A 71221-nucleotide genomic window follows, 5' to 3' on the forward strand; every position below is an offset into this window, starting at 1 on the left:
CTATCATGATGAACATGGAGTAATGTATAGAATTGTTAAATCCCTATATTGTACCCCTGAAACTAATACAACCCTATATGTTCACTATACTAGAATTAAAGTTAAAAATTTAATAAAAAAGATGCTTGATATGATTTCAATCATCTTAAATTTAGAGTTGTTTGTGTCCTAATATATGATCTATTCTTGAAAATGTTTTATGTGCACTTGAGAAGAAGGTGTGTTCTGTTGCTTCTGGATGGGATATTCTGAATATATCTGTCAAATCCTTCTGGTCCAATATGTCATTTAAGGCTGATGTTTTCTTACTGATTTTTCTATCTGGATGATCTATCCATTGATGTAAGTGGAATATTTTAATTAATCAATTTGAGAGAGAGACAGAGAGAGCATGAACAGAGAGGAGAGGGAGAAGCAGGCTTCCCAATGAGCCTGATGTGGGGCTTGATCCCAGGACCCTGAGATACAGGTGCCCCTGTAAGTAGAGTACTAAAGTCTCCTATGATTATGGCACTGCTCTCTATTTCTCTATTTCTCTTTATGTCTGTTAATATTAGCTTTATATATTTCGATGCTCCTATGTTGGGTGTGTACATAATTACGATTGTTATATTCTGCTGCTGTGTTGACCCTTTATCATTATGTGACACCCAACTGTGTTTCTTAGTACGGTCTTTGCTTTAAAGTCTATTTTGTCTGATATAATTATAGCTGCTCTAGCTTTTAGTTTTCATTTGCATAGAATAATTTTTTCTATATCTTTACTTACAATCTGTTTATGTTCTTACATGTATATTAAGTCTTTATGGGTAGCCTAAAGGTGAGTCTTGGTTTGTTTGTTTGTTTTTTTTTTTTTAAAGATTTTATTTATTTATTTGTCAGAGAGAGAGAGAGAGGGTGAGCACTGGCAGACGGAGGCAGAGGGAGAAGCAGGCTCCCTGTCGAGCAAGGAGCCGGATGTGGGACTCGATCCTAGAATGCTGGGATCATGACCTGAGCCGAAGGCAACTGCTTAACCGACTGAGCCACCCAGGTGTCCCTAAACATTTGGTGTTTTTGATTGGAAAATTTAGTCCTTTTACATTTAAAATAATTATTAATAGGTATGTACTGCTCTTAAAGAATGTAGACTATGGGCACCATTTGGTGCTCTCCTGCCTTGTTACAGCTCACTGGTATCTCCCGGAAAAGAGATTATACACTTACCTTGAATTCCAATTTTTGTGCTGCTACCCAAGGGACACCTGAAGATTGCCTTGCTCTGGTGGCCAGTGGGATTTATGCTTGTAGTCCCACAAGATTGTATATATTTGCATACTTTAAAAGCTCCCATTAAGCATCTGGCTTCCAATCAGCCTAAATTTAACTGCTGAGATCCTCCCCTTTGGGATACTGACATTTATTGGTAGGTACATCCTCAAATACTGGGAGCTATTAAAAATAGGTTGCTTGGACAAGTACGAAGGTTAAAAAACAAAGAGCTGAGGCAAGGTTGAATGGCAAGATTCATATCCCACACAAGGCCATTCCTTCAAGACTGGGAGAGGTAGTTACTTCATCTGTTGTACAGAAAACAACACAGAAGAGTCAAGCAAAACGAAGAACCATATTTGGAATATGTTCCAAGTGAAATAATATAAAACCTCAGAAAAAAAAAACCTTAACGAAATGGAGATACGTAATTTACCCAAAGAGCTCTAAGTAATTGTCCTAAGGATGCTCACTCAACTGGGGAGAAAAATGGATGAACACAGTGAGAACTTCAACAAAGAGAAGGAAAATAAGAAAGTACCAAATAGAAGTCGCATAGCTGAAGGCCACTGTAATGAAAATTATTGAAATAATTCAGTAATTGAAATATACACTAGAGAGGTTCAACAGCAAACTAGATGAAGCAGAAGAAAGGATCAGTCAACTCAAAGACTGGGTGGGACACACCCAGTAAGAGCAGCAAAGGCTAAAGGAGTTCATCCACCAAACCAGCCTTACAAGAAATGTTAAAGGGACCTCTTTAGGCTTAAAGGAAAGGGTCCTGATCAGTAACAAGAGAACATGTGAAAGAATAAATCTCACAGGAAAAGTAGATACATAGTGACGGTAATTAGTCACAAAGCTAGTGTGAAGGTTAAAAAGCAAAAGGAGTAAGATAACTATAATTGCAGGAATTAGTTAAGGAAACAGAAGATACAAAGCTGTAAAGTGTTGCATCAAAAGCCTAAAATGTGGTGGTGGGGAGAGTGAAAATACTGAGGTTTAGAATGTTAACAACTTCGAATAGATGGTTAAACATGCAAGTTGTTATATGTAAGCCTCGTGGTAACCACAAAACAAAAACCTATAATACATACACAAAAGAATAAGAAAAAGAAATACAAGCATACTACTAAAGAAAGGCATCATACCACAAGAGAGTGAGAGAGAAAAGGAGCAGAGATGAAAACAGCTACAAAAAAATTAATGGGATGGCAATAAGTACATATATACCCATATTTTGGTTATGGTATTTCCTTTCAAGAGCTTTTCTTATTCTTTGAATGTTTCTTTTAAGAGCATCCTGTTCTTATTTTATACATGCAGCATCTTTTATCTTCAAGCTATGAATTATAAAGATTTTTTTTGGACAAGTCCTTCTGTTTTGTTTTTTCCCATGGACATTCTTCTGAAGTTTTTATTTCTCTTTGTTTAATTTAGTCTTTTTTTCTTTGTGGAATGTTTTTCTATAATTTTCAGTGATCCTTGGCTGTTTGTTCCTATCTAAGAATAACAGACTGAAATGATGATTACAACTCTGTGCATGAGCAGGGCTCGGCGACTGGTGGTTTTTCCTACCCATGATTTGGCCCAGGATCTGGTCATTTTTGGTGGAAATTCCAACCATTGGTAACTACAGATCCCTTTTCTCGGTTACATCAAAACCTCCAAATTCTGGTTGTGTGTGTATGAAGATAGAAGTATAAATCTGGCTGAATCATTCTGGAAACTAACAGGATTGGAGCTCTTAAAATGGACAAAATAGAATCCCAACGTGTTTGCTTTATTTTCATCCAGTCTTTCTGGTTTATTACTTCCAGAGTGTAAACTTGCAGATTTCTATCAGGATTAGAGGGGGAAAAATCATCTGGACTTGGAGGAAAGTCTAAGGGGTTTCTTATGTGTTGTTTGGGTGGGAGGTGGTGAAATATTCTTTAAGATGCTGAATTTAAAAAAAAATGGATGCAAAATGAATTCCCATTAGTAGGGACAAGTTTAAGTAAACTGTGGTGCAGCTATATCATGACATATTATGAAGTCGATAAAATCATGATTTATACAAACATTACATAGGAAAATGGTCATTACATATGGCCAGAAAAAGTGCAGGCTATAAGATATGTGTAATGGGATTGTGTGTTTTAATGGAAAAAAAAAAAAGAATTTCCTCAATTATTTCTGTCTCCATAACCATTTCAGTAGTAAGACAAAGGATGTGTTGATAATATACTCTAGGGGACAGAGCTCTTTAGAAATAAAGACTAAAAATTTGTCTTTTTGAAAAGAATTTTTCCATCTCATACAGCTGTAAGGAAATAGTTTTCCCAATCATTTTGGCTATTTCTTTTCTGCTTCTAATATTTTAATCTGTATGGCTCACAGATGTTTTTGCATGATTATTTGGCCAAATTAGGATGTGGGATGCAAGCCCTATGACATCAAGTTATCCAATACCCTGCAGCAAATATCTCTGGCAGGAACTCAGGAAATTGAAGGACCCTGGGGCCAGGAGACATATAAAATGAAGAGTAAAAGCGAGCAAGTTGCAAACATCTTTGGGGAAAAAAAATGATCATTTTTGTTTTATTCCTGACCTTAAAAGGAATGCTTGTAGTTTATTTCATCATTAGGTACCAAATGGCTTTTGGTTTACCATTGCTGTATTTTTCTTTTTTTTTAAGATTTGATTTTATTTATTTGACAGATAGGGATCACAGGCAGAGAGAGGAGGAAGCAGGCTCCCTGCTGAGCAGAGAGCCCGATGTGGGGCTCGATCCCAGGACCCTGGGATCATGACCTGAGCAGAAGGCAGAGACCTCAACCCACTGAGCCACCTAGGCACCCCATTGCTGTATGTTTTTATCATATTAAAGACATGGCCTTGTAATCGTGGTTTTCAAATAATTTTTATTTAAAAAATGCCTGATGAATTTTACAGAATGCCTTCTCGATTTTTTTAAATCATCAGACTTGTCTCATTTGATCCATTGATATGCCACATTAGATTATTTAATATTAAATTATCCTAACATAGCTTGACGATTATGACTTGGTCGTGGTGAGTTATGTCCTCTGTATCATTGAATTTGATTTGGTAGTATTTGATTTGGAATTTTTTTTTCCATCTGCATTCATCACAGTGATCTACAGGGGCATGAATGCGATTGTGTATGCATGCACGCAAATCATCACTGTCTGCTGTAGAACAGGATGATTTTACCTATAAGCAGAGCATCAAATGCATGAACAAAAACAGAGAAGTGTACACTTAGAGATTTCAACACATTTTTCTCTCCATCATTGATAAGACAGAAGATCTGCCAAGATGTAGAAAATTTGAACAACACTATCAACCAATTCGATCTGACATAAATGGAATGGTCCAACTAACAAGAGCAGAATACAGTCTTTTTATGTACACATGTGACCTTTATAAAGATAGACTGTACTCTTGTGTTTAGATCTTAATATATGCATCAGATTTATCCCCAAGTGTTTCATAATTTTGAGGATGTAAAAAGTATCATTTTAAATTTCAGTTTCCAATTGTTGCCGGTGTATAGAAAGACAATTAATATTTGTATATTGCATTCATAAACTGCATCTTGCTAAATATACTTCCTGATCTTAGTGGGGTTTTTTAAACGATAATTTTCATAGGATTTTCTATACAGATAATCATGTTATCTATGAATAAAGAAAGTTTAATTCTTCCTTTCCAATATGGATGCATTTTGTTCATTTTTTTCTTGCCTTATTGCACTGTCTAGACTCCCCAATATATCGGTGAATAGAAACGGCGAGAGAAAATATCTTGTTCCTTATTTAGGGGGAAAGCATTCAAGTCTGTCATTACTAAGTGTGCTATTAGCTAAAAGCATTTGGAAAGTGCTCTTTTTGAGGCTGAGGCAGTTCTTTTTCTGGTTTGCTGAGAGTTTTTACCAGGTTCAGATGTATTTTGTCAAATTCTACGTCTGGATCTATTAGAACAATCATATAGCTTTTCTTTTTTAATCTATTAATATTATAAATTACATTGATTTATTTTCACATGTTAAACCAGCCCTGCATCTTTATGGTAAACCCCATGTGGTCCTGATTATATATTGTTAAGTTTGATCGGCTAACATTTTGTTCATAATTTTTTACGTCCATGTTCATGAGGGATTTTTTTTTTTTAAAGATTTATTTATTTATTTATTTATTTGACAGACAGAGATCGCAAGTAGGCAGAGAGGCAGGCAGAGAGTGGGGGGAAGCAGGCTCCCTGCTGAGCAGAGAGACCGACGCGAGGCTCGATCTCAGGACCCTGAGATCATGACCTGAGCCTAAGGCAGAGGCTTAACCCACTGAGCCACCCAGGTGCCCCTCATGAGGGATATTAATCTGTTTTCTTGTGATGTCTTTGTCTGGTTATGGTATCAGAGTCTCTTGGAATGAGTTAGGAAAGACTCTCTCCTTTTCAATGTTCTGGAAGATATTGGGCAGAAATGGTATTCTTTTTTTCTTAATGTTTGGTAGAAATTACTGGGAAAGCCATTTGGAGGACCTTGAATGCCAGGTTCAAGGGCTTTGTCTTTGCTCTGAAACCTTCACAAGTTCCCATGGTAAAAAAAATGATGTCTGCAAAGTGTATTTGGGAAAGCTGAAACTGGCAGTTGTGGGCAGGAGCTATGTTGGCAATGAGGGCCTAGCTATAAGTACCAGAAACAATATTAAATTCTTCCAAAATTCCTGCAGATGAAGCTTTGCTCAGTCTTTAACAGAGTGGAGGGAATTCCCCACTAGAAAGCAAAGTGACCCCACTTGTTGGAAATCGGCTAGAAGATGCTATTTTTGATAAGGAGGCTCTGAGGGGGCTGTGACTATCATCACTTAGAAAAGACCCTGAGTGGCTGGGGTTTCCAGTTCAGTTAAATAAATCCGCCTCGCTGGACACTTGCTTTGTGAACTGTGGAGACCACACTTAGATGGCAGTGTTTTTAAGTGAGTGAATTTTTTTTTTTTTTTTAAAGGGAAGTAATTCTTTCCAGATTTTCTTTACAGGTTTAAAGAGTCAGAAAAGAAACACATCTTAAGGACTTGCTGATAACTTAACTCGGTCAGGTTGCCGCCCCCTCCCCCCCCCCCACCCCGCCCCCCACCCCGCCCCCCACTCCTGACTCCCCACTGGGCATGTATCATTTTGAACGGGCACAGCCTCCTGTTCCAGGCCAGATAGTGTCCGCAGCCCCTTCTGCCCTACTGATTAGTTAAGAACAATATTGCAACTTGATCATCTGACTGCAGCTGGGCGAGTTGCATTTTAGCTCGGGGGCGAGGCGACGCGAGCCCAGCGTCAGCCAAAGAGCTTAGCAACAAAGCTGCAGAACTAGCAACAGGAATTCAAGACTGAAACCATTGTATTCTGTAAGTTCTTTTATCCCCGCTCATGAGTGGGCATGTTCCCCAAGATTGAAGTCATAGGAAAACATCTCCCACATTTTCTTTTGCATTGCAACTCAAGCAACGCACGCCTATTAGTAAGAAGCGCAGCTTTCTAATAAGCGACTGTGCTGTTGGGAAGGACGCACCGGTGACATCAATGGAAAATTCAATGGCTTAGGGAATGACTTTCCCTTGGCATCCGTGTGAATGACTTAGTATTGTCAATATGGGTGGTGTTACTTTAAACAGAGAACATCCTGTCCAGTGATTTTCATTGTAAACCAGAAGTCCATGATGTCACATTTCCATAAAATTTCTTTCTGGGAAGTGAACCTGCAAAATGTACACAAGGTAAAAGTCTTTTTTTTTTTTTTTTTCCAAACAGCCCTGGGGAGGGGGGGTGGGTTGAGAAAAAAAAAACAAAACACCTCACATTTGAATAGTACACATCTGCTATCCCATCTGGTCCCTATAACATCCATGGGAAAGTGACTAAGTCAAATTTTACCACTGACTTATTTTATAGTTGAAGAAATGGAGGCTTGGAGATGAAGAGAATTTACCAGGAATATAAAGGAAGTAAATGGCAAAGCAGAGATTGGAATTCAAATCTCTCAAGTCTGGCTTCCAGGCTTTTACCTTCATGGCACATTGCCTCTCCAGAGTGAAAATACGGATATGGTGATGAAGAGCTTACCAGTTTGCAGGACTCAAAATACACACATCTGGTATGTAACACTGGACAAGCCAGTATTACACCCCTGGAGGTGAACATTTCACAAATAAACTCCCAAATGTTTCATCCCCATAGAGAAAGAACTGTTGTGTTTTTCTATTAAGTGAGATATTAATTCTGCCCATGAATACACTATTTTGTTGGCATTTCAGAGAATGTATGTATAGAATCTTAGGGAAAAGGAGACAGTCCTAGAAAATGTGAATATATTTAAATGTATAAATTAGAAATTCCTAATTTGGGGGTGTGGAAATTTTTAAAATCAGTAGATAGGCACTAGGATATCCAGGGTTCCCTGAAATTAAATATAAAAGTTTATGAGTATGCATTTTTTTTTCTGGGAGTATTCTTTGGTTCTGCTAGTCTTTTATTTTATTTATTTATTTATTTTTAAAGATTTTATATATTTATTTGACAGAAATCACAAGCAGGCAGAGGCAGGTAGAGAGAGGAGGAAGCAGGCTCCCCGCTGAGCAGAGAGCCTGATGCAGGGCTTGATCCCAGGACCCTGGGATCATGACCTGAGCCGAAGGCAGAGGCTTTAACCCACTGAGCCACCCAGGTGCCCCTCTGCTAGACTTTTAAAGAGAGGCCTGTTTCATGAAGAACTTTTCGTGACTTACTCTGATGGACACAGAAACAGTTCCTTCTTTCCCTCACCAACACAGTCTGCAAAGATCTTTCCATCTTTTCTGCGAGCTTATTGTCCATCTGCTACATTGATCTGGTGCCCACTTAGCATGGCTTTGCCTTGCTACTTAACTGTATGTGTAAGTGAGCAGTGCTGCATCTCGGTCCCCCGGGTCCCCGGTTGGAGTAGACGTTTAATAAATCACAGATTCAGGAATGTGGACTTTCAGCCATCTGATCACTAAGTCACATGTTATCATTGACTCATTTTGCAGATGAAGGAACGAAAGCAGGGAGATGGAGAGAATTTACAAGATTCTAAGGCGAGTAAGTGGCAAAATGAAGATTGGAGCTTAAACCTTTCAAATTCCTGTTCTAGAGCACATGGGCGCTCCAGAGGGATCAAGACTTCTTAAAGCCATGCTTTGTAAGGTACTCCGTTTCCACATCCATTCCGAATACAAAAATGAAGTTAACAGGTGTGCTTTTCAAGTTACAGGATAACTTTTAAGTGGTCTCAGCAGTACATAGGAATCTAGATGAGGGCTACCTCATTGAGTGCAAGTCCCTTAGCTGGCCGCGTGTTTATTTCAAAGACGGTATCTTTGGCTCCAAGGACGTCCTGTAAGAGTTTCTTGTGAGGACAGCCTTGGAGGGTCTCAAAATGGTATTAACTGGCCTGTTTAAATTACTCTGTTCCCTGGCGGAACACTTGGTGATTTTTTGCTTTTTGAAAATATCAAGTCTACTCTCAAAGATGTAAGGTTTGCTATGACGGTCTGAATCTTAAAGAGCTGTGTTCCCTGAAAGTGAATTCACAAAAGGACCTCCAGCTGGTGTGGGGTGTGGGACGTCATTAAAACTGACAAATGAGTTCTTAAGGGAACTTCTTTCAAGAGACAATGTGCGATTGAAGGTATAAGGTCTGGTATGCCTGATAACAAAATACTGCTTGCGTTCATGGTCTCAACGTAGTTTAACAAATCATTTTCAAGCCCTTAAAAAGTGCTTCACTTTGTGTGTGTGCATGAGGGGTGGGGCACAAAGTTTACTGAGACTCAATTCTTGGATTAAAGAAGTTGTATTTCATTCAGTCAGGAAGCTCCACACAGAAAAAATAGATGATCTCAATATAATGATGTGCATGTTCCAGAATTCTGGATAGGCAAGAGACACATGACTCAAATTAGGGCATCAGGGAAACCTTCCTGGAGGAGGTGATACCTGAAGATATTTTGGAAGAAGAATAAAAGCCAAGCAAGAAAGATGAGGAGACCCTGAGAGCAGAGAGAAGAGTATAGCAAAGGGACAGCTTTGTGTAGGAAGCAGCCCTGGGTGGGAGGCTGGTGGTGGGGTGATGTTTGAGGCGGAATTACCAACAGTTGAGCATTAGTAGAGCATGGAGCCTGGGCTCAGGGAGGCAGAATATAGGAGAACTGAGTAGCAGGTACCTGGTCATGGTGGTCTTGAGCCTGAGTCCAAGGACCTTGGCTTTTGTGCTGTAGGCAGAATGAAGTCATCTAAGATGGCAAGTGACGCTGTCCTGTTTGTACTCTGGGAAGATGATTCCAAAGTTTGAAATGCTCCAAGCCCTACAGGCCCCTGCTGTAGTAAATTCTCTACACTGACTAACTAGCAGAATGGTGGGTACATAACATCTAAAAGGCCACCTGACCTCACCTAAGAAATTTTCGTGGCATCGTATGGAGTCGCTCTGCCGTCGAAGCACGGGGTAGTATGGGCTGGAACCGGCCTTCTCCATCCTGTGGACGGTCCTGTGCCAGCCGCAGCGTTCCGAGAGCTCACACTCCGTGGATCTGAGCTCTTGCAGCTACGGAGCTAGTCCGGTTGAGTTTCCGGATTGTTCTGTAAGTCCCTTCCCTGTTGTGCCATGTCAAGTCCAGACCGAGGACTGGGCTTCTTTCCGGGACTTCGATCAAAAGCCAGTCATACCAGCTCTCGGGGTGCCATACACTTGACCAAAGGGCCGGAGAGGAAAGAACCCTGAGTGCGCGGAGAATGGGACCGGTCCACCGTCTCAGAGGACACATTCCTGCCGTCCCCCAGCTGGAGACCCAGTGTCCACTGTGGCCACCTTGCTCCTTCCCAACACTTCCCCACCCCCAACCCTCGCCCTCTCTCCTGGGGGTGCGGTGCTATTCAGCCGTCTGTAGCCCAGTCCCCAACCTCAGTCCGGCGCTCTCTTGGCAAATCCAAAGGTTTTCCGTCTCTTGTGGCGGCATAGAAATTTCCCTTCCAGGGCCACGGGCAGCCCTCCCGCCGGGACAAAGGGAGCTACAGCAGCTTTGGGTATTAAGTCATCTTCTTCCAGCCCACTTTCCTTGGATTTCTGAGCGAACGTGGGATTCTGCACTAGCTGGTGTGCCACTTCTGGCAAACCGGCACGATTAATTGGGCCCCTTGAAATCTTATCTGCCTCCTAATGGAGACAGTTCACGGAGGGCCGGAACACAGTGCCCGCTGCAGGGGAGGGAGAAGCGAGGGGGAATGCACGTAGCCTCTTTCCTCAGCCTTCTCTCAGGAGGCTCCCAGATCCCCAGACACAGAAGCTTGCTTTTCTCTCCTGAGCGGAAACAGGTACTGGGGCTGATGTCTGAGAAGAGGCTGCTTTTTCTGTTTAAAGCTGTTTGTTCGTATTTGGCTTCTATGCTGTGACATGCATGGGTGCCCTTCAGAACCCTTACCTCACTTCTTAATTCATTAAAAAAAAAAAAAAAGCCCTTTCCTCAATTTTTTGAGTTCCAGGAGGCTCTTACTTTCCAAAAACAGTGTTCTCTTTTGTCTTTTTTTTTTTTTTTTCTATACTAAAGGCTCACAAGCTGTTGCTGAATTTCGAGGCTTCCTAAGAGAGTGAATGTTACTCTGTGGGTGACTTGGGTGTTGTCTGGTGAATGGGGGTCTTCTCGCTGGGCAGCTTCAGGCAGACATTTTCTGCTTCCCCAACTGGGGCCTGTGACCAGCTTAATCAGGCAATTACCTGACTCTGTGACCTCGGGGTCTCTTTGAGCCCAGGACCCTAAAGTTTCTTAGGGAAAATGGGTTGGATAATTCTCCAATGTCTTTAAGGAGAAGGCAGGTAATATGAGAAATAGACAGTGGTTGGATAGAGGAAAAAAGGCTTGGTCCTGTCTAAAGCCATTATATGTGTATACACACGTGTGTGTGCGTGTGTGTGTGTGTGTGTGTGTGTGTGTGGTGTTGCCTGTAGAAAATATGCGTCTAGAGGACATGACTTCAGAGCTGGCACAGAGGTCTGTACCGGAATGACTCTGCCCAGATGTGTACCTGGACAGGCTCCACCTTGACCGTAGGAAAGAGCTCCCTTTGGGTGGGCGGAAGGCTTGCGCTTGTGTGGACTGGGGATTACTGTCCAGGTTCTTCTTTTCTTCTAGATTCAGATGTCCTTCGTCAGGGAGGAGAAGCATGGCTTTCTTCCTGGCTTCCACGGAGCCTTGTTGAGTTTTCCCACCAGTGCTGGGCTGGGGCCTGTCAACCCTGCCCAGTCTGCGGGCAGCCAAACGGATACCCCATAGATGGCGAGCGCAGCTGAGGTAGGAACCAGCTAGGTTCTCCTGAATGAAGAGACCCATTGGGCACTCCTGGAGAATGCTTGGGCACGCACCTGCCTGCCTGACAGGCCGGAAGTGGAGGAGAGCTGTCTTGCCTCCCCACCCCCAGCCCAGCCCAAGTCATGGTCATCCACCCCATGCCATAGTAGCTGATTTATTTCCCCGTCTTCAGCCTTGCATCCCCGCAGTCTGCTGTCAGCAAGGCAGTCAGCATGACTCTTTTAAGATGGGAAGTCATTCTGTTGCTCCCGAACCCTCTAAAGATGTCCCGTCACATAAAATCCTAAATCCCAACCACCGCCCTTGACATCTACGTCACTAGGTCTTTACTCCTCTCTCCTCCTCTGCCACGGCCGCTCCCGGCTATGCGGCTGCCTTGCTTTGTGATGGAGGAACGAAGCATGTTCTGCCTCCAGACTTCTACCCCTGCCGTGTCCTCAGCGGGCTTATTCCCACACTTTCTGGTCCGGGTTCTCTGCCCAAGTCACTTCCTTCGAGGGCTTCCTTGATCACGGCACCTAAAACAGCCCCTTCTACAATCTCTATCCCCCAGTCTTGTTCTGGTTTTCTTTGTAGCTCTTGTCACTGCCTGACATATTAAATGTCTGTTCTGTGCCCGAAGCTCAGCTAGAATGTGCACGGGTGTCTGAGAAGGAATGCCAATTTTTAACTGGTTACAGAAAGTCATCTGCCAGCATTTAGAATCTGTACTCAGAAAATCACAGGGCTATTCCTTTGGGGTCAGACCAAAAGGCAAATTTGCTTTTGGCTTCAAAAAACTAATCCTCAGCAAACTTCACATGTAAATAGGCGAATTTAAGAAAACCGGAAGGACTCCAAGTTTAAAAATACGGACTGTCCTCAACCAACAGGTAGGCAAAAATGCCTTTGAAGGAGAAACGACTACATTAGTTAAATGTTCAGATTCAAAATTGAGCATTCTGCATTTCCTAGATTATAGGTACATCACATTTGCCGAGCATGTCGAATCCAAAAAGCATGCTAACCTGACCTTCTGGAGTGTACGAAGTTCAGCATCTTCCTCGTCCACTGATTAAATAGACTTCTCTGTATAATTGGTGAACTTGAATTTGAACCTATGCCCTTGGATCAGCAGAGGGTCTGCACACACAAGGCTCCCTGCAAAGTTTACAGGTGCGGGAGGATTCCTCTTTGTTTCTTGGAGTAAAAACAGATCGCCACATGCTAGCATTTCGTGGGGACACGGGAGACGGAACACTGAGAGGTGGGATTTAATGGGAGCGTGCAGACTAAAACCACATCTCCAAGAAGGCATAAATAAAACATTTTAACTTTTTAAAAATGAATCTTGACTTCTTGGCACTAGAGAGGAAGATAGGAGTTATTTGAGTGAAGGACTTTATAGATGTTGCTTCTCTCTCTCATGAGAACCCCATGCAGGTGGATATTCCGATTTCCATAGGAGGACTGGCTTGGGTGGTAAGCAGCTTACCTGTGATCACAGCCAATGAAGAAGTGGGGGACACATCCAAGTTCACTGCCCTCCTATTACTGCACGGCCAGTATTCACCCACCATTTCACTCATTAAGCAAATCATTGCCTACTCATTAAGCAAAGACTCACCCTGGAGCTTTCCAAGATGTTTCTTTTCCTTTTTTTGACAATTTCTCTTTCACTCAACTTCCTTTCCTCCCACTACTTTTGTAGATTCCCTGCAACAATCTCAAGGGTTAGCACGCAACGTGGTTCCAACAAGTGGTGGCGACGGCTCGGACAAGTTTCAGAGGGGATATCTCTAAGGCTCACAAACATTTAGGCTTCTCCTACGTGAATTTTTTTTTAACTTTATTTTATTTTTTCAGTGTTCCAATATTTGTTGTTTATGCACCACACGCAGTGCTCCATGCAATATGTGCCCTCCTTAATACCCACCACCAGACTCATCCAACCCCCCACCCCCCTCCCCTCCAAAACCCTCAGTTTGTTTCTCAGGATCCGCAGTCTCTCATGTCTTCCCCTCCGATTTCCCCCAACACACTTCTCTCCTTCTCCCAGTCTCCTACGTGAATTTCAACACAAAGCCCTTAAGAACTGATGAGGGGAAAGTATCCAAATGATTTCACTGGCTTGTCAAGGTCTGTCTTGTCCTGCCTTTGGAGCATCCTCCCTTTGGCCAGGAATCGTGTTTTAGACTCTGTCACCCACAGGGAGCAGGGAGGAGGCTCTGGCCGCACATTGCCTGCTAATAGTAGCTCTGATTTTCCTTCCCTCCATGGGAGGAGTGGAAGGGAAGAGTATGGGAGGGTGATGTTTTGGCCACCTCTAGCGAGACACTAACGGTACTTCTAAGTATGGCGGGAAAGGGACATCTCCCATCCTTTCGTCTTGACGAGTCCAGATCTAGGGGACCTGAGCTGTTTTCTAGAAAGGGGTGACTGAGCCGTCCTCAGTGATTCAATTGCAAAGAGGAAAAAAAATTTGAGGAAGAGCTTTTTGAAAAGTTGTGTAGGAAAAGGAAAGGCTTATGGCAGTCATCTCAAAAATAAACTTTTATTTAAGTTACATGTACAGTTCATTAATGAAAGAAAAACGCTTATCTACAGGTCAGCAGGACTAGACACATTCCAACGTATGTTTCTAGAATTCTGAAGATCCCGAGCACGGTAATGTGGTTGTACGCTCTGGGATCCTGAGGCATTACATGCTCTGAAGTCACATTTTGGTATCGAGTGACAGTTTAAAAGGGGCCAGATAGTTTTTCAAAGCCAGTCATTTTGCGCGAAGAATCTTTTCCCCCCGCACGTGTGTATAAGTTGAGAGATAAGCAGGTCTCAGGGGTCGATTCCAGAATAGCTAAGATCCGTCTGTCACTTGACCCAAGTCACAGCTCTCCCCGTCTTCTTGGGCACGTCTTTCCTTACGAGAGCTTTACGATGGATGACTGGTCGTGATACAGCTTGCTTCCCCAATATCTTTATACACAGGAGGGATGTTACATGTCCATAAACTCCATCAGGGGATCTTCTCTTACTTTGCAATCCAGTAGTCTGCTTCTACTTCACAAGGAGAACAATTCTGGAACTTCTGGCATCTCGAGGCATGGGCACATAACCAACAACGTTCTTCTGCGCCGACGTGATGTAGCGCTGGTGTTAGTCTTTCAGTGAGCCGCCATATTGGATGCCAGCCATTGAGGGCATCTGAGACACAGGGAGACTGCTGGGGGACGCTTCTATCAGTAGTAACGGGGACTCCACAAACATGTAGTGTGATGTCCAGCTTAACCTTTACACAGCGCTGCCTCCTTTTCTGAGAGGTAACGGCAGTAAGCACGTAGGGTTTGGAATCCCCATGCCATCTGTGGTCTCATTTTTCACGTCTATAAAATGAAGACACTTACCTATTTGGGTTGTTGTAAAGATCAAATAAAATACGTGCCAGCATTTATTTAGCACACTATCAAACGATTAAGAAATTAAGGGAGATTTGAGGTGCTTTAGCTGCCACCCAAAGACTGTGTAAGCCACCAAATATTTGTTTCCATGTTCCAGGCAGTAAAGTTAAAGGTTGGGACAGAAACACACCGGCTACATGTCTAGGGTTTGAATCATGTAACCCTTGAAGCTTTTTTTTTTTTTTTAACCATATAAAAGTGATGTCACTCCCTGAATATCACACTTAGATCCTATCAGACAGGTGTAGCAGAAAACCCTTGGGACAAGGTCTGATGCATGCTATGCTCAATAATGAGTCAAGTTACCGTAACTCTCACCGGTAAAGTCACATGCCAGTTTCTAGGTCATGCCACAATGAATACAGAGAGGCATGGCCTGGAGAGTGGTCTCCAGCAGTACCACCTGCCTTGGACCCACTAGATGCCAGACACCGTGCTGAGCACTTGTCTGCATTCTCCTTAACCCTCGCTGCGGCACAGCAACACAGTCCCCATCAGGTCCATTTACTGAGGGGATCAGGAGCTTGCCCAAACTACCACATCAAGCCTGACACCAGAGTCCGTGCGTGGGAACTTCCTTGCTGATAATCTCACTTGCCCCTTAAGCACAATGAAAAAGAAAACTGTCCACAAGCCCAGGGTACCCTGCAGAGCCTGTACCCCACCTTCAGCCTGTTTGATCTGGCTTCTACAACCCTGGGTGGAAGGTTTACAGGGAGACTGTCAGTCAATAGTCTACTTATCCTTGTTTCCTGAATGAACCAGACTTGGAAATGCTCAGCGGATTTGGGAGAGACAATAGAGAGTTGAGACACTTCTGTCATCTGTTCCTTAGTAACTTAACTGTGGACCCCCACTGATAACTCTCATTCAGCTTTTGATCTATGAAAGCAGACAACGGTGGTGTATGCACAAAAAAGTCCCCTATATTTGGAAACAAGGTATATTTGAAGACTTTTCTACTTCTGTGTACTCCTGAACCTCCACAGTTTAGGTCCATGGTGAACATAGAATTCCAAATTTTTCCCTAAGAGTCAAGCTGGATCCTTGATGATGAAGACTGGCAGGTTGTATTCTAATTTTTTGGACTTAAGTTATCAGAGCAAAAGTGCAGATGCCTCTTGTAAGTTTCCCTGCTGCTGAATCAAGGATTCCAGCTTCTTTTTGTGGTCTTCACTAGGTAAGAATTCTAGGAAATTCCTCGAGTCATGCTCCATGACATACAATGCTCCCCCAGAATCTTTCACTTGGGGGGTAAGGAGAGTCAAAAGGTATACTTCAGTTCTCCCATTTCTCAGTATTAAACTAAAGAGTTCGTTCTTGAATTGTCCTATAGTTTTGCTATTCAAAGCCTGTCTTGTCATTTTTTTTTCTTTTTTTTGAGAAGAGCTATCTGACTTCCAAAGATACAGGGAACAGTAGTGCGTGCCAAAGTTGAAGTCTCTGTCTCTTTCTTTTTCGCCTTGTGTTCATCAAGACTAGAACACCATAGGCTTGAGGATGATGCCATGGGTCTAATTTAGCTGTAAGAATGTCCTCAGGGAGCTGGGGTTCTTTTTTGCCAAATAGATAGCTCGTAAAGCTATCTTTACACTTAAGAGTTTGGACTCAGGGACTCGGCTGGATTTCTTTACCAGGTGTCACAAATTCGTTTACTCATCTTTTATCAAACTTTGTAGCAATTCCTAAAGTCCCTGGAGGACCCACATTCAGTGACTTTGTATAACACATTTAACTCCAAACACCCTCTTTTAGTCTTAGACAAGCTTCCTATTCTACCTCTTAACCAAATCTCATCTTCTCTAGTAAACTCTACAGATATAGCAAATTTACACCTGTATGTTTCATGTAGGATTAATATAGTTATTATTTGGATACTGAAGCCCAAGGCTCTAGTTCGTCATGAACTATTAGTACATGCTGAATTAACTAGCCATATTACGTTTCTGATTTCAGTAGAAAAATCTAGTTACTTGATTTTTCAACTCTTCAGGTAGAGTTTCTGTTCTTAGCTACTTGGTATAGGGCAAGGCCAAAGAAGGAAACACTTGAGACTCTTTGAAGGTTGGAGAGTGGGACCTAGAACTGAAAAGAACATAGCAGGGACTGGAATCTAAGAGAAGACGGTAGAGAATGATGCTTGATTTTATTCTTAAAAGCTATGGCTTTGGGCTTTGACATTAATACTATACAGTCCTTGTAATGGGGGGAATGCACTGCTGTCTTCAAGCTTCCTAGGTGGGAATTTTGTGTTGCTCCGATTAAAAAAAGAAATAGGTGGGTTTTGTTTCAGAGCAGGGTCAAAGTACTAGTCAACCAAATGGCCTTCAGAGTTGAGATTCAATGAACATGAACCTACTTACCACACGGGCACTTCTGATACCCTGTGTCAGCAGGCCACAGCCTGCTGAGTGTAATGACTTTTTGAAAAGGAAGCAAAAGGGGAACAACACAGAGTCCTTCCTTCACAGCTATATGCCAGACTTGCACATGCCCCCCCCCCAAAAAAAAACCCAAACCATGCCTATTATTTCACTTTCATCCATTTGACCAAAATCACAACAGGGTATCTGTGAAACAATATGGCAGAAGCAACTTCCTCTAAGATCATTGGTCTCCACCTGAACCACAAGCAAGGTGTCAACTGCCTTACTTACAATCCATGCCCAAGCCGAATGGGAGTCACCCACCCAACCATTTAGCTACTCAGAAGATCTCTTCATCCCTTTGCTCCTGCATGGGTCAGTGAGTCCCAAGAGGAGTCACATCTACAGCAGACTCCCTCCCCTCTCCTGCTGAAATTAAAGCATCTTCCCAGGGCTCCAAATCTCATGTCTTCCCTTGTTTGCTCACATCCCGAGATTTTAGGGAAAGGCAGTAATGGCCCATCTGATGGAAAACTTATTTAAAGCCCTGTGCCCCTATTTCTTCTGCCCAGATGTCTTATCTGTTCTTCCTACTAAGAGTTTCAGACATTGTCCACAGAAGGATCGCATGCCAGCCAGACGGAAAAATGGGAAACTACTACAGATTTTCCATGAAATTTCCATTTCCATGACATTTCCACTGTCCTGGAGCTACATATAATGACAGAACATGGAAAACAGAGACTTAAGTATGAAGCAGCAGAATTGCTAGAAATCTTAGCCTAGGTTTCTAGATCAGGAAACAAATGAGTCAGAAAAGGAACTTGCCTCTAAATTCCTCCTAGAGGAATTCTAGGGTCAGGCTAAGCTAGCTTCTTTAACCAAAAATAAATATTTCAGGAGCGAATACCAAATGGTACTTTGTTCTTTTAGTACTTGGTTCTAAGAGAAACTAGCCAATTTATAGGCCTAGTTATGCAACATCTAGGTCTGTATTATCTAGCTCATATACTTAGAATGCTTGCTACTACTCAGGCCATCGACAGAAGTTTATCCTGGAGGAATAGGCAGAAACCATGGTTAAGCTGCTTGGTTTAATTGTTTTAGCACTTGAAAAAGAAATGTACAGTAGTTTGAACACTCAGTCTTTACTAACCTCCACGGAGGTCAAAGATTTCATTCATACGTACAAAATTAGTTTACAAATTTTTTGGCAATTTCATCTTAGTAACCCGTTTTATCCTATTGCCATTGTCCCAACCATTGAAAAAGTTTACAATAATTTACATAGAAATATTTTCAAAGTGCTTAAGAATAGTGATTGTTCTCTGGGATATTTACAGATGGCCTATACAATGTCTGTACAGATGGTGTACACTTATAGCACAAGGGTCATTGCTGGACTATGGCTTTCTAGGGAAAGTGCATATTTGGCCAGATGTGGCAATACTGTCTAGAAACTCAAGGTTAGATACTTGGTAACCATATCCAAAGCTGAAGTAGAATGTGGACAGAAATATTTACAAAAGTAATATAAAAATGGTCAAGTATACAAGCTTGATCCACGTAAAGACATCTTGATGTTCTTCCAGAATGGAGGAAGAAAGACTTCAGGTGCTGGCTCGGTTACCATTTCGAAGTGGAGGGTTATTGGTTTTAGACCTCAGAGGTCAAGACTCGTCTCTGAAGTCAAGCTAGGTCATCGTCTGTGCTTACAACTGATATCTGTGGAAGAGAAAAAGTACTTATGAGCTTGGTGACCATTCATTGGTAATAGCAATGCCAGTCTCTCAAATGGACCTTGGTTTTAACTTGGTCATCCAAAGACCAAAGGGACATGGAAGGCACATGAGATCTAAACCAGTACTGAGTTGTGTCACTGATGCATTTTCACTTGAATTCAATGGTATCTACTTGGGGGAGAGAGAAAGTCGTGGAGCTCATGCTGCCATGACACTGAACGATCTTAAATCCTGGAGAAAAATGGGGAAAAGACACATGCGGGCCATAAATGGACCGCTGTTCTTTGTTTCACCAGACAGCTTGAGAGGGAGCGCCGAGCACTTGTTTTTTTCAGACTGTTCCCTAAGTGAAGGCCAAATACTCCAGTTGGGTTTCAACTGAAGAACAAGGGACTAACTCTCCTGCTGAAAGGAAGCGAGCTACAGTAGGCAGGATAGGCCACTTTCAAGCATTTGGTAATGATGGCTAACGGAATCTTGCTCAATATGCTGACTTTAAGCCAACTCCCTTGTATAGTATATGTAAACTTTAAGTGTCCAGGAGATAGCTGACTTGACAGTTTAAGTAGGAACCACTTGGTTCATCCTATTATTTACATATGGTTTCTATAACCAAAAATATCTCCAACAGTATAGTGATGAGCTCAGGTTGACTTACTTGTCATTCTGGGACAGATACCTATCAACTGACTAACATGCGTCCCAACAGGCTAGACCGTCTAATCTCCAGGGGTAGTAGATTTATTTGGTGGCTCTGTGATCCTAATGGCTCTTCCTAGCCCAAGAAGCCGTAGCTTGAATTGGCAGTCTCCTTTCCAGAAAGTCCTACCGCAAGCCAGAGTGTATCAAGACCCGAAGCTGACTTACTGCTGGGTACGTGTGTCCAACAGAAGCACTGTGTCTCCCAATGTCTATTGACAGGTCCTCTTCAGTAGTCTTCAAGTACACAGGATTGTCAAAGTTCATGCTTTTCATGTTCTTGTGCTGCCAATTTCGCCACATCAAGTAGCCACCTACTGCTGCCATGGCCAAGAGCACTGAGAAAAAGTGAGAAGGTGACTGAGCAGGGTCTAGTCTCAAAACATACAAAAAGAGGTCATGGTCAGGAATCCAGGAGACTTGACATCAATAAATATTTCATGTTGTAGGAAGCCAGCATAACTAGGTATTAAACTATAAATGGGCCAGGAGCTTAAAACAAGTTCAGACCTGTAGTCAAGTATCGTTCTGTGGCCTGGTGCTAAGCTCAACAATGTCCCTTTGGGCAAGTGTAGTGTCCTGGGCCCCGGTACAGGCCAACTGACTGAAAATTTCAGAAGTTTCTGGAGAGCTTTTCAAATGGCCCCCCCAGGTGTGTTAGTGAAGCTTGGACTCCAGTCTTCCAGGACAAAGTGGCCGTTACAGCACAGGGCCTTAGAATCCCCACGCCCAGTAACTGCTCTAGAGGTTCTTTCCCTTGAGTCTGAGGATTCTTTCCTATTTTTAATTTACCCTCTGCAAGTCCTACAACTCCTCAAGAAAGCATTTAAGCATTTGCATATCTTCTCTGTATGAAGCATTCTACATCTTTCTAAGGGGAAGAGAACAGTGCTCTTTACCTAAAGCAATGTACTGAGTCAGACCAAACACCCTGATCTAGAGTATAGTCAGCACCTTTCATGTAATACGTGAGTATTTATCACTGCCCCCTCACGGTGCCAAAGATGCCACCAAAGAGAAAGGTTTGGATTCAACTCCGTGCCAGGCTGGGGAGGGAGCAAACGTAATCAGGGTCACGGACCCTGTGACCGTGAGAGAGGTGTCTCTAGATGGATTCGAGATGCCCATCTGCTGGGCATCTACCAAGTCTATCCAGATATGTGGGGAGGTACTTACAAAGAGGAAGGATGGCCCAGGCAGCAGAAGTGCCTCTCGGGGGGACAGTGGCCTCGGATACTGCTGTGGTCACATTGATCCCTATAGGAGAATGAAAGGAGCCCATGTAGACGGATATGAATTCAGAGTTAGAAACAGACCCATCCGATGGAGCACCTCATGCCCCTGGCACCCATGACTGCGGGTCAGTGCCTACTGTGTTGCCCACCAGGCACAACCAGTCGGGAAGGATTGGAGAGTCACATGCTCGAACAGCTGTTTCTAGTAAAAACCTTCGTTAAGTCGGGTCAGACGAAGAATGTCAGACTTTCGGACTTTGGAGTTGAGGTGTAGGTTACCAGCCAGGGGCAGAGCTAGTGGTTACAGGGCTGCATGAATTACCGAAGCAATACATATAGAAAGTGTGGCTGTTAGTTGAGATTCACAGTGTGCAGTACTGGGCCCAGTACCTCCAGGAACTAGTCCACTAGTTGGTGAAATTTCTGTTGTGTGGATACTTTTTGTCTCACTGTAAGTCACAGGGGTTGCAGAACCTGAATTATAGAGACCGAGAACCTGGTTAAGGCCAAGGTTCCAGGGCGGCTAGCTGTTTCATCCAGAGAAACACTCGACAGGTTATGTCAACCCCACGGGAAACAGATCACTGCTGAGCTAAGTTGCGTGGTCAGAGCCAAAAGGAAGTCTTCGTGCAAAATCAGAGACACACGAAATTTGGGACCGAACAGTGAGCATGTGGAATCGGACAATTCAAAAAGGTGCACGGCCACGCTTACCCCGCCTGGCACCATCCTGGAGGTTACCAGAAATGCTCTCGACAACAGAGTATCAGACACACTAGTCTTACTGTCAGATGGTCTTGCAATGACTTTCTCAGTAAACTGAGCTCATCCCTGCAGGGACGCTGCATTCAGCTAATAGAAACCTCACAGAGGAGCTCCTTGCTCACAACGGGGGAGTTTAATTGGCCACTCAGTCAAAAGCTAAGAATGGAAGATGAAAATCAGGGTGGGTTTAAGTGTGAGTTTAGGACGGTGTCGCCCACAGGGGCCATAAGGTTTCCTGTACACGTGGCCTCTCTCGCTCTGGAGGAGAGACATTAACACGTCAATGATCTGCAAGTCGGCCAGCTCAGTGCTGGTGCGGGACTAACCGGGACACGTCAGGCCGGTCCCGTTCACGCCGTGGTCACCTACCGACTCCCCAGTGCTGCACTGAGTGAGAAGTAGGTGGGAAGGAATGATGCCAACAGCCCGGCAGGCAGTGGCAGCAGATATGCTCTCAAGTCTATTCCGAGCATCGGTGAAAGCAGAATTCTTAACATCTGGGCTAGTTTTTCGGCTAGTGCCTCACGCTTCTGCCCGTCATTAGGCCCTGCTTGTGGCTGAAAAGTAAAAAGCCTTACTGTGGCACTCCCGGCCGTTCTCCTCCAGACTGTACCCATTGGGACAGGAACAGGTGTACTTCGGAGAGTGATCGTTAATCTGTGGGGCCGGCAGGCATAGATATTCACAGCCTCCATTGGGCATGTCTTCTTCACACCAGTTTTTACCTGTTCGGAGATAAAAGTCCTTTAAAAGAGGGATTCTGGTGCCTACTGTACATGAAGCCCTCTTCTAGATGCTGGAGCACGAGTCCTTGTCCCCAGGGAGATGACGCTTGTCTCCTCTGTCCAACCTTCAAGTTCAATACAGTGAAGAAGTTAAGGACAGGCAGCATGCCCTCAGGATACCACAGATCCAGAGGAATTTCTGGAAAGTGGCATCAGGACTATGCCTGGAACAGGGGTGTGGTGAGGAGGCAGGAGGCACCCATTAGGGACCCAAAGCTTAGAGTGAAGACTCGGGAAGGAGAAGAGCATGTCCTCCTCGGTCTTCGCTTGGCCTTGCAGAACCCGGCCAGAGGGAGGCTGACGGGTTTCCTTTAGAAAGAACCAGTCAAGTAGTTCGAGCAGGAGCTGGTGTGACCAGATAGATGGGTTTGGGGATCTACCCAGGAGACGTGTCATCAGCGGGAGGTAGGGAAAGCTTGTGGCATAAAAGCTCCTTTGGAGGCTAGTGCAAGAGTCTGCGTACAAGGGAATCAAGTCCAGGAGGTATGGAAAAGCCTGGAATAAAAGACCGCCTGCTGCGGGTGGGAAGGGAAGAGCTGAAGTTCTGAAAGCTCTTTCACTGGGAAGTCAAAAAGGCAAACAAAACAAAACGAAACACCATGTTTGATGTGTTTGAGGTAGGGGACTGGAGGGGAGAGTCCCATTGTCGGGCAGGATGACATGTTAAAGAGCTCCTGGCAGGCACGAGGCCATGCTACCGTCCCTACAGCGGCCTTACAGACGGAGGGCTGTGCTTGTCCCCATTACCTGACGGCTGCACGAGTTCGTGATACACAATGATGTCTTGGGCATCGTTGAGGTTGTTGACCAGAGTGGCCAGCTCTGACCCAGTGAATTTATTGGCACCGTAGACGGCTTCATTTTCTCCATCTATCCAGTAGACACGATCCTGAAACAGAACCCCCAAATTAGCGGGATTAACACAAGTCCATATCTAAGGTCATCCTTACTGTCTGGCAATGTAATGGCGCAAACTTATTGCACATTGGTCTGGAAGGTTAGATGTCACACCATTGGAGATGCAAGTTCAGCCTTCAAGTGAGCATCGACTTTATCCCATGTCTGAAGTGAAAGCAGTTTCTCGGGTCATGCTCTTCTGCCCATCCCTCCTTGCCCCACACCTGTCCTGTCCTTTCTCCCCTGAGGCACTCTACTAACCCAGAGGTAGACGCTTAGAGCTGACGCACACATCTCACCTCAAATATGGTCAGCGCGAGAGGATGAGCTAGGAACTCCAGAGACTTGAGGACAATCCTGCGATCTTGGCCATTCAAGTCCACACTAGACAACATGTGCAACTTGGAGTCAAGCCAGTAGAGACGACTCTTTATAAGGTCTGGGGAGGAAAAGAATGGTCAGCGCATGAGATGCCATCACCACCCTGGCTTCCGCTGAAAATATCCACGGAATCCAATATTCCATTCTCATGGCTCCTTCTCCAGCACAGGTTCCTAAAGTGGTGGTGGTGGGGGGGGTCCCACAAACCTTGTGAGGCAGCATGCGGGGTCTGGACCCACACTCGTTCCGGGGGATTAAAGGAGCACCAGAGATTCTCCAAGGAGCTGACTTAAGGATTGGTGCTCATGTTAGAGAAGTGTTAAGAGAGGTGTGTGTGCTCTTCTTCCCGATGGATGAGAGTTCTTAAGGCCCGAGACGCGTTGAATTTATGTCCCGTATTAGGCCCAACTGGACAGAAAAGCTAGTAATGATAGAGTGTCTAATTTGTGAAAGCCCTAGCATTCGATTTGCACTGCTCGGTTCCTCTCATCCCAAATTCCTGCTCTCGAGGAACCATGGGAGCTGTCATCTGCTGTAGTCCAGGATCAACTACGGAGGGAAGCAAAAGCTGTGGTAGCTTTTGGTGGTGGCCAAGGAAGGAAGGACAGACTTACCGAGTGTAATTCCATTAGGCCACTGGATGTCCACTGTCACCAGGGGCCGCCTGTCAAATCCATTCATTCCTGCTTTTTCTATTTTAGCTGGTTCTCCCCAGTCTGACCAGTACACAAAGCTAGGAAGAATTAAATGAGAAAGAAGCCTCAGTGGTGTAGAAGGAATAAACTTGTAGTTTGAGATACACATTTCAACAACGACAGGGAAGCTCTGGAGACCGACAGTAACAGGTAACGGTCTACATTATGTTCCGGATAAACAAAAGGGAACACTAAGAATCTACAAGCTCATTAGGAACCCTATTAATCTATGTAAGTGTGAGGATTATATTTCAACCCCAAGTCACGGGTTGTATATTTCCTTTATAAAAGGCCAATTCTTTCAGGGGACTGAAAGTTGACTATATGTGAAGCCTTATCGAGGGGCTTGGCTGACTGTTCTCGCGAGCCTCCGTCAACTTCCTAAGCTGCTTTTCTAATAGCCTTTAGCACCCACATAGGGGAGCCTCTTGGTGAAATGTTGCTAGAGAGATCCATTTACTTCAACTGGACTTTCAGACAACTTGGACATTCAGATGAAAGCCTTGAGGTAATAGAGCTACCAAAATCCTCACAACGCGTGCTAGTCCTTAGGTCTGGCAAAGCATTTGGACAAACATTAAAAATCACTTGCAGAGAAGCTGGTGGCCATAAGGGTTCAGACACCGCTTCTGTGTGTATGTCAAGTCAGACGTGTTTCCTTCATGTCAGTCAGCGCTCATCCTGCCAGGGACGACCCGGAAGAGAGTGGACTTACTCGACCGTGACAGCACTGACATCTTGAACTGGATAATTCTTTGTTGTGGGGAGCTGTAAGTCTGGGGGTTTCAGTACTCTTTCAGCCAGGAGGAACAGCAACCGAAAGGCTAGAAAAAACAGACTACACACCCAGACAGTGGGTCCAGAGCGAGGGAGGCAGGCTCCCGCAAGTCCGAGTTAAACAGGAACTTCCTCTTGGTTCCATCCAGGGTAGCTACTGAAATAGTCTTAGAAGCCACATCAGTCCAGTAGATGGTTTTGTACACCCAATCAACAGCGATGGCTGCAGGATTATAGACATTGTCGATCATTTTAACATGTCTACCAACCTTGTCATCAATTGAGGCACTGAAACAGAATAGGTCACAAGACATTTAAGAGTTTGACACCATCAGAGCCTAGAGAATGGACTTGCTGTTTACAAAACGGTCAACAACTTTGTGCAGAAGAAACTCGAGTCACACCATAGCTCACCCCTCACATCATTTAACGATGCTTCTTACTGATACTAAATAACAGTGTCCATTATTGAGCCGCTGGGAGGTACTCGATAAGCAGGACTGACACACTGCTAAGTGAGATGTCCTTTCTTATACTCCTACAGCTACGGACACCTTGTACTCCATATAACCATTGTTAGTCTCTAATGAGGAACTGATAGTAACTTAATAGTTGAAGAATCAATCAGTGTCCAGATTTAAGAGTCCCAGCTAATTAGATGCTAGCGTGGAGCTAGAAATTCCTCCAAGCCTTCACAAAGACCAAGGGCTTAGGCTGAGACGCAGAGCAGAGAACTGAAGTTACCTGAAGATGGCCTTCTGACTTAGATCAGCCCAGAACAGTTTCTGAGCCGCAATGTCCGCATCAAGCGCTACAGTGTTTCTTAGCTGTTCCACTAGTTGGATATATTCCTTCCTCTCCAAGCCAATCTTCCGGATATCTCTTCGATTCGTGAAGATCAGACTTGGCTCTTTGCCTGCAAGACAGGAGTCAGGTTCGTTTAGTGTCACTGTAAGAAGGCAAGGTCCTTCTAAGTCAGGAGGGAGCACTTAAAAAGGAAAGGCACAGCCCAACACCTGAGGAGAAGGCTAGCTGCGGTCTGTGCCCCGGGGCACTGTTAGAACCTCCCATTGTTCAAGAAGGCAGTCCTGGGGTCACAGCACTCAAAAGTAGGGTGGCTGATCAGCCGGGAACAGTCTCTGAGCAGCTGTTGACTAAGTTACTTCCTGGGATTACATTCAAGTTTTGGAAGCAGGAAGTAAGTGAACCTGGTAGGCATTCACGGTATCATATGCAAAAGAGATTGACCAAGGCAGGTGTCTGGGGAAATGCTTTTTTTTGTGATACTGCCCTGGGAGGTAAGTAGCACTGATCTCAAGAACAGACAGTCCCAGACTTGGGATGATTCGATTTAGGATTTTTCAACTTTATGTTGGTACAAAAGCAGTTTGCGTTCGTAGGAAGCACACTTCGAATTCAGAGTTGGGATCTTTGCTCAGGCCAGGGATACGTGCTACCATCCTCTCTTGTGATCTTCTCTCACGATGCTGGGCGGTAGCAGCGAGCCGAAGCTCCTTGCAGCCCCATGATCACGGGGACGTGAGTCCCGATGCGCTGACACCCATCTGTACCCATACAGCCATTCTGCTTCTCCCTTTTAGTACAGTACTCGGTAAATTACATGAGACATTCCATACTTCAGGGGCTTTGTGTTACATGACGTTGCCCAGCTATAAGCTGATGTAAGAGTTCTGAGGGTATTGAAGGCAGGCTTGGCTAAACTGTGGTATTTGGTAGGTTGGGTATATTAAATGCATTTTTGACTTGGGATATTTTCAACTTACAATGGGTTTATTGGGTTGTGACCCCATCCTAAGTCAGGGGGAGCTGTACTACTTTAATTCTGTAATTGAGCTGACTCTTGGGGTCAGTGGCTGTGCGCTTCGTAAGTGCTTACTCCTAAAGGGACCAGAGCAACACCAGTCCAAGTCCATTTACCTACTGCCTTGCACACGCCAGTGGCAAGATCCATCTGATAGCCCCGACTACATTCACACTTGTAACCGCCTTTTAAGTTGATACAAATTTGGCTGCAGATTCCCGGGTTTTGGCATTCATCAATATCTAGGAGGGAAATTAGGATTAGTCTTTTGTGCCTAGATGACCTACAGCAAGATACTGTCCTTTCCACGCTTCTCTCCCCCACCCCCCCAGGGCTGAGGCTCCCTCCCGGACTCACCTCCGCAGGTTTTCTTATCGATCAGTTCAAACCCAGCTGCGCAGTCACATTCGTAGCCTATCACGAGGTCTTTGCAGATGTGAGAACAGCCGCCATTATTAACCAAGCATTCGTTTACATCTGGAAGAAAAAGGGCCCAGAGTTACCCCCTATCTTATTTCAAATCGATTTTTGCCCCTGTTAACGTTTAAACTCTGGGCTTTTTGCGATAACTTATCTAGATAGTCTGGTCAAACCCATGACTTTCCTAAGGTCTAATAATTTGCTTTTAAGATACGCATCTCGGAGTGTTTGGGGGGAAGAGTAAGCCCAGTCTGCTTGGCAGGTTACCAGCCGGCTGAGTCGTAGGAGTCAAGTGTCCTACAGCTGATCAGTTGTCTTTAAGGAGGTGAAGCTATGAACAAGCTTATGACTGCTTCAACTTTGAAGGGATCAAAATGCCACTCTGAAGCCCAACCACAGAACTCGGTTCCTTAGAAGGGGCGTGACGGGCCCTGCGCGAGGTCCCCACGGCGTTAGCTGGGGGAGATGTCGTGAGCCTTCCCCAGTCTGTGCTCAGGCAAGCCCTCCACTTACGACATTCTTTCAGGGGCTCGTCGCTCCAGTCCCTGCAGTCCTGCTCCTGGTTACATACTTTACCGATATCTATGCACTCCCCACTTCGGCACTTGAACTTGCCAGGGCCCAAGCACTGATTGACTACAGGGAGAAACACAAAAGCGAAGAGTCCATTGGTGGGGCTGCCCCAGCAGTCCTCTGACTGCCCCCCAGGAGGAGCCCCTCACCGTTTTTGCAGTTGACCTCGTCGGAGCCGTCCACGCAGTCCCGGATGCCGTTGCACTGCCTGGTGCCGTGGATGCAGCTCCCGTCCTCGCACTCGAACTGGTCGGGGCGGCAGGTGCGGGAAGCTGCGGTGGGGGCGGGGGGAGGGAGAGGGAGGGTCAGCCTCGCGGTCCAGGCGGACCCCCCCCCCCCCCCGCAGCGGGCGCAGAGCAGACGGCTGAGAAGGCTACTTACGACAGTTGACCTCGTCACTGCCGTCTTTGCAGTCGGGGTCCCCGTCGCAGCGCCACTTCTTGTGGATGCACTCGCCGGAGCCGCACTGGGTCTCGCTGGCCGGGCACTTGGCGTGCATCACCGGCTGGCGGCCGCACTGCTCCAGCGACTCGTCGGACTGGTCGGAGCAGTCGGCGTCGTCGTCGCACACCCAGCTCAGGGGGATGCAGGACGAGGTGCCGCACTGGAACTCGTGCGCGCCGCACGTGGGGGGCGCGCACGCCAGCTCGTCGCTGCCGTCGCTGCAGTCGTCCTGGCCGTTGCAGACGAAATTCCTGGAGATGCAGCGGCCGCTGGAGCAGGTGAACTCGTCGGGGCTGCACGTAATGTTGCCTGCAGCGGGGACAGGGCAGACCCCGCTGAGAGCGCGCGGGACGGGTCCTGGCTTCCCGACTCGGGCCCCACGGCGCAGCGTGCGGGGTCTCATCACGCCCCCTAGCCGGCTCTCCAGCTTCCCTTAAAAGCTAAGGCGGCTTTCTACTCGCATCCGAGTTCCTGGGGGACTCGCATGCGGTCTCAGTATGGACCAGATGCAGGGACCCTCGAGTAAGAAGGGAAAGGACGGACCAGGACAACGGCTGAAGGCTTAGAAGTTAATTTGAAGTGAGAACCACCACAGATTCCTAAAGGGACAGCGATGAAGAACTTAAACCTGACCGGGGCGTTCCATTTGGAATGGCAAAGACTGAGCTACCTCTAAATGGACAGACAGCTCGACCGTCCAGGTTATCAGCTGAGAACACGACATATAGGGTATGCAGGCGAACATGAACTCGTCAGAAGCATTATGACACGATGAACCCAAACCAGCCGTTATGTTATGCTACCATACGTGGTTCCTTGCTGTTGGTCCCTCAAACCAGGATCGGGAATAACAGATCTTAAATATTTTCAAGTGTTAGAAAGTCACTGCTTGGGCTGGAATCCATCTCAGTCCTCACCACCCGATACGCTAATGATGATAAACCAGGCAGACTAGCCAGTTTGTACTTGGACTCAAATTCTTGCCGAATGAATCAAGGTCACAATTTGCTGGTAATTCGGGTAGAGACCACGACTCTCTTGGGAAGCAAAGTCTAGATTTAGGAGGGAGACACTTGGCAGCTCTGGGGCTTACCAATACATGAAGCTCAATTCTAAGATTGAACCGAAACTCATTGGACTAGGTGCAGTGGTATTGACGTCGGAAGTCGACTTCTCCACAGGAGACTGGTGTTTGCAGTACAAGCATGCTCAGCTCACTAGTACTCTGCTGCAGCGGGAGGCCTGTGCTTGTCAGCCCTGGGAGCTGTCGCTCTGGGAGCCCTATAAAAGGGCGGTAGCTTGAAAGAGTGCTCACAGCAATGTTTGTTCAACCCAGATAATTCCCAGGGCCTTGCCTGGGACACACGGCACTTTATTACACATTTCCCAGGAACAGAAACATGAAAGCCTATGAAACAGAGCTCGTATTTACAGGCAGGAACTATGAGAAGAGACCAGAAAGGACCATCGGCTGGGCAGGGTTTTCTTTGGGTCTCTGCTGGCAAGATGAGAGCTAACGCTTCTGGGCCAGGTTAACCTTCGGAAAGGCTCAAAGAGAATCTAGCTCGGAGGCAAGCCTAAGTTCCTCGTAGGCTACACAGGTCGTGTATTCCAAGAAGCAGACCCACTTGAGACCTCGGCGTGAGCTTGCTGGCCCTAGTCCCCTTCCGGTTGCGCTGAGCCCACGTGAGGACGGCCCGGGACCCCCTGTCCTAACAGACACAGAGGCCACACCGCTGTGGCTTCACTGACCTATTCTGGGTGGCAGTGCCCTGAGCGACTTACCGTCTCCCGTCTATCTGCCTAGGAGGAACACCAGAGCAAGCAGTGGCCAGTCACCGGGGGACTCCTGCCAGAGTTTTAGGGCAGTAACGAAGGCCAAACAGCTGAGCGCACAGCGAAGTCACTGAAAAGCGAGTCACCGGAACCGCATCTTCGCACTCGAGGGAGCGTCTCCCCCTGCCCACCCTTCTCTTTGAGCAAAAGGGTCTCGGGGATAAGCCACTCGACACCAGTCTTCTTACCACAGTTCTCTTCATCTTCGCCACTGTCACAATCATTTTCACCATCACACCGCCAGGACACGGGGATACACTGAGTGGACCGGGCGCCACAGCTGATTTCGTTTATGCGGCATGTTCTCATATCTGTTGATGATATACAGTCTCAAAAGAGCCTCCCCCACGCCTCCGTGCCACACAGCTGGTCCCGCGCTCACACCTGTCCCTCGGTGGCCCGGCGAAGGGGTGAGATGCGACCTACTAGTGGAAGCCACGCCAGCCGGTGTCGCCCGGCGGGACCCCGGAGAGCCTCGACCGTGTTACTCCTTCAAGGTTCCGTGGCGTGCTCAGCTCTGGCTTCTGTTTTATTTGGCACAGTTAGGCTTATTGGTGGGCCTGCTCCTTGACCTTTTTTTGTTTGTTTGTGATCTGTCAGATACCACATAAGGTCACCCAATGGCCACTTCCCAAAAGGCTAGATGACCTAACACCTGGGAAGCCTCCTGACTAGATTCCTTTAAAGGTTCCTCGTGACCTACGTGAGCTTTGCCAAAATGGGGGCCCCCTCCTGATTCCTGACCTCACTGAGTCACCCTCCGCTAAAACTCAGGGCCGTGTCTCTGGGCAACCGTGCTTTCCCGGGGGTGATTTGACCTGCCGTGACCAATGTTCTTATCGCTCCCCTGATTCCTTGCCTTGAAAACTGAAATTGATGCATTTATCTTCCTTTCTGCTTCACTGAGTTTTGTCATCCTTATTCCAGACCTAAACCTGGTTCCCATGAGATTGGCACTTTTCGTGTTTCAACAGCTCTCGACTGCTTCAAAATGAATTCCAAGACTTTCTTCACCATGACATTCAAAGGATCCTAATTTACCTGTCCCAAATCCTCATCCTCTGTGATGTCACAGACCTCTGCCTGGCTATCCGCCTAAGGACACAGATATACAGTGGCATACCTATGACATTTTTCTTACTTAAGAATAAGCGATAAGCTTTACCCTACTTTAATAACCTTAGGTAAGAGGTTTGTTTAAAAAAATCATGATGTCACCCTATTTCTAGCCACCTTACCCCTTCAGTAATGGACTATATATGTGTGTGTGTGTGTGTGTGTGTGTGTGTGTGTGTGTGTGTGTATTACATAAGCTGTACATCTAAAAGCTTATCCTGGGCCCAAAGTGGGGAACCTCCTACCTCAACTTAGCTTCCAGGACCAGAGTACCATCTGCTTGGAGTCATGATTACCAAATATTTGAAATCTATGCACCTAGTCAAGGAGTTCTTAATCAAATCGGCTGGCTTTGGTCTTAAACATTCAATAGCGAAGCTACCCAAGAGAATGTCAGTCTTGTTAGACTAGGGACAATATTCTTTAATAGACACTCATCAACTTGTTAATGACTTGACTGACCTTGGAGTCCACTGGCCCACACATCAAGGCAGGCCAAGGGAAATTACAACCAAGTTTTGGATGAAATAAGACTTAGAGCTACAAAACATGAAACAGCCTGGGAGAGTTACAGTCCAAAGCAAATCACTCACGGCACTGTTCTGGGTTTTCATCAGAGCCGTCTTCGCAGTCGGGATCCCCGTCACACTGCCACCGGCTGGGGACGCACTGGCCATTGTTGCACACAAAGTCAGACTCGGCACACGTCTTCTTCACTACGAAAGTTGATCGGTGGGGTTAAAGTCGTAGGCACCCGAGGGCTGATATTCCCACCGGGGGTGAAACTGCCTATTGACACATTTTACTCCAACAACAGAATGGAGCCAGCTAGCGCTAAACTGCCAATATCCAGGCGAACATTAGAAAAATCTGTTTCTTTTTGTTGTTGTTATTGTTATTTTTCTCCAGAGGAACAAGACGGTCATTGAGAGAGTTGGGAGATATGGAAGTCATGGTAAGACCGGGGTTGCTCCTTACCTTACAACCCAGGGAGAACGTTTAAACCCGGGTATTAAACGAGGTCACATTTAGAATCCAAGAGACGGACTGACATCAGCTAAAATTCACAGATGTTGTGGGGGCTGCCAGTGTCCCCACGTGAGGGCTAGAGTGACAAATCACCTGAGAAAGGTATCAACTCTGCTACTAATTCCAACGAGGGCAGGCCTTTTCTCCTGTGATTCTGGTGACCATGCAACTTGTTGTCCAAACTGGGACAGTCAGCGGAGTGGGGACACTGAAAGTATGCCGGGAAGACAGGCATAAATCTGGACTCTCTTAAGCCAACTGGGCGCCTTGGTCACTTGCCCACCAAGTAGTCAGAGACGGCAGGGAGGGTCTCCGTAAGCGGCCACATAGGGTGTTCTAGGCTTCTCCTTCCCAAGCTGCATTCGTCCTTGCTAATGTGCCTAAATTTCCAGTTTTTGCTCTTCTTCCCTAATGAATATTCTGTAATGGCAAACCAGCTAAAAGCTGACAGTTCGCTAAGAACTAGAAAGGGATTGCTTCAAGTCTGGGGTCTGAGCTAGGGACAACTTGCAAAGTGTAGAACCCCCCCCCCCCCCCCGCCACACGGCGCAACAGGGAAATAGAGTGATTATAGCCCATTCCGACAACTCAAAAGACGTGGTGACAAATCCTGATGATCCAGAAGGGATAATTCTTTCCCGTGAATTGTGTAGCCACAGAAACAAGAAAGGCCACCATAGCTCTTAGATTCGCACGTGTTTCTAAAAATCACGGAAACGCTCAAATCCCAGTATTAATGGTGAAAGCGACATCCAGGCTCGCGCGCTCCTGAGCATGTCGGAAGGTGCGGGAGCATCTGCGGAGCTAGTTTGCGGCAGTTCAGCCTGCGGTGGTCCTCGGAAGAGGACAGGGGGAGTCATTGTAAAGAGACCACGTGGTTTGAGGATGTATAAAATGTTACAGGAGTAGGCAAGACGGCTCTCCTTCCAAGTGCTGATGCTAATGATAAACAGGGACAGAAACTTGCCAGAGTTCCTCTCTCTCCGTTCTGAACACAGACTGGGAGGTTAAAGAAAGGCTGTTTGAATTGGGCCTTAAGAGATGGATAGAAATGTAGGTGTGCCACAGGGGAAGAGGTCTACCAGTTACCCGCTCAGAGGGTCTACGTTACTCATCAATCTGGTGAGCCTCGTGCTTGTAAGAGACTGAGTTGGGGAGGGGGGTGCTGATGGAAACACATGACTTGTGGATTCCAAGCTACAGTTGACTAAAAATGCTGGTTGACATGCCTGAAAGAAATAGCTCTGCTGAAACTATAGTCCAGTTCGATATCGAGATAGTGGACAAGAAAAATACTAAGCGGCTTTTATGAGTTTTAAGCAACTGTGCACCTTTTTCCCTTCCAGGGAGGAACATCTCAAAATAAACTTGCAGAGCTTCCCTGAGCAGTGTTCCCACGCTCCTTCTCTACCTGCATACCCAGGAGGCAAAGACCAGTGCTGGCCAAGAATATATTTAATTTTTCCCATTTCATGGGATGTCGAGTACATATATTTACCACCCTACCTGTTCCAAACCCTCCTGCCATGTGTCTAGAAGTTATTTATGTGGAGACTATTTTAGGAAGAGCCAGTGGTGATCCCTAAGATGACCCAGGTTAGCTGCTACTAAGGTAGTCAGATGGCCAAAGAAGGCTTCTGAAACACGAGGAGAATAATTGCTTTCTAAGAACAATGGGTTTTCCCATTGTGAGCACCCATGATGTTGCTCAGCATAAGACAAGTGCCATGATGCCTATGTGCTGCCATTTTTGTAATGACGCATGGAGAAGCAGGTAAGGGCATAACGAGATGGCGCTTGAAGCTACCTACATTTGCCTTCTATTTTTCTTCTGTATTTCTAGTCTATAGAGTGGATGTCTTTATATAACATCCTTTAGATAGCAGATGACCATGTTGTCACCGACATCCATACAATCTTGTTTCAGGATTTTTACACCATAGAACAAAAGGATGAAAAAATAACCTTCATCATGTATTCAAGGTGACCTAAAGGCCATGTTGACCTAAAGGCCATGTTGACATGTAGTTCTCAGCTGTTGTGGCTCAACGTAAGGCATTTCTCACCATGATCTTTTGATCATTGTGGGTATGTGCATACCTGTGGGCATGACGGTCTATCCCCGTTCTCTTGGGGAAAGATTGTCTTCCGCCCTGCCTAAAGCTTTAGAATTAGCATCTATTGTAGGCAGAGACTTTTTAAAAATCCTTATCTGATCTGTGATCTGCCCTGGCCTGGAGTTTCTATGTCAGGAGTTTATGAACCTGCTGAAACCTAAGGGGATTTCTTACTATTCATGACTTAAAAAGTCTCTGCCTACAATAGATGCTTTCTTTTGGGGGGAATCAGAGCTATTTGAGAATTATAAAAAGAAAGTCTGTTCTAAGCAAGCTTCTGTCTCTACTTCTAGTCTTCCCATCCCCTCTCCTAGCTCTTAGATCTACGATAAACCTGACCTACGATAAACCACTCAATCGTCACTCGATCGTGAACATTCCACGCTCAGGCTGGTAGTCCCGTGTCAAACACAGAACCAGACTGCTCTAGACCAGGAAGTACAGACTCTTGGGACCCTGGTTCAAAGCAGTTCTTACGAGCGGCCTCTTATTTTCAGAATCGCGACACATTTGAGAAGCTAAGATAAGAGCATCACGTTCAGTGACGGGCACGCACCCTGGTGAGGTGGCCCAGGACGCTGCCGGGCTCCTTACTCACCACAGTTCTTTTCGTCACTGCCGTCAGCGCAGTCTTCGTCCCCGTCGCATTTCCACAGCAACGTAATACAGCGGCCGTTTGTGCACTGGAATTGGGAGGGTTCACATTTGGCTTTTCTTCCTAAAATCAAGAGGGAGCACTTGGCTAAGCTGGGATGCAAGCGTGGGAAGTGAGAGATGCAAGTTACCCAAAACCCGTGGATACGCTCCCTCTCGGAGGGACTGCTGCAGACTCAGCAGGGTAGAACATTCTAGTCTCCAGGGCTGGGCGGGCACAGGGGCAGTGATGGACAGTAATTGAGTTCTTAGCTGGGCAAACGCCATCTGGAGAAGACTAGATTTCCCAGCCTCTCTTGCAGTGAGGCACACCCTGGGATGGGGCTAAGGTCTGGCTAGTAGAATATGAATAGGAATGGTAGGACAGAACTTCTGGGAAATATTGTCTAAGGGATGGGGGCCCATTTTCCTGTATTCCTTTCTGACTCCTGAAAACTGGGCATGGTGGCTGGAGTAGTGATTCTGGGCCAATGGAGCCAGACCAAGAGAGAAGGAACCTCAATGGCCCAGAGGCCGTGGGGAGTTGGGTGGGACTCACCTGCCCGTGGACTCATTTCCCTCATTTGTTGAACTCATGTGTGTAGCTGTAATACAGCCAAATCCTAATCCTTTAATAGCATTTCTTGGCCACATTCTATACGGTTCATGGATGAGGTTCCCATTACAGGTAAACTGAGGGAGATTTACAAGGGGCCACAAGGAAGGGGGCAGAACTGAGGTAGAATGTTTGGCTCTTTGTCTTCGAATCTGAGGTCTAATTAGAAAAAGATACGCTCACAAAACGCCTTGGGGATAAAAATCAAGAAGGGACAGTTGAGAGGTAAAGGGAGATCCTTCTTAGCGATGGAAGAGAAAAAAAATAAGGGAGAGCCACAGACTGGATTCTGTTCCTCTAACTCACTGCGTTCCTAAGCTCGATGTATGGATGTTTAATTCACAGGGTGGCATGAACAAATCCTTGTAAGCAGAGCACTTAGTTTCCTTTTTTGTCCTTGCTTGGCACGGGACAGCTACCGTTCGGGTGTTTCCAATCATGAGCACGTGCGCCCGTGTGGAGGGGGTAATTTCTTTGAGCGACAAGGCAAGGGTCTAGCTGTTTAACAGACATAGACTGCAAATATTCGGGTGCCCCAGAGGGAGGCCTTCCAAGCAGAACGCCTTCCGACGTCCTGCCGCCTTCCAGCATCAGCAGCTGGTTTAAGAACAGACACGCCGGTGACAGGCACGGGCTGGAACTCTTGTGCTGGGCACACAACACTCCCGTTGGCCTCCCGACTGTCAGCTACTCCCGGCTTCTCTGGGGGCAGCCTGTGCTTTGTGGCTAACTCCCAGGGAGATGAGAATGCGGTCCAAGTCAGGGTTGCCCTACGGGGGTGGTGTCGTTCTCGGGAACTCAGTGTTTTCATAAACCGTGTGTGCCACTCTGCTCCCAGGAGTCCAGTAAAGCTGGGACCCAGATAGAAAGCAGTAGATTTCGGTGGCTTTTCTTACCTCTGTCTCATACCATTTGTTCATTCCACAAGTATCTTACTGGGCTTAAGATATCAGGGATTGAGGAGGGTAGAGGTTGGCAGGAACTGTCAGGGGCTGGTTTTAATCCTGTTCAACTGAATAGGAGAAGCGGCTGCCTCCCCCCACCCATCACTCTAATCCCAAGAGCTTCTCGGTGTTCTCAGTGCTGGGGCAATCTGCAGCAGGGGCCCCGGCTTCCGTTCTCTTTCCCCCGACCTTTGAGGGCTGTGCTAAGAACCTACTTAGAGCACTTCATTTAAAAAGTAGTAAGCGTGCAATTTGTCGTCAGACAATGTCGATGGAAATCTAGTTGGAGAGAACAGTCAGGCTGCCGTTAGGAGGCTCTGAAGTTTATTTTTTTTTATTGTGTTACGGTAGTCACCATACAGCACATCATCAGTTTTTGATGCAGTGCTCCATGATTCATTGTCTGTGTGTAACACCCAGTGCTCCTTGCAATCCGTGCCCTCCTTAATACCCATCACAGGGCTCACCCATCCCCCCTACCTCCCTTCCCTCTGAAACCCTCAGTTTGTTTCCTGGAGTCCATAGTCTCTCATGGTTCATCTCCGCCTCTGATTTCTCCCAATTCACTTTTCCTTTCCTTCTCCTAATGTCCCCTATGCTATTTTCTTATGTTCCACATATAAGTGAAACCATATAATTCACTTTCTCTGCTTCACTTATTTCACTCAGCATAATCTCCTCTAATCCTATCCATGTTGACTCAAAAGTTGGATATTCATCCTTTCTGATGGAGGCCTAATACTCCATTGTGTATATGGACCACATCTGCTTTATCCATTCATCTGCTGAAGGGCATCGCTGCTCTCTTCCGCAGTTTGGCGACTGTGGACATTGCTGCCATGAACATTGGGGTGCACGTGGCCCTTCTTTTCACTACATCTGAATCTTTGGCTCTGAATTATTTTTAAAGGTTTTCAGTAACAAAGTTTGCTCAGTGAAAAAGAGACAAAAATTCAGACACTGATATCAACGCGCTCAAAAAGGTAGGCGCATAATCAGGCTTGGACAGGGGCGTAAAATTAGGTGTCAAATGATGGTTTTCCCCTTCAGGGCTGGGCACTGAGGATCTTAAAATTGACTTCGAAGCTACAGACTTCCTAGACACTCAAGCCGGCCTGCGATCAAATACAGGCACCCAGGTAAAATAAGGCTGGCGTTCAGCTCACCAGCACCTCCAAGAGTGTCTCTGAGCCTAGTTGTAGCAAACTAATTGTGCGCAATAATAAATGATATTAAAATCCCAGAAGCACTGCTTCCAAGTCAATACTGAACAGATTCAGGACAGAGAGACAAGCACGCTCTTGGTGTTTATTCCAATACCGTAAGACAAAAAGGAGTTTCATTTCTACCTTTGCGTATCTGAGATACTGCCACTTCGGCCCGATTTTCCTAAGGCTTCTGCCCAGTTACCCTAAAGCTGTGTTTTCGCCAGGACACACGCAGGGCTCTGCATTACCAGGGAGAACGGTGCGGGGGAGAGGGAAGAAGGATACTGCATGTTGCTTCTCCTTGACTCGATGAGCGGGGTGGGGGTCACGGGGGCTAAGTCTGGCCGGCTGCCTTTCTAAAGGACCCTCTCTTTAAAGAGAGATGAGTAAAGACTGTAGGCCTGATGGCTGTGCCTCAGTTTCTTGTTATCTAAGTACTCTGTTATGGCAGAGTGCTCCCGGGCAGAGAGCGCTCCTGGTTCCGTTGAACTCCCGGCCCTGCGAAGTGGCCAGAGCCCCCCCACCCCCACCCCGTCCCGGTACTGGGACCTCAGCCAGACCGTAGTAGGGCTGTGCGTCTTCTGTCCAAGGTTCAAGAAGATTCTCCCTCGCACCTCGGGGGCTCAGCTGGGAATGCCGTTTTACAGAGCCTCCAGGAGGACCGACAGCACCAAACAAGTTAAGAAGCTTTGGGTTTCCAGAGCGTTGGGGGATTACAGGGCTGTGGACCCAAAGTCTATTTTCATCCATGACAGTTACGTCCCAGGTTCAGCGTTCTCCTTTCATAAAGGGAACAGCCTGAGCTTGACATCGTCTCCACCCGAGGTGCTTTTGTGGATTTTTTTTCCCCCAAGACTTATTTATTTTAGAGAGAGAGTAGGAGGGGAGGAGAAGGGGGAAAGGGCAGGGGAGAGAGAGTTCTAAGCAGACTCTGCACCGAGCTTGAAGCCCGACGTGGGGCTCGATCTCACGACCCTGAGATGACAACCTGAGCCTAAACCAAGAGTGGGATGCTCAGCTGACTGGGTCACCCAGACACCTGCCCCCTCCCCCGGTGCTTTTAATTCTTGGACTAAGCTAAAACCACCACTGCCTCAAAAAATGACCCTAAGAGTAGAAGCTCTAGGCAGCCGGTATCCCCAGACCTATCTGCTCAGAAAGGTGAACAGTGAGGGGAAAATGTGGTTTTGAGCAGGTTCCTCAAAGCCACAGGGTTTCATAGGAATGGCTTAGCACCAAAAGTGTGGTTAAAGTTGGGGGAGAAAGGCCGTGACCGTGGGGAACCCCGTGTGTTTTGCCTGTTTCAACCAGGAAGGCTTTCTGTTTCAATACTAGGGTTTTGTGTAAGCATTTGGAAAGGGTTCTTTCTATCGCTTTAAGAAATCGAACTGTTGGCCTCCATCTGGGTTTTCTTTCAGCTCTAATACTTAGAACGAATATCCCTGCCCCTCTGGGTCGGTGCCGGGGTGGGGTGGGGGGGATGTTGGAAGTCGCTGGCACCTCGTCACATATGTACGTCGTCACAGCTTTTTGCATTTATAATGAATGAAGGCCCAGGAGTGTCAGAGGCTAACTTGCTAATTCTGTCCCTCGCACGGGGAGAATCCGACGCTGCAAACTGACGTCAAGGTGCCTTGTCCCAGGAGCCTTGCTTACCTAAGGAGTGAGCGCTACTACCCAGCCATGTTGGCAGGTCACCGGCTCCAAGAAACTCGGGGGTTTACATGCATAGAGAAGTCAGCCTGCTGCTGTCTGACTGTCCCTGCAGGGGTTAACGGGGAACAGGGAAGTTTCAGTGGAGAATTGCATAGACCTTCTAGTAAATTGCCAGCCTTCCACGTGGGCTAGGCATTTCCCTAGAGGGCTCCGAGCTGCCCAGACTACAGGGAGGTTCTGGGTATCAGGCGCAGACCTGAACTTGAACTTGCACCGAGAGGCTCTGGCTGCCGCTCCCCGGGGACCGGCAGGCCCAAGGAGTCCGATGGCTCTCCCTCTCCTCCTCTAGGCTGTTATCTAGAGGAATTTCTTCAGTCCACTTGGTTTGCCACTTCGGGGCCGCCAAGGGCATTTATTTTTAGTCAGGCTCACTACTGCTGCTGCTTTCATGCCAATCTTTCTATTCATAGGCTAAAACTCATTTTAGGACAAGCAGACTTGCGAGTCAGCAGAGTGGTTTTCTCTCTGGAGAGGTTAGTGAGTGAGAGGGAGGAAGGAAGACGGCCCCCGCCGTCAGGCACAAAGGCTGTGCTCTGGCCTTCACGTCAGCCTCTAAAACACTTGGAAGAACCAGCTAGAAGCTGTTGAACACTTCGGTTCATCCTTGCGATTCACTGAAATAAGTGAATCTTACCGCTCACTTGTCAGTTTCTCCACCGACATCGGTGAGATGATCTTAAGAACCCTGGGTAAACAAGTGCTTAAAATCGTTGGCCAAACACGCCTCTAAGACTTACAATTCACACCTAAATTCTAAATTCTACACTCTGAGCGCGACTATTCCCCCTTTTATGTATCAGGAAAGAGGAGTATGGACAGGGGTAGCGTGGTTCTTGCCCAAGATCAGCCTGCGCAGAAAGCAAGACTGAACCCTGGGCAGTCCAGTTCCAGAAGCCTCGGCCCTGAGCACGCCCACAGCCTAGAGCACCTCGAACTCAGGACAGCTTCCTGCTGGAATATTCTGTCGCTTTTGCTTTTGGTAATTTGGGTAGTAGAGTCCGTTTAAATCGATCCAGAATTAGGCAGTTTCATCTGTCAAGATGATACTATCCTAACACAGTCTTACTGTTGAAAGACAAGGCTATCTTCCCTCCCTGCCCCATTTTCATAAGGAAAAAAAAAAGCCACTCAAGTGTCCTCAGCAGGGTTTTTCCTAGAAGGACGCCAGGGCTTGTCTTTCTAGTCTAGGGAACATTGGTCAAGTCGGAGCATATTGGCAAGTTATTCGTTCCTGTGGGTGGTAGACGGCGAGTGCTGGGTCGGGGGTGCTCCTGTTCTCATTTGCACCCGAGCCCACAGGGCTTGTTAGAACCCGTGCTGAGCCCCTCCCCCCAGATTTTCAGGTTTAGCAGGAGCAGAGTGGGGCCCAAGCTTGCCTTTCCGTATTCCCAGATGGTACTGACCGCTGCTGGTTCCCGACCATACTTTGAAACCACTGCCCAAAGGTGAGGAGGCTACGATCCAGCCCACCATGGAAGGGACTGGGTCCATTTCAGGGTTGGAATATGTAGTCCCGGCCCCATAAGCCACACGCCCATCGCCGGATGGGCATGGGGGGTAAATGCCACACTTGCAACGGACATTATGGTGACAGTGTGAGGCGAAACGTCTGTACCCATTAGGTGGGTAAAATCTAGATGCCTTAACAGGCATGCACGGTGAAGAGGTTCTCCTAAAATCTGTCTTCTCTTTGTCAGAAGCCCCTATCCTTGAGGGGCTGTATCACTTCCTCTAAACCCTTGGTCCCATAGAAAGCCTGGATTCTTCTCCCCTGACATTTTGCCACCAAGCCCAGCCCCGTCCAGGCTCTCATCCCTCACTTGACCTAACTGTGTCTCCTGTCCCTCTGCCTCCTGGCCGCCACATTCTCTATCCATATCAGCATGGTGATTCAAGCAACCTAGAATGGCTTGAAGGGCCAAGGATGGGATCACGTCTAGGCCTCTCACTGGCCCCAGGGCTGAGTTCAGTTCCCCCCCTACTTCCCCCAGCTTTTCCCAATTGGTCCTCACCAGCTCTCTGCCCAGGGTACACCCAGGGATCCCCAGGCCTATGCGCCCACTCTTGCTTGGTCTTGGTTTGCTCCTGTCCCTGCTGTGTACTTCGCTACTGGAGTGGGCACCAATGTCTCCCCTTGAAGGAGGCCCTCGTCTTTTCTTGACCCACCGGGTGTGGTCTGGCTCCTTCCTGCTGGTCACACAGTGGCCATGTCCAGAGACGCTTGCCCTATCTGCCTGTTTCTGTTTCTACACATGGTGATCCCCCGTAAGGAAGGGCCTAGAATTTATCTTTGTAGCTTGGGACCAGGTTCCTGATGTCTCAAGAATCTTTGGGCACTCGTGAGTATTCCTGGATGGCTCAGCTGATTGACTAATTCACTAATAAAGCTGGTTTGAATTTTAGACTTTCTGAAGCATTCTTTCCAGCTTTTCTGAACCTGAAGCTTGTGACCAGTTGTCTGACCAGCCAGAATTCTCTGGAAGACTGAGTTACAGAGTCCAGTTCCCTGCGCCCACAGGAGTGCATTATCCTTATGGCACTTGGTCATTTAAAACCCATGTGCTTTCCCATATCGCTCTGTCAGAGCAAGTGTGTTCGTGTGGGCGTGCCAGCCTCATCTTCCTGTGAGGACCAAGCTTCCGGGACGCAGGGAACAGGAGTGGCAGCTAACTGGTAGTGTCATAAATTTGATACGCGGGAACTGGATTTCACTTGGGCCGCGCTTTCATGCTCTTTGGGAATGCTGGCTGCCACCTGTGGCTGCTCAAATCCGATCACTTTCGTAAGGTCGTCTGAGGACATGGAATAGTGTCTGGCTTTGTCACATTAGAGTCTATGTTCTTGGTGACAATTGGGAAGCATCGTATTGTGTAACGGAGGTAGCAGGTGGGAACTCCAGCAACCTTTAACTGCTCTCTTTGATGCCTCTTTTGTGATTTTATGATTAAGGCTTCAGCGTTGGGTCTGCTCACTCCTCTCCAGAACTTCTAGGCCGGGCTGTAGCTGGAGCACTGATTTCCTGGTTTGACTTCCCCACTAGACCAAACGCCATGAAAGAAAGGACCAACTCCCTAGTTACTGTGTCCACGCCCACCACCATGCCTGCTGGTGCCAAATGGCACACGGTAGGTGCTCCGTAGATGGACGTCAAGTGTTTTAAGCAGAAGTATGAGGAATGTCGCCATCAACCTACCACCTACTTCGTGAACCTACAGATCAGTTAATAACTCAGATCTTGGGAAGGCTTCTTTGGAAAAAGAAAGACTAGAGGCAGTCTATAAAATAGGAACCGTGTTAACTCAGTGTTTGGGGGGAAAAGAACTGAATCTAACACGTGAAGTAGTTTGCAAATGTTGTCCATCAACTAAGGTTTTATCATCTCTCTTGGCAAATTGCAAGCCCCACCCCTCCAGCCCCCCAAACCACATCTATATACATAAAGGCTCCTAGCCAGTAGGGCCAACCCAGAAAACCCAAGTTGGTGGCAAGATCAACCACTCCAGCCAGTGGTCCCATCTTAAAAGTTTCTGCCTCCAAAGTTACTTCTTAATGCAAGAGCGTGCACACCCTTCCCCTCCTCCACTGGTTCTGGAGCATTTCTAAAATTTAAAGTCATCAAAGGCTCTCCAAGCAAACATTAAGGCCCCCCCCCCTTTTTTTTTTTTTTTGCATAATCTCTGTCCTTAATATCATGGCACCTGGGAGGCATGCGTGCTCTTGCTTAACTTAGAGCCCTTGAATAACCAGCAGGCCCAAGCTATCCTAAGACACATCACATGAAGGAAGAAGTATGCTAACTTTACAGTATCACCTGCCATCTGCTTTAGTTCCTGCAGCATGGCTACCGTGTCTAACCAGGTGGTATTGACCAGGCTTAGAGTTTTTATTGCTAAGCCAACAGAAGAGCTTAGCAAAGAGACACAGATTCCAACTGAAAAATGCAGAGTGAAATTATCAAGCAGGATTCTGATAGAGGTAAGTCACATTGAGCCTGAAAGCTAACAAGCTGTCAGTCCTCAAATCTAACTAATAATTCTTTAGCTGGGCAGAAAAAATTGTCCCTGGCTGCTTCTGCTCAACAGGTACATCCTGCCCATCACCTGTGCAGAAGGTACTTTTGGACCCTTTGTGTTGGAAGTACTATTCGTGTTGTGCCCTAAGAATTCTTCTGAGATGGACGTAGAGGAGAAGGAAACATAGTAAGCAATTTTGAGTCTATCAGTTAGCCACCTGGAGAGCAGCCCACCCTGAGAGGCTCTCCTAAGGCAGGTACATTTATCATAAACACCATTGCAGACCTTATCATAGCCCTTGGAGGCATTTGATTTCTCGTAGGCTAGAATGGGAAGGTAACTTTCCAAAGAACAGTCAGGATCCAAAGTAAATTTAACTGTGACTTAAGGTCAAAGAGGTAACTGCCTATCCTTGATCATTTTTTCCCTCTACCAAAAAGGACAGCATCATTCACATTCTGAAGAAATAGAGAACAGTCTAGGTATTTAACATGAGTTATCTGTACGCGTATGCTGTGCTCTGAGTCTTTCAGAGTCAGAGTCTTTGGATGGAAACCCGACGCCATGTGTCTGGGAGCTCCCTGTTCCCTTGATTATGGCCATGTTCTACTCTGGGAGTTCTTGTGAAGTTTCACCAGGTTGATAATTCTGGAATCGAAGGGGCTTGGAGCTACTTTTCATCGCTTCTAAAATGGTAGTAAAACTGCTCAAGTGAAATCGAATTTATGGTTATTCAACTTTATGAAAGGCAGAAACACTTAAATCAGGACCTCCCTTCTTCGAAGCATGGAGACTGCCATAATTAACCTTGCTAGCAATGCTAAGTGCTTCAGTATGCAATTGATCACGGTACGGTCGCAATACTGGGCTGCACTGCTGAATCTGGCCTTTATACATGCACGAGGAATCTGGGGACACAAGCAGTAAAAGCCGAGAATCAAAACAACACAGGACAGACATTCTAGCTAAATGTCATGTGAAGGGAGCAAAAGGCCGATTCATGGGAGGGAGGGGCTCAGACTCCAGGAAGCTGTCACTTGCCTGGTGATCCTCCTTTAAAGAATCCGGGTTCCCATGCTTGTTCTTTGGTCTGAATGAGGATTAGGATTGCTGTCAGTTTCCCTTGCTGCAAGGGGATGGGAGTTAAGTTTATTTTCTCTTCTCCCTCTGGGTTAAAGCTAGTACTGCTAGCTTCACGAACCTTTCCCCACGGTCAGAAAAGTTTCTGTCTCCTCTTTTGCTAGTTGCTAGCCATTTCTGAACAGCCCTCCTCAAACCTTGGTTCTTCTAGGCTCTGGCTTTAATGAGTATGTGGTAGCCCACATCCTAATCTTGACTACCTTAGGCTGGAGGAAATGTACTAGAAATGTACTAGAATTCCCAAGGATTTGCAATCAGGAGTGCAACTCCACTCCTGAATTTCAACTTCTCTTGTTAGCCTGGTTGAAGTTTTCGGTCAGGATCTGAGAACATCCTTGCCCTGTCCTAGAGCATTTTAGACCAGTACCATGAGTGTATTTGGCGGGGGGAGGTTTTGAAGGGGGTGAGAAGAAGGGATGTATACAAAACCAGGACCAAAAGGTCAACTCACACACCCTGGGGCTTTGAACTTCAGAGAGGAGTCAGTCTGGGTTGGCGTAAGATCAGTACCTCCTCAGCCAGTCCCAGATTCTATCCAGTGGAAAAACGATGTGCCCCCTTTCCTTTGAAAATTTATGTCTTGCGTGGGCTTTTGTTTTTCACTATTCATGGCATGTCACATATTTCACATGTGACACAGGGGAGTCAAAGGGACCCTCACCTACCGCATACAAGGCCAACTAACTCATTTCAGCAGTTCAAGGGCATTCTCAGCGTTCTATAGAATAAAGTTAACCTCCAAGGGAAAGTTATTACATGTCACATTAAAAGAAAACACGCAGCAAAAAACCCTTTCTCTCACCTCCAGGAAGGTTGTTTATCAAGAGTTTCTGGTATACCTTACTCTTTTGAAATGTTATGAAAAGTAGAATACAAGTCACGGTACTATTCCGAGAAATCATTTAATAAGTTAGGATTGCTCATCCATTAATGATTAATGTTCCAGTCTGAAAATTCTTGTAGGCAGGCCTTTTCCAGGCTCTGAGGTTTGTTACCCATCAGAGGCTGTCTCCACGACTCGCCTTTTTCCAGGAGTCCAGGTCGGGGGAAGGTTTTGGGAGAACAGTGCGGGGGAGCCTGTCCGGCGTCACACGTCCCCTCGCAGAGCATACTTCTCAGGCTGCTATATGCTGAGTTCGCGGAGCCATGTGACCAACCCAAACGTGATCGGGCGGCCAGCCAATCGCAAAGGGCAGAAAAGCCCGTCCCAGCTTCACACGCTCGCTCGGGATAGTCCGAGCCAAAGGGCAGGGGGGGCACCGGGAGGCTTCAAACCCCCCAGGTATGGCCCGAGACTGCCTGGCCGCACACTTTAAAGTTGGCTCACTTCAGGAGCCACGTGACTGCAGGCAGGCGGGCCTCCGGAGCCAGCGGGCGGTAGGAGCTGGGACTCTGGAATGGGTGCTCGGATCGGGGGCAGCTTTCTGTCCACTTCCCCGGAGCTGGCCAGCAGGGCCCGCCGCGTCCTGTCAAGATCACTTCAGGGACGCGCCGGGACTCTGACCGAATCCGTAGAAGGGCTTCCTGTCCTCTGCCCAGGAAAGTTGTGCGGCTCCAACTGGGAGAGTGGCCGAGGACAGGGCTCCCGGGCCCAGTGCGGCAGACCCGGGGCACTCGACAGTAGTCCCCAGCGCCACACACCAGCTCTCTCGCGCTATTCCCTTTGATCTATTGTTTGGAATGAAGGCTAATTACACAGTCACTAGATTAGGACTCAATTCCTCTCGAGGAAATCTCACCGGGAACGAAGATCAGCAAACTAACCTGATTAAGTCTTCCTTGCGCTCCCCTCCCCCCCGCTCAGCTACACTGGAGACCCGAGAGGTTTACAAACACGGCGCGAGGGGGGACGGGGGGGAGCGGGGAGAAGAGGTGGAACCCCCAGCGGGGAGTCCTGTTTGAGACCGCACTCGCCCTCCAACCCCTACTCCAGAGAGACCCCCGGCGCCCGGGGAGTCGCAGTCCGGGTGCGCAGGCTGCGCACTTGAAGTGGCTCCCTGGAGCCTCCCGGCTGCCGCCCATCGAACGTGCGCCCGCTCCCCGTCACCGGGGACTCGCTGCCGGGACCCGCACCCGGCGCCCCGCGTCCCCGGGGACGCCCACCCTCGTCCACCGAACACTCCCACCCGCCCTCGAGTCCCAGGAGCGTGCCCCGGGCTCCCGCGCACCGCTCGGCCCGACCCGGCCCTCTGCCTCCTTCCTAACACTCCGCCTGGCAGAGCAGACAGAACCATTGTTCAGAAGCTCAGAAGCCCACATTCCCCAGCCCCGGCCAAGCGGGGTGAAAAACGGGGCAAAACAGTGGCTTTGGGGGACGGAGTGTAAGGGAATGAAGACTAGTTCAGGCGAGGCTTTAGGACACCCCAAATCCCGCTGTCCCCCAAGCCCGGCTCCCCGTGGCCGCGGCGCTGACAGTCAGCTCAGAGGCGCCACCAGGGTTGGGAGGGAAAGAAGGCGAGCAGAGCGGAGAGGCGCCTCCTAGGAGGGGGGTGGGCAAAAGGAGACCCGCGCCTCGGGGCCCCCTGGCGCCCCGGCTGGGTCCGGGCAGCCGGCGGAGGGGCGCGTCCTCACTCACCCGCTCCGGTGGCGCGGCTTTCCCGGGGCGCCCAGCACAGCGCGAGCAGCAGCCAGAGCGCCCAGCGCGCGGACGTGCCCATGGTGCCCGCCTGGATGGTGCCGCCGCCGCCGCCGCCGCCGCTCGCTAGCTCCGCACAACAAGTTACCAGCCCTTCGCGAAGGAGGGAGGAGGTGGGGGCGGGGAGGGGGGAGGGGGAGGAGGAGGGGAAGGAGTTAGAAAGGGGGAAAGGGAGCAGGGAAGAAGAGGGCACCCCCTCCCCTCCAACTTGCACAATCTCCTCCCCACCAGCCAACCCACCCACCCACCCACCCACCTCCCCGGGCCGCAGCAGCCGTGCACGCGGAGCCTGCCGGCAGAAAATAATGCGGGCGCTGCAGAGGAGGGGAGGGCAGAGGAGGGGAGGGAGAGGGGGTGGGGAGCCGAGAGCCGAGGAGAAGGCAGAGGAGAGCGGAGCCGGCCGCGGAGCACCCACACTGGCGGCTGCCGGAGCGCGGGGTGAGCGGCGAGGAGGGAGCAGGAGGGGGAGTGGTCAGCGACGGGGGGTGGGGGTGGGGGGGAGCGGCGGCTTCAGCCCTCCTTTCCCCCGACGCGCTGCTCTTGTAAGCTCTGGGCAGCCGGGTGCCCGCGCGGGGGTGCGGGAGTGTGTGTGCGTGCGTGAGTGGCCGCGGCCGCCGCTGCCACCCGGGCTGCTCCTGGGGCCCGGCTGCTCCGCGCGTCCGCCTGGGGCTCACGGGGGCCCGGGGCGGCCGCTGGTTGGCTCGCGCGCCGCCCTCGCCTCCAATCCCCGGTGCCTGCCCTAATTTCCTGATCTCGGGAACCTGCCGCCGCCGCAGCCGTGCGCTCCCTACAGTCCTTACTGTCGCCTCCCGGCCGCCGGCGGCGGCGAATGCAGCGGCAGCAGCGGTTAGCGCTGATGCAACTCGCGCCGCTCTCGCCACCGCCCGCCCGCCAGCTAACGGGGCCGGCGGCCGGGGGGACCCGCGCTGCCAAGGGCAGCAAGCATCTCTCCCTCCCTCCCTCCCTCCCTCTCTGCCACCCTCTCCTGCGCCCCAAGGGCAGGCTGGTAGGTAGCGGCTTCCTCGGGCCTCCTCCCTCCGCCCGAAAGTGACGGAGCGGACGGGCTCGAGACCTTTGGGCTGCTCCGAGGTGGGGTTCGGGGTGCCTGTCTCCGTCGCACGCCGAGATGCTGTTTTCGCTAAAATTTGAACGTGCTTTTCAATGAGAGAGGGCGTGTGTGTGTGTGTGTGTGTGTGTGTGTGTGTGTGAGGGTGCATGAGTGTGTGGCTTGTTCTCTGGGATAGAACGGGACTGAAATAACCCGGGCTGGGAGGAGGGGGGTTGCCAGCGCAGCCCTGCATTCACTCGTCAACGATTAGAGTTAATTGCTAATTGCACAAAATGATAGTTTGAGGGCCTGTAATTAAAAGCTTAACCTTTTCTTGTTTGGGGGGGGAGGGGGAACCTAGGTTTATTCTTGTGGATACACTTTGTAACATTTAATTATAAGGCTTAAGAAAAAAGGAAGTAGTGGCAAGATTCAGATTAAGGACTGATTCTCGTTTGGTGCCTGGCAGGACCTGAGCCTGTAATTTGTTTTGGGTGTGTGTTTACTTCAGTTTCCTAGCACACTTTCGCCTGGCTGAGGTGCGTTGTCTCGGGTGGTCTATGAAGCACTTAACAAGAGTTGGAGGGCTCGATGAGCCATTTCTCCATCTTAAATAAAGGGTTTACATATTTTCTCATTCTTTTCCTTTTTCTTTTTTTTTAAAGTTATTTTCAGATTGAAAGTAACCCAAACTTTGCCAGTTTCAATAGGACCGTGTTCTAGAGGTGTTCTGTTGGTGATCTGAGACGTGGTGGGAACTGCTTAGCTATATTCTCTTTGCCCTGGTGCTTCTAGGCATTTGTCAAGGCGAGCCATCAGAGGGGATGTTTATGAGGAACTTACTGTATCCAGGAGATTGCAAGAAAAGGAAAATTGGAGATCAGGATACATTTTGGTGGGGACAGGGGACATCAGGATTGCTAACTGATAAACATTAAGGGGCTTCACTCTGTTTTGGTGGAGGGTTACACGGTCGCTCATTCCGAACGCTGTTTTGCCCACTCCGTGATTGTACATTTAGTTCCAACCGCAGAGCCGTGCACATGTTGCATGTGAAATTGAATTCAGATTTGTCTTATGCCGAAAATGGATGTAGGTGTTGTTCTCCTAACAGGCCTTAAGGTGTGATGGTAAAACCTTTGGGGCACATTGCCTTCAATATTTTCAGGGTTCTGAAAGATCTGCAGTTAAGGAAAGGTGGTAGAGGGGTGAGTGGAATCCATATGGAAAAGCACAGTGTTAATAAACGGTCCGTGTGGCTTGCATTTTGTATTTTTCTCAGAGATGAATGCACGGGTACTACAAGCTAAACCCTGATATGGTACAGTAGAGTTTCAGTTGACAAACATGTATTATGCTTTCTGCCCCTCCAAGGGATATAAATAAACTGTTGGTGAACTTAGCTGAGGCTATGTGTTCAATCTGATAGCTTTGTTGTTGAACCAAACCATAACTTTTAGCTGGACCTCTAATTGGCTGTGTAACTTAGGAAAATCACTGTGCCTCTCTGTGCCTGCCCTCTGACCTATAAGCCGAGAGCAAAACTAAGCCACATAAAGTCAGAGCGCTCTGTGGCCTCAAGGACCAGCTCTCTGCAAAGCAGTGATAGGACAAAACAATTATAAGAAGAAATGAACTTAATTAATACAGAAAATAACTGTGTAACAAAAACAAGAAATTTATCATGAGAGGAGATGGGTGTGGTTGAACCAACTGGCCTCAGGAAGGTTGACACTGCTAGATTCAGAAGCCTTCAGGTAAACACAGAGGCAAGCGTTCACTCCCACAGTCCATCACATTTTTTTGTTGTTGCTGAGGCAACAGGCTTCGGGCATCCCTTGGAGGTGGCCCTGTGCTCTGCAGTGGGCATAGGGAGATGCCAACCGGAGGGAGCTCAGGATCTGGTCGGGGCGGCAGAGAAAGAGCACGACCCGGGGAAGCTCAAGGTTCTGCGAGATTATAGGGGCGGGTAGCTCATCTGACTGGGGAACTGGGGTGTCAGAAGAGGCTTCCCAGGGAAGTTGACTCAGAGCTGAGTAGAGTCATCATTTTGACCAAGTCATGGTCACTTGGTAGGGTTGTACCTTCTGGCCCCACTATGGTCGAAATGCCCCACTGAAGGGCGAGTTTGGGGCAACTATTTGCGAGAAGTCACAGGGTGTCATTTGCAGAGTGGGGCATTTCATTGCTTGAATGAGACCCTTGCTTTTTGTCTGCTAATGATAAGAAATGTGCAAGATACGACTGTCTCATGGACCCAGTGTGAATGACTTCATGAGTAATTCTGTGCTGTCTGCATGTATCTGGCAATAGGCATAGAGAGGAGAGGTCAGCAAACGGTCAGTGGCCTGTTTTTGGATGGCCTATGAGTAATAGAATGGTTTGTATGTTTTTTTAAAGATTGTACGAAAAAAACCACAACCCACCCCCAAAACAATAAGTGAACAAAACAAAGAAGAAAAATATGCAGCAGAAATCATATGTTGCTCACCAAGCCCAAGATATTTACTACCTGGGTCTTTGGAGAAGAAACTTGAAGCCTCTTTACACAGAGTGAATGCAAAATAAACCTGTGTTGCGTTCATCTCCTGGGATTTTGTTAGCTTAGCCTTACCTGGCATTAACCTGGCCGATGCGCTGGGTGAATGGGGAAGGAAGACTGAGGTGAGCAGAGGGAACAGAGGCCAAAGAGTGTTCAAGGAAATACAAGAGATACAGAATGCTTCAAGGGTGAGTTTCAAGTCGACTACTGGTGGGGAAGAAAGCTAAGAAGGAGAGGGGGGGACTGGCTTGTGTGGGGACCTGTACGATGTCATGAGAACACTTTGCCTTCATCCTGTAGGCCATGGTGAGGACTGGTGATGGCTTTTCGTTTAAATTTTGAAATATTTATTAAGTTATGTGATTCACAAAGGAGTAATTATAAAACGCAGAGAAAAAGAAATGATAAAGATTTTATTTCTTTATTAGAGAGCACAAACAGGGGGCGTCAGGCAGAGGGAGAAGCAGGCTCTCTGCCGAGCAAGGAGCCTGATGTGGGGCTTGATCCTAGGACCCTGAGATCATGACCTGAGCTGAAGGCGGAGGCTTAACCCACTGAGCCACCCAGGCACGCCCCTGCCGAAAAAGAATTTTTAAAAGCATACTCTGAGTACCCAGAAATATTGACATATTCTGTTTCTTTACTTTAAAAAATTGTATTTAATTTTATTCTCAGGGCACAGAATTATATTGATATTACTATAATTGGTACAGTTATGTCTCTCTTTATTTGCTAATTTACTTCTGTAAATAAAAAATATATATATATGAGCCCACTGCTGCCTCCAAATAAAATACTATTGGCAGTAACACCTAGCTAAGTCCTTCCCTGGGAACACATCTAGCTCTCTTCCCTGGAGGAAACCATGGTTGTGATGGGTTTTGATTGGAGCTCTGATAACCAGTGCATTCTAGAACGTTCACTCTGGCAGTGGTATAAAGAATGTTGGAGTTGGGAAGCAGGTTGGTCTAGAGGAAGGACAATTAGGAGGCTCTGGTAGTGAGGGGACTAGGAAGAAACTGTTATGTGCACTCAGAAATGTTCATAGAGGGGCACCTGGGTGGCTCAGTGGGTTAAAGCTGCTGCCTTCAGCTCAGGTCATGATCCCAGGGTCCTGGGATCGAGCCCCGCATCGGGCTCTCTGCTCAGCAGGGAGCCTGCTTCCTCCCTTCTCTCTCTCCCTGCCTCTCTGCCTACTTGTGATCTGTCTGTCAAATAAATAAATAAAATCTTAAAAAAAAAAAAAAAAAAAGAAAAGAAATGTTCATAGAATTCCTTTGTGAGATGTTTCTCTCCAGCCCTTTGGACGTATCTCTTAGAATAGGGTTTTCGAGAAACCCGGATAATCCATAAGGCTTCCTGGTAGTGTCTGCAGAATGTGCAGGTTCTCAGCTCCTCCCTTGGAGGTCATAACTCAGTGGGTATCCTGTCTGTCCCAAGGGGCTGCGTGTGTAATCTTACTCCGGCCGATTCCCAAGATGAGCCATGACTAAGGAACTTTCCTAGAGAATGCCTTCTTCGATGCAGTTTGAACAGCCAAGTAGCTTTACTTTTCTCAAATATGCATTCGTGTATTTGTCCAAACTCTCTGGGGTGAGTGGGGTAGGGCGCACAGAAAATGCACACGTGGTGTTGGGTGTTGCTTTGCCTAAAGCCCCGGTTGCCAGCCGGAAAGGGAAGCAGGAGTAATCCTCAGGTCAGTTGCTAGTTTGAATTTCTGCTTACCCCGTGGCGGTGCCACAGGAAGACGTGAAATGAACTTTCCCCTTTGAAAGGATTTTGTAACTTCTGACACCTCCACTGTATCCTTTTCTGTCAGTGTGACAGCCCAGTGAAGTGCATGCAATTCAGCCCCCTCCAGACCTCGTGGGGAGCGCTTGACGGTCTAAACCAGCTAGCTGGCACAAACTTCAGCTCCATCAGAATCACCTGGAGGCCTTATTCAAACAAGGATGGCTGGGCCCCACCCTGTAGTGCCTGATTTAGCAAGTCTGGGATGGATGGTGAAAATCCGTATTTACGAGTCTCCAGACTATGCTAATGCCACTGGTCAGGAAACACACTTTGAGAACCACTGTTCTAAAGTCCCCAGCATAACCTCCTTCAGCCTCTGTGATTGATTCGAGGGCCTCAACCCATCAGCCGCTGGCCTTGTCCCGGCCCCATGGGTGGGATGCCTCAGCCCCAAGCACATTACTCAGGTCTGTCCAACGACAATGACGCTCAGGACCTCTGCTGCGTTAGAAACGCACCCTCTCGGAAGCAATGTGGTATATGGACCTTGGACCAGAACTTGAATGGTGATTGCACCATGACAACGGGAGCCAGTTTGAAGGCCAGTGGACTCCTGGAGAAGAGGCTGAGAGATTCAGAGAGATGGCACCCAAACTTGACCTTCAGCCTCACTGGAGGTCAGCTTCTCCTGCAAGCGCTGATTCTGTAGGATTTCTCACTTACCTGAGCCAGTAAATTCTCTTTGTTGCCTATGTCCGTTTGGACCGAGTTTTCTGTTAGTAACAAGTAACTGACTTAGAGAGGTGGCCTCTTGAGGGATGTAGGATGTGTCCTGTAAGTCATTAGGCAAAACTCCGGGTGTGACCATCCAGTGGAAGTTACATGCCCGTCGCCTCCCTCCTGGAGGCAATTCACAAAAGGAATGCAGGTACCAGGAAGGACTGTCCTAGCAGCTGCTTTCTTGTGAGTCATGGCCAAGTCAACTCCCCACCCCCACCTCATCCGAAATCAAATGCTTGTTATGGACTCAGTACAAAGGAGCCCCTACTGAGGGTTACATTCTAAGAAAACCGCCTAGAAATCCCAAGGCCAAGGACGATGTTTGCACGCTGCTTTTGAACAATTTCAGAAAGAGGGAAAAATGTGGCCAAACACGGGAAAGTGTTTACAGCTGGAGTGAAACTCCAAAATGGGTTGAGCATGAGGCCTGACCAGTGGTCCCTACTGGGAGCAATCCTGCCCTCGGGGAACATTTGGCAATGTCTGGAGAAGTTTTTTAGTTGTCCTGCCTGGGCCGTGGGGGGGGGAATGACCCAGGGGCTGCTGGCCTACAGGGGGTAAAGCCCAGGGCTGCTGTAAAACAAACAGCTTACAGAACACAGGACAGCCTCTACAACAAAGAATCATCTGTCTGGTCCAAAATGTCAGTGGTATCACAGTCGAAACATCCTGAGCTAGACTGAGAAGTCAGGTGATTCTGTAATGAATGAGTAGGGTCAGGGGACATGATTTGGAACTTAGGTGGCCCAACAGAAAGATGTTCTCTCTCTGAACAAAGAATGCACAAGCTGGGTCCTGCCCAGTAGAAAAATGGATGTGAATGCAGGCTCAGAGGGCAGTGGGGAGATTTACAGACCTGGAAAAAGGAGAACAAACCGCAAGTAGTTTACATTTAAATTGTAATAGACCCATATAGGACATCCACAGTCCAGTTGCACTGTGCACTCATGGGTGTCCTATATTTTGCAAAGTGTTGGGTTTTGGTTCACCTGTTTTTCAATGACGGAATGAAATTCTGGACCAGTTTCACTTTATTTTCCAGGAACTCTTGATAACTAATTCCTAAGATTCTGGCCCCAATTTGGATCATTCTCATTCACTGTAACTGCAATTCACAGGAGGTTTTGGGATGCAGTACTACAGCATTTAAAACATTCTTACAGTAGGGGTTGCTAAGGAAATGGGGGCTTTGTGGCACTACTGAGCCAACTGAATGAAAACGCTCATTAGAATGTGAGAATTTTAATCTGCAAGTTGTGAGTAATGCAGCAGGGTCTGTAAGTATATATCATTTCATCATGATAATTCTATTTTTTAAGCTTTAAGTTTTGTGAAGGTGGAGAGTTGGTGTAGCTTATGTTTTCTTGTTGTGGGTCTGGTGTACATTCATGTTAGACTGCTGGTCACCCCCTTGAAAGGCTGAGTTTCTAAATGAGGGCGCTTCCTTCCAACCCTGATCTTGGGGGAGGTTTCGTCTTAGCATCTCTAAATTGTTTCAGAAACACACTCCTGAGCAGTGGGAATGTCGGTAAGCCGTATCCGCAGTGTGGAGGGGGCAGTCCTTGTTCTCAAGCCTATTGTTAGGATCCTACGGTGGATGGAAGGAACTGAGTCATTTGGAATTGCCGGAGGGTAGAGTGGCTGAAGGTGGGAGGAGATACCAGAGGGTTAGCCCAGTGCAGTCGAGGAAGGTGTTTGTATGTTGTTTGGATTTGTCTCCTGTGAACAGTTAGTAAGCCATCGAAGGTTTCTGGTCAGGGTAGTGGGAGCAGATACGTGTATTCAGAAATACGGTTCTCTGAGTAGATGATGATGTCCATACAGAATCCCAGGGCACCTCTGTGATTGCTGAAAGCCTTTGTGCTTCGAATACGGAGAGGCAGCGTAGGTGAATGGTTAAGAGAGAAGGTGCTGGAGCCAGTCTTCCTGGGTTCAAAGCCTGCCTCTATCACCTACTAGCTCTGAAGTTTCAGGCAAATTGTTTAGCCTCTTCCTACGCCTCAGTGTTCTCACCTGAAACATAAGAATGACAAATGCACCCACTTCCTATGAGAATCCAGGGCATTCATATGAGTAAAGCACTTAGAGCAGTGCCTGGCATAGAAAAAAGGCCAAGAATTGCGAGGTACTATTACCAGAAGTGACATTTATTGTTGTTGTTGTTGTTGTCTTCAGCGCCCCCTGTAAAAGGCAGAGGGATTGCAGGGCGGGCCGAGGGTTGGAAGGAAGGGGGGCAGTGGGCCTGCAGGTTGCTTGCACGCGCAGATCCCCTGGAGAGCTTTCCAGAATATCCACACTGAAATCCTACTCTAGACCAATCTGATAACAAATTTGGAAATGGGGCCTGGGCGTGAAGTTCCTAGGTGACTCGCATTCTAATTGTGAATCATTTGGTGTCCAGCCTGAAGCTCCAGCCTGGCCCAGGGTAGCGTAGAAGGCTGGCAGTGTCGTCGGGTTGGAAGAGGCCTCCCCCTAGGGAGACAGGGAAGTTGGGGTGGCCGCGGCAGAAGAAAGAGCAAATCCCCTGCTGGCGTTCCAGAATGGCCTCCCTGTCCTCTCTGCGCCTCCTGCTCCCGGCTGACATCTCTCATCCCAGCTCGATGTGTGAGCTGTAAGAGAGCCAGAGACCACGGGAGGTCAGAAGCTCCTCAGAGCCAGACGGTCAGGCACCCAGCTGGCGTCTACCTATCAGTGATGGATTACGTATCGCCATTCTCCCGCCTCTATGAGTCAGTCTACCAACAAGGACCTACTATGGGGCCAGCCACTTGCCAGGGGACTGGAGGGCAGGGGCCAGATAGCGATGTGGCTGCTGTTGGGGGTGAGTTGTTACTGCTTTGTTTGCTTTTTCTCTGGGAGCCAAAATTCAGGCTTGTTAAGTGGTAATTGACAGTGCTTTCTTCTAAGGAAGTTTCTCCCGGATTTGCTGCCAATAGGAAGTGCATTATCCCTCAGAGCACTATAGCATTCATTTATCGAGTGCCCACTCAATTATGAGGCATGACAGAGTTTGCCGTCTAAGAGAGGAAAGACCACTTAATGATTCCTGGAGTCAGAAGTCGGGAATGAATGGACAGACAGATCCAAAAGTTAAGGGGATTCCATTGTCATTGGAGAAGCACTTCCGGCAGAAGCTGGGTGTTCCACTACCATCTTAAAGGAACCCTTGAATAAATTGTGTGGGGGAGAAAGTATGTTTTTTGAACGGAAATGCATCGTGATTTCAGCTGATCTGATAGGATCACAGAGCACAGTTGCGGTTGTGCCCACCACCGTGGGACTAGAATTAGCACCTCCTAGAGATTAGAATTCTATTTTGAGATCTTAAGAACTGTTTGCCCTGATCCAGGAGATAATGGAACTCTCTCAGAAGGTGTGTTTATTGCAGCAGATTTCTGGGCTGGGTCTGATGATTTTCCTGGATGGACAGTTCTTGCATGTGAAGGAGATAAAAAGCTTCACCCTTTGGGAGGGACTTTCTTCTAGAGATGGGGGGGGTGGTCTTGCTTACTGACCCAAATGGAAGGGTGATTGATGGCTAATGACCCCAATCAGAGCTTGTTCCTAAATTGACTTGGATTTGCTTTGGGAAGAGGATAATGGGAGGCCATTTGGAAGCACAGATCAGAGGTCTTTTAGAGGTAGAGATGGAGAGGGTGATAGTACAGGAATTGGGATAAGGGGGTTTGGGAGAAGAGGCATACCTGAGATTTGCCCTAGATCTAATGTTTACCTTTCACCTTCTTAACACAAACACCCCAATATCACCAACATCCTTCTCTGCAATCAAAATGTATTCCTTTTCTGCCATCAGAAGTAGGCACCTTGAAGGGTAAGAATTATGGTTTAAATACTTAGGAGGCCTGCCATGTTTATGCATTGAATTAGAATGACTATCCAAACAGATCTTTTCATTCAGTTCTTTCAGTTCTCTTGGGGAACTCCAGAGAGGCAACTTTCTGGGAAGAAGTGACTGCAGGGTGGGTGGAGGGTGGTTTAGTTTTGTCTCTTTGCATTTCTTCGTTGCTCTCTTGGCTTTGCCGAAGATGCCAAGAAAGAACAAAGAGCTGAGGGAGAGAGGGCTGGTTGGCATAAAGACTATTCAGAACATTCAAGAGAAAATCTGCGAAGGTCACGGAAGATCTTCTCTTTCTTTTATAGCGTAGCCTGGCTAGAGGGGCAGTGTTCAAAGTACGAAACAGAAGAAACGAAGGCTCTGTCTTACATAGTGTGTGAAGAATGTCTTGACTTTGCACACACGCTGCCTTTCTTCTGAGAAGGTTCAAAGCACTCTGCAAACATGACATCATTACTCCCCGGAGGAGACTGGGGACACACGCTCGGGAGAATAATCCCCGTGTGGCAGTTTGGAGGAGCTCACGCATAGATCAACTTTCAGGGTTAAAGCCAGTGTCCCCGGATTGTTGGAGTTAAAAATCTCACATACAGAAAGATGGGCATCGACGCTAAAGGTGGCAAGATGCCTTCACCTACGTGAGGTCTCTTGATGAACTCTACATCACAGGCTTTAAAAAGGCACACTGAACATTTTTTTTGGATTCATTCAAAAAACAACTTTATTTAAATACATTATTATTTTAGAATAATTTCCTCCCTTTACTCCCTACTAGTCTTCAGACTTTCTCTTTCTCCTTCACATCTTCTAGATCCTTCCTTTTGCCTCATGGTCAAGAATTGCGAAAGGCTAACATACGATATAATTTCAAATGTATTATTTCTATATTGAGTCAACTGATTACTTTTTTTTTAAACTAAATTTTTGAATTTTTTAATAAACATATAATGTATTTTTATCCCCAGGGGTACAGGTCTGTGAATCGCCAGGTTTACACGCTTCACAGTACTCACCATAGCACATACCCTCCCCAATGTCCATGACCACACTGAACATTTTTATAGTTTCTCCTTCTTTTCTCCCAAATGGCCATTCTTAGAATTGACTTCCATCTAGCACTTTTTTTTCCCCCCTTTGGAGCCAGACAAAAGCGAAATGACAGAACAAAACAAGAGATACCAAGTAGGATCCGTGTTATCATTGGCTCATCTCAGGCAAAACCCCCGAGTCTTAGACAGGAGTCATTAAAAAGAGAAACGAAAACATCCCATCTCCCTGCGTTGTTTTGATTAGGGTCTTGTGGCAGAGTGCAGCCGTAAGAAATTCTCTTAATAACTTGAAAAAAGAAAAAAAAAAAAAAAACAGGAGTTGTCATTTGTGGCAGGTAAAGTCCTGTTTTCTGTCTTTGCGAGGAAATTTTAGTCACATCAATCAGGTTGTTTCTTTTCCCTTTTTTTTTTCCACTCCGCCCCCTGGATCTGATCTGGGCCCTGCCTCCTGGCTCGCTCTCTCCAGAAATCTCAGCAGGTTCTGCCCGGGGGAGATAATTCACAGACTATAAAGATAGATGGAATTCTGCCTTTTGGCTCTCTTAGCAGTTCCTGAAATCAAGTCCGCTTCAGGGGAAGATCCGCTGGAGGAATTATTGGAAATACTGTAACACGGATTATTTGGAAATTGAAGGTGAAAGCAGGAACTTTTAACCAGTCAGGTCCATTCTCTTCTGGTTTCCTTGGACTCAGATGTGAAAAGGCTGTAGTCCGCTGGTTTCCACTAACAGGTCTGTTTCCTGTCACGTGGAGTCGCTGCTCCGTCGGAATCCTCATTTGCTTAATCGCCGAGGTGTCTCTGGAAGGTGGTGTTACTGGCCATTTAAACCTGGCTCGGCTGTAGATACCTGTCCTGCGTCTAGACTTGGCACGCGCGCGTGTTGGGTTTACAACCCCAGCAGCGAGCCGACTGGGCCTTTTCATGTGGTTATCTGGGCTTTTGAAGGGCTCTTTGTGGTTTTCTCCCCAAATACTCCCTTGTTTAATTAAAAAAAAAAAAAATCTTCTTGAGGGTATGTTGGGAGTGTGATTTATTTGCATTGGCTTGTGGCATTTATTTGTAATTGGATGGCCAGATTCATCTTCTCGGCTTTCCCTGTTGCACGCAGAACACGTGCTAAGAAGTCGCCAGTGTCTTTCCTTCCAAAGGCTGTCCAGCCTTTAGACTGGACACTTGGAGCCTCCTGCCCCCCACCTGTCTCCGTGAGCTCATCACCCCGTCTTCCGACTCAGAACCTGTTGCTGCAGTCATGCGTTATCTCACAGCTTATCGTTGACCTTGGTTGTTAGTATCGCGTGGGAAGGGGCACGTGAAATTGTTGCCGTTACGTACATGTTGTTATGCCCGAGAAGGCTGAGGGTCATCAAACATTACTCTGTGGTCACCAGGTAACTTGGCTTTCCTTCTGGTCTTCTTAAAATGTCAGGACTCTGTCCAGTCTCTTCAGCTGCATTGACATTCCTGTAATTGTGGGAGTCACAACCCTGGAGCCCACACAACTAGGAGTCTGCAACATGTACACATTTAAAGGGCCCTTAAGTGGTTAATGAGGATAATCTGCACCCCAGGACTATACTTCCTATGACCTCCTGAAATCCCCACCGGGATCCGAACTCAGACCCAACATGTCTGAGGCCTCATAAAGTTCTGGCCTTTGGAACACACAGCATGGGCCTCTCCTACACGTGACACCTTATACTGGAATCCCCGTGTAACTCGGCAGCGTAGAGTCTGGGACCGGACACAAGACACACCTGTATTGCACTGAAATGGCTTCATGGAAAGAAGTTAACAGTGGGCTTCCGCTGTGTGTCGTTGTAACCACTGAATGCGATCCGGGCTGCTCGCTCGGTGATCTAGATTACATGGAACATTCGCCGTTCGTAAGGTCTGAGCTCCGATGGGTGGGCACTGGGGGTGCACGTCTGTCCTCTGCCTGCAGCCTGGAGATGCTCCGGTTCGTGGGCCTGAGCACCTGTGTCCAGGGCCTGGAAGCCCACAGCCATTCCGGCTCACGGAGCTGCGTGTGCTCACAGATCTGAGAGCAGAAGAGCCCTTCGGCCAGAACCCGGCCGGCTCTCCAGGAGTGCAGAGATGCCTCTCACAGAGAGACGGGGAGATGCCCAGGCTCCGTCCGGGAAAGGGAGAATGGCCCTCGCCGGAGCAACGTGGGATTTCGGAGCGGAGAGCTCTCCTGCTCTGGTGGGGAATAACACTAAAAAGTGGCCCTCTTAAAACTTTCTCTTCTTCCCCAGGCTCCATAGGGCCTCTGAGTTCAGGAACGTGGCAGACGATAAGCAGCCATGGTTGATAACTCCAGCGTGAGATTTGCAACCCCTTAATAAAACTTTTAAGTTACCTGGACACGGTCCACTACGAAGCAGCTGAGTGAGTAACCGGTAGGAGATTGTGTGAGTGTGTGTGTGTGTGTGTGTGTGTGTGTGTGTGTTAGGATTTCTGGACCCTACTGGTGGTAAGATACCCCCCAAATGTAAATAATGCCCCCTCGGCTTGTCTAGAGGATGACTGTTGCCTTATTTAAGAAACAAAGGATACATTTTCCAAGGAGTGTTGTGGAAGGGACTTTTTTTGACCCTGGGATGGCTTTGCAACATTTTTCATTTTTATCTCTCTGATGTGATGTGATGTGTGCTGGCATTTGGATTCAGGAACTGGGGTACGCATCTGGGCCCTGTGACTCCGGAGCATGGCGTCTTTGAACCTCACTTTGTTCGGCTGGTGCAAGGAGACAGTTTTCGCCTTACTTACCTCTTACAGCCTTTCCTCTGGCTCCAAAGAGAGAATGTACATGTGAGTGATGGTCAGTGGTTTTCAGGCAGGATCCCGTGAGGCTTTGGCTGTGACAGTGTTTTGATAGTCAGAACTTAAAGTCATAAGGGAAGGGGCTGGGATGAGTACATCGGCATAAGGGCCTTAGTGACCCTCCTGGTAGGGGGAAAGGGGACCAAAATCTCAACCCTCCTTACTGTATGTCAGGGTACAGAAACCTTGTGGGTGGGCTGGGTGATCAAACACCACTGACGTATAAAAAGGCCTCTATTAAAAGCACGAGGGGTACACAGATATACTGGAGCCTTGTTTCCCAAAGCAAGGGTTCTGGCCTTCAGCGAATGGGTTGAGTGGATGAATTCAGCGAGAGGGCGGTCGGGGTCCCGAGAAGCTTGTTGCACGGGGCGCCCTCACATGGGATAATACTGAGTAGGAGGGGGCCTCCCTCCTGCCCTCCCTCCACCTGAAGATCCACGTGGCCCAGACAGGAGTCTGCACTGTGTTTGATGAGAGAGGGGAGTGGTTCTCAAGTCTCAGCTGCTGAATCTTGAAATGCCCCTTCCCTATCCCGCAGTAGAAATCATAGATTATGCCACAGATGCGCATATAACCCACAAAATATAATCGGAGTAATGTCCTGAGCATAGCATAAAGGAAAAAGGAATCAAAAGCAATTTGTAATAAAGCCATATGACCCGACCGCAGCAGACACAATGCGGCAGTCCCATGTTGCACACGCACAATCTTTACGAACACGGCTGCCGACTGTTACAGGAATCGTGAGTTGGAGACTCCCATCCCAAGAGGCATAGCTCTTAGTGATGTGATGTTTGGAAATGAGGAGCCATAATTAGTAATGTTCTAAACAAAATAGTGTTCCTTGTACTGTACATGATAGCTGCGTTCCTAGAAATTGCAGTGTATTTTTAAAGATTTATTTATTTATTTATTTGACAGAGATCACAAGTAGGCAGAGAGAGAGGGGGAAGCAGGCTCCCCGCTGAGCAGAGAGCCCAATGCGGGGCTTGATCCCAGGACCCTGAGATCATGACCTGAGCCGAAGGCTGAGGCTTTAACTCACTGAGCCACCCAGTCACCCTGAAATTGCAGTGTATTTTAAAACCACCCAGATACGTTGTGCTTTTATATGAAGAAGAACCAGGATCTAGGCTCAGATCATTATAAACAGGGAAGAAGCTCTTAGTGCCTGGTGGAATATCTTTGGATGTTTGGATCATGTGAGCCATTTTTCTTGATGTCTAGTATGTGTCACCTGCTTTGCTTTGTCTAGAATTCCTGGTCCTTCCCACTAAAGGCCAGCAACACACCTCCAGTCATTGTGTGAACCAAAATGTGCTCTTAGAGACCCAAACACCCTATTAGAGGTCATCCATGTTTGTGCAAATGGCATGATCTCTTTCTTCTTTATGGCTGAGTAATATTCCCGTGTGTGTGTGTGTGTGTGTGTGTGTGTGTGTCTTTATCCATTCATCTATCGATGGACACTGGGTTGTTTCCATAATCTGGCTGCTGTGACAATTGCTGCAATAAACATAGGTGTGTCCATTTTTTTTTTTTTTTGAGTTAGTGTTTTTGTTTTTTTGGGTAAGTTCTCAGTAGCAAAGTTATTAGATCATATGCTATTTCTATTTTTATTTTTTTGAGGAATCACTACGTGTTTTCCCCAGTGGCCACACCAATTTACATTCCTGCCAACAGTGCACAAATCTTCCTTTTTCTACCTGTCCTCACCAACACTAGCTATTTCTTGCCTTTTTGGTTCTAGCCATTCTGACAGATAGAGGATGGTACCTGGTTGTGGTTTCGATTTGCATTTCCCTGATGATGAGTGATGTTGAGCATCTTTTCACCTGTCTGTTGGTCATCTGTGTGTCTTCTATGGAAACGTGTCTCTTCACATCCTCTGCCCATTCTTAATCAGCTTATTTGCTTTTTGGTGTTGAGTTGGGTAAGTTCTTTTTACATTTTGCGTATTAACCCTTATCAGATACATCATTTGCAGATATCTTTTCCACTCAGTAGTGCCTTTCTGTTTTATTGATGGTTTCCGCTTGGTGTGCCAAAGCTTTTTATTTTGGTGCAGTCCCAAGAGTTCATTTTGTTTTTCTTTCTCTTGCCTGGGGAGGCATATCTAGAAAAATGTTGCTAAGGCCAGTGTCAAGATGATGACTGCCTTTGTTTTCTTTTGGCAGTTTTATGGTCTCAAGTTCCACAGTTAGGTCTTTAATCCATTTTGAGGATTTTTTTTTTTATTGGTATGGTATATAAAGTGGTTCAGTTTCATTTTTTGCATGTAGCTGTCCAGTTTTCCCAGCACCATTTGTTGAAGAGACTGTTTTTTCCTCATTGTCTCTTCTTGCCTCCTTTGTTGTAGATTGATTGACCCTATAATAGTGGATTTACTTCTGGGCTCTTTATCCCATTCCATTGATCTATGTGTCTGTTCTTGTGCCAGTACCGTACTGTTTTGATACTAGAGCTTTGTAGTGTATCTTAAAATCTGGAATTATAGTAGTTCTAGGTTTGGTTATCTTTCTCAAGATTGCTTTGGCTCTTTGGAGTCTTTTGTGGTTCCTACAAATCTTAGTATTCTTTGTTCTAGTGTGAAAAACACTGTTGGTATTCTGATAGGGAGTGCACCAAATCCGTAGGTTGCTTATAAGGGTTCCATCTTTTTCACATTCTCGCCACCATTTAGACTTGCTGTGCTTCCCGACAAGCAGAATCCAATCAAGTTATGTTTAAGAGTGTATATTGGGACTTAGATTTGGGCTTAAAATCCGTTTCTGTCCTCTGGTAGCTCTGGTAGACTCTGGACAAGTTACCAGTGGTCTCAGCCTCAACATGAAAATGGCGGTCTTGAACATGAAAATGGCGGTCTTCAAAGACCGCCTTCGAAGGTTGGTGGTGAGGAGTTGTGAGATGTAGGGTTTCAGACATATGGGGCTATGGGGCGAATGTATTCCATTTAACTGCCTTGGTTAGGTAATACAGACATCCTTGAGGTCTTCTTTTTGTGGAGAAGGGCACTGGTCACAACAGAGGCTACATAGAACAGCTTTGTGACAAGGTGCAGTTGTAGTCAGCAAAAAGAGATGGGAGTTTTTCTAGAAAGCATTTCAGGAGGAAAACGTGCAAGCTCTGGTTCGTATCGCATGAAATGTTTTAAACATGAAAGCAGGCATCTTTAGATCTGTCTAGCCCTGAACACGTCAGGGCGTTCTTTCTTCTTACTTCATACTGAGTCCCAGGGGACCTCTGAGTAACTGAGGCATTATGACAGCCACAGAGTAACCTTTATTCAGCTGGAGGTGGCCATGAATGTACAGGTTTGCCACCTTTTATTGACTTATCCACAGCCAAGCCATGTTAAGACCTGTTACTGCTCTGCGTGGGAGGGACCTGGAACAAAAATTCATCTCATTCTCCCTTACCCACACTCTTTTCCTAAAAAGTGCCTATTAATGCATGCTTACAGTGATGTAAAGCAGGCAGCCAGGCACTCTCCTGCGCACACATTTTCCTGGGACAAACCACAGAGACAAGCTGTTGGAATGTATTTAATGAAGATATTTTGCTAGCCCAGAACTTCTTAAAGGGATCCAGCTTTCTGACAGAAAGCAGCCCAGGATTCTTAGAGAAAATACTGAAGGTTGAAGAAATATCTTTCATTTCTTTTGTCAGCATTGTTTCACCAAAGAAGATGTTGGCTTTTTTTTTTTTTTTTAACTGAAGAGTCAAAGGAAATTCTGATCACATGCTTCTCTCATTCCCTGGGCCCTGGCCAAGTTTGTGTTCCTTTGTAACATTAAAGCAAAGTGCCTTTCTCACAGTTGTCCTGTTTTGTAAAGATTTTAAGACAATTTGGAAAATAAGGATGCAAAATATAATAAGGACTAAGGGGACAGAAAAATAGCATAAAGTTAGGCATAGAAAATATGTGCCCGTGGAAGGGGTATTTTTGCTCTGAGCTTCCCAGTGACGAGGGCAAAGAGGAAAATGTCTTGTCATTCCATGATTTTTAAAAATGAAGTTTCTGGAGTGCCTGGGTGATTCAGTCGGTTAAACTTCTGGCTCTTGATTTTGGCTCAGATCATGATCTCAGGGTCCTGGGACTGAGCCCCACATGGGGCTCCCTGCTCAGCAGAGAGTCTGCTTAAAATTCTCTCTCTCCCTCTGCCCCTCCCCCCACCACTAGTGTGTGTGTGTATGTATGTGTGCATGCGGGTGCACACGCATGCACATGTGCGCACTCTCAAATAAATAATTTTTTTTTTTAAGGCAATTTCTGTTGCCTGCTTAAAAAAAAAAATGCAGTTTCTTAGGAAGAGCTCCCTTGTCCCTTGTCCCTGGCTCTGGGAACAGAATTAAGTATTCTCAAAGGTACTCATAAAGAGGCTATTCTGAGCTCTGATGATGAATTTCCTCAAATGCCCCACAGTGACTGCCACTGAATTATATAGGACTGCTTTATTGAACGTCCCTCATTGTTGGCATTTTGCCAGCGTTTAATTCTATAAAGGAAAAGAAAGAACCTCCAGGCAATTCTCCATCTGAACTTCTGCACACTATTGAGCAGCAAAGAGTTGGAGGTCATCTCTCGTAAGTTCCTGGAATGCGATTCTTCTCTGCAGATGGTGGGTGCAGAGCCCAGGCCTTGAAACGGGTCAATAAGCTGGGGCAGAGATGATGATTCTCTACAGATAGGAAAAGGAAACCCAAAGCTACGGGGGTCAGAAGAGAAGGTTGAATGTAGAGGTGCAAGTGCATCAGAGAAGATCTAGAAAATTTGTGGGGAGGGAGAAGAAAAAAATGAATAATTTTATTACTGTAAGATGACGGCTCTTAACACTTTCGTAGGTTTCCTTCCTTTTTCTTTTTTCCATCATGGGTAATGTTAATAAAATCAGAATTTGCATGTAATTCTGTGTCACTTTTCGTTGAACTAAGTAGCACAGAATAAGCTATTGTATTTTATATTATTGGGACATGTGTGGCGCTGTGATAAAATTCCCACCATGGTTTCAGACTTCCCATAAAAATGTGATATGTACCAACATGCCAGGAGTAAGCAACGCTTCGGGAAAATTAGAAGAAGCTGTTTAAATGGACTGGGGATGAGTAGAGCGACCAGAGGGGTGGGTGGTGTGGGGTGAGACCTGAGTGTGGGGAGGAATTCAGCAGAAACTGAGAATCAGTAGGAGATACGACTGTGAAATCATAAGCACCCTAGAGGACTTAACAACCTCCTGAGGCCCCCCCGAATGTGAGATTGGGGGTCTGATTTCACGTGTATCTCAAGACGGGACACCTGCATCTCCTATAGCATTCAAAAACATATATAATCATGCCTTTTCATAAAAGGAGATAAAGATAGAACATTACATGGATCAAGTAATGTGATAGTCTAGGGGTAATTGGCAAGTTTTTCTCTTTTAAAGAAGCTTGTCCAGGTGTCCTTTTTTTTTTCATGGTCAAGAATTTTTCTTTCTGGTGGGGGGAAGGGGCAAAAAGTCATCTATTGATTACAGAGAAGAGAGTCTCCTCTATCTCCACTACATCAAGGTCACATTCAAACTAGGCAAACACATATGCAGACATTTCCTGGTGATCTGCCACTCACCCTGTTCAGTTTTGCATTTCTCCCTCCCAGAAATAAAACATTTCTGATGCCTGAACACGACCACCAATCCGCTAAAGTCCTGCCTTGAATGACCTCTAGGTTCTGACATTCACTCGTCGAACTCGTGTAGATTTCTTATTGTATTTCTTATTTGAATTACCTTTTGTTCCAGGAAGGGATTTGTAAACACATTTTCTCAAATTGTGGTTCGTTTCGTGCAGGCCAGATGCTGTGATACAATTCCACCTTCTCCAGGGACTGAAGTGTGAGTGTCAAGCCAAGAGGCCAACCTTTTCTTCTTTTTATCATGTGTGGCTTACAGAAATCAGTCCCGCTGTGAATGATGGCTTTGTTCTCTGACAGCCTTAAAAAGTACAGGGAGGGAATCTGTCAGTAGATTGTCTCAGACGATCTCTTTTGTAGTAAAAGACTATTTCTTCTGAGGAAATTCAGCCAGATGTGACTTTAGCCATCTAAAATCTCCCGGTCGTAATAAATGCATGCAAGCATTTGAAAAGACACAATAAAATTAGAACCTTGGACTTGATTTAATTAAGCAGCTGGGATTAATGAGAGGCTGTAGTTCGCCTGCAGTTTTGAACCCTCCTCCATTACCAGTATTCAGTTAATGACAGGAAACAATCAATACATGTTTGGAATGGTTTCTTCTCTCCAACATTGAAAAAATTTTAAGCTGTTAGTTTTAGCAGTGGATGTTAAAGTCTCAAGGGGGGAAAAAAACCACATCACCCAGCTTCTTTCATATACCAAAAGGGAATAGATTTTTGTGCGTCGAGCAAAACAGGTAGGCTGTCACCAGGTGGCGTGTTTACTGCCCATACTTCTGTTTCAGAAATGTAAATGCAGGGTAGGTATTCCATCATAGAAAAGGCCAATTTCCTGACAAATTGGCCCAGAATATAGCTGTCAAGTGAATTCTGCTCTCTTACTGGCTTCTCAAGTCGGAGAAATGCGGCCATGCTGCGTCATAGGAATGGACTGAGAATGTCCGCTGGGAGTTCAGATGGTCCCCGTTATTCTGTGAACATCCGTGGATTTTATCCGTGGACGCTCAGTCTCTTCCGTTCTTTAGGACCACGGGGAGCGCTGTTCCTAGAAGGACTTCTCTGGGTCTTTCCCTGGATTCTAAGAATGTCTGTCTGTATTCAGGGCTTCTAGAACATCTTCACTCTTCCTTTAGTTTGGGTGCTTGTAAGCATCTCTGTGGAGCTGGGTTTCCGCTTACCACAGGGTTCACTAGCCTCCCAGAGCCCTTTACCATGAATGTTTCTCCCCTTCCTCTTCCGTTCCTACAGAGCCCCCCACTATTTCCCCATTTCCCCTCTAGTCATACCCCCTCTCTTCTGTCCCCTTTGTCCCCCTTCCCTCCCTCTCATCTTTTTTTGAGGGGGGGGGTCTTCTTTTTAGTTTGAGACATTAAAAAACATAGAAAAGCATAACAATTTATGTCTACTGTGCGAAATTTAAAATTAATCTTTTAAGATCCCAATTTTAGGGTTTTTAATTTTTTGTTTTTTATGTTTTCCTATGTTCAGTAGCCAGCATACAGTATATCATAAGTTTCTGATGTAGTGTTCGACGATTCGTTAGTTCTGTACATCACCCAGTGCTCCTCACATCACGTTTGCATAAAACATTACAGATAGGAATGAAAGTTCCTTTTGATGCCGGGTCCCCTAGTCTTCCCTGCCTGTCCTAGAGGTAGCCCTTATCAAGTGTGGTGTCTTTCGTTAGACCAAACACTCACCCAGTGGCCCTTCTTGGTCTGCACGATGATGTCACCTGGAACGTCACAGCAGGCTGTCCTCTTCGGGTCACTGGCTTATTACACCTCAGTGGGGGCTGCGCACTCGATAGGGCTCTGGGTATTTCAACAGTAAATTTAACACATGTCCACTTTCACCCAAATTGTGTGGGAAAACCAGCAGGTGGAATGGGCAAACTAACGAGGGAGAATCAGGTATAGGAGGCTGTAGCATGTGCAGCCGGGTCCTCGCAAGCCCAGGAGCTGTTTCTGGAGCTCTGTCTCCCTAGCCTCCCATCTGTATCCCTGGCTAGATCCTTCGTGAAGGCTCCTAACCTCCTTTCCATCCCCGGAACCTACTTATTGTTCTCTTGGCTTCCTCTAGATTCAGATGTCCACCTTTCTAGCCCTGGATTCGTGGCTATTTCCTGATCCCCTGGTTGTGTAATGCTTTGGCTTTGATATTCTTAAATGTACACTGTCCCCAGGCTCTGCTTCATTGAGTTGAAGAAACCCAGCTCTGATCCAAGCTCCCCACCTAACCCACCACAGCGTGCTCGGAGGGAGCGAGGGGCTGGTAATCCACCCGGCTAAGATGTGACTTTGCCCCTAGATCTGCACAGCTTTGCCGCATTACTGCCAACTCTCCAGTCCCCAGGGGTAAGAGAGGACCCAGGAAGCAAGGCCCTGCTGTTCAGCAGCGTCAGTGACCCTGGGACCTAGAGCCCAAGCTTCCCCATCACCAGCAGCAGGCACCTGCAGCGTATCGGTGCAGATCTCCGAGGGCGGGAGTGCTTGTTGAAATTGGCCCTGGTCCCAAGGTTCTCTTCTGGGTGTCCTCGTGGGGTTGAGCCTAGCACCTGCCACCTGTGCTTTCCAGAGCCTCTGGGGTTGTTGGCAGTGCCGTGGAGCCTGAGACTGATAAGGCTGGGCCGGTGCTGGGTGTACGCGGGGAACTTGCCCATAGCTTTGCCAGCTTCGTGCACGTTGTGCTCGGTTCAAAAGCTGCTTCACGGGCTGCTCGATGCTTCTAAGCCGCCTTCTTCCAGCTTTTTTCCATTAATTTTTTCCTTCTCATTTTGCCTTGACGTATGGGCCTGTTTGGCTTTCTCTCTCGTGCTGTATCCGGCTAACTGACCCTCTCAGCTGGTGAATTGTAGTGCTACATAAACTGGAGAATAGAAAATATTGATCAACCTTGTATAAAGCCTGCCAGATTTTTCATCATCCCTCACTTTTATCAAATGCCAGGGAAATAATATGGTGGGTAATAGACTCCCACTGGCCTCTGAGATTCAAAACTCAGGCTGTAGATTGCGTTTGCTTTGGGAAAAAAATTTTTCTACTTGGAGTCTATGGAAAGATAACCTTACGAAGGAACAACTCTGGTTTTGCATAGAGCATTCTTAGTGTTTTTTGATTCTGTATCTCCCCAGTGACTAAGCTCGTGGTTCCTGAGGAAGAGTAATTAATCCACTTTCTTCTCTGTGCTGCTGGGGCATCTCTTTTCAGGGATAAATTATCATGTTCGAGGACCCTCTCTGTTGTCCCCTGTTCATGCCTTTTTCAGGGAAACAAACCAAATACAATGAAACATCACATGATGCAAAATGAAACATTCCGCATCCTCCTAGAAATTAGAACTCACTGAAGAATCCAAGCCCCAGCCCAGACCTCTCGGCGAGCCTCTTCCTCGTACCGGAAAGATTTGAGGGTCCGGTGACAACAGGCATCTGGCTGGCTTCTGATGCTAACGCTGGCCTTTGCTAGCTGGGGGACCAGAGACAAATCATCTGACCCCTTTGTTTTTGTATTTTATTTATTTGTTTTTCATGAGAGAGAGAGAGAGAGAGAGAGAGGACTCCTGCAAGTGGGGATGGGCAGAGGGAGCGCAAAAGGATCTTAAGCCTGCTCCCCGCTGAGCACGGAGCCCCATGCGCACTGTGAGATCACGACCTGAGCCGAAATCAAGAGTTGGATGCCTCACCGACGGAGCCCCCCAGGCGCCCCACATCTAACCCCTTTGAACCTTAGTTTGCTCATGTGTAAAATGGGAGTAGATGAAACAAGTGTGTGTTTGGATGTTGTGACAAGCAGAGGTAGTGTGTGACAGCTGCTCGGTACAGAGGCTGACAGAGAATCAGCACTCGGGTGTGGGGGACCCACGATTACTCTTCTCCCTCTGCCTCCTCTGCCTCCCCTTCCTCCTCCTCTAGCGAGTGGTTCAAAACACAGCTCCGTCATGGGGCTGCCTGGAGTTGACCTTGGATCCACCTGTTATTAGGTGTCAGCTGGGACAAAACCTTCCCCTTTCTCGAGGTTGTTTCTGTGTCTGGG

At 47.1% G+C, this 71221-nt stretch overlaps 1 protein-coding gene across 2 annotated transcripts; it reads right to left on the reverse strand.

The window, feature by feature from the left end:
* Window positions 1–16452: 16452 nt before the first annotated feature.
* On the reverse strand, window positions 16453–47750 carry VLDLR (very low density lipoprotein receptor). 2 transcript variants are annotated; one of them, XM_080819585.1, is made up of 19 exons: window positions 47616–47750; window positions 35369–35488; window positions 32218–32340; window positions 30697–30819; window positions 28610–28981; window positions 28378–28500; window positions 28169–28291; window positions 27593–27712; window positions 27352–27477; window positions 26158–26329; window positions 25483–25701; window positions 24556–24674; window positions 23860–23999; window positions 23411–23552; window positions 22457–22603; window positions 21504–21587; window positions 21055–21135; window positions 20047–20216; window positions 16453–19162 (listed from the first exon to the last, which is right to left on the reverse strand). In XM_080819585.1, the coding sequence occupies exons 1-19, from the start codon at window positions 47695–47697 to the stop codon at window positions 19127–19129; spliced, it is 2622 nt and encodes an 873-aa protein (XP_080675711.1). In that variant the 5' UTR covers window positions 47698–47750; the 3' UTR covers window positions 16453–19126. The 2 variants fall into 2 exon arrangements, with proteins under 2 accessions (XP_080675711.1, XP_080675712.1); XM_080819586.1 differs by lacking the exon at window positions 21504–21587.
* Between the last annotated feature and the right edge of the window lie 23471 nt (window positions 47751–71221).

Source organism: Martes martes (assembly GCF_963455335.1).
Source record: "Martes martes genome assembly, chromosome: 12".
Taxonomy (NCBI): Eukaryota; Metazoa; Chordata; class Mammalia; order Carnivora; family Mustelidae; genus Martes; species Martes martes.

Excerpts from the sequence above, each read along its gene's own strand:
- VLDLR (XM_080819585.1), bottom strand. The coding sequence starts at position 47,697 with ATGGGCACGTCCGCGCGCTGGGCGCTCTGGCTGCTGCTCGCGCTGTGC. Across the intron at positions 26,330-27,351 it reads TGGCGTGTGCAAGGCAGTAG|GCAAAGAGCCAAGTCTGATC; the intron begins GTAAATGGACTT and ends CCTGTCTTGCAG. Across the intron at positions 24,675-25,482 it reads GCTCTGGACCCACTGTCTGG|CTTTGTGTACTGGTCAGACT; the intron begins GTGTGTAGTCTG and ends AATTCTTCCTAG.